General features: G+C 49.9%; 4 protein-coding genes across 9 annotated transcripts; 2 read left to right on the forward strand and 2 right to left on the reverse strand.

Moving 5' to 3' along the window:
- Nucleotides 1–13,471: 13,471 nt before the first annotated feature.
- LOC123372625 (C-type lectin domain family 1 member A-like) lies at nt 13,472–18,792 on the reverse strand. The gene is made up of 4 exons (XM_045020860.1): nt 18,700–18,792; nt 18,330–18,481; nt 16,697–16,839; nt 13,472–13,668 (listed from the first exon to the last, which is right to left on the reverse strand). The coding sequence occupies exons 1-4, from the start codon at nt 18,764–18,766 to the stop codon at nt 13,545–13,547; spliced, it is 486 nt and encodes a 161-aa protein (XP_044876795.1). The 5' UTR covers nt 18,767–18,792; the 3' UTR covers nt 13,472–13,544.
- An 822-nt stretch (nt 18,793–19,614) lies between these two features.
- LOC123343409 (skin secretory protein xP2-like) lies at nt 19,615–21,641 on the reverse strand. Its single transcript, XM_044978530.1, has 2 exons — nt 21,119–21,641; nt 19,615–19,742 (listed from the first exon to the last, which is right to left on the reverse strand). Exons 1-2 carry the CDS (start codon nt 21,417–21,419, stop codon nt 19,615–19,617), a joined length of 429 nt encoding a protein of 142 aa, XP_044834465.1. The 5' UTR covers nt 21,420–21,641.
- Nucleotides 21,642–28,484: 6,843 nt separating this feature from the next.
- On the forward strand, nt 28,485–46,062 carry LOC123366588 (oxidized low-density lipoprotein receptor 1-like). 6 transcript variants are annotated; one of them, XM_045010232.1, is made up of 7 exons: nt 28,485–28,579; nt 31,411–31,570; nt 33,579–33,674; nt 39,271–39,369; nt 40,344–40,495; nt 41,970–42,112; nt 45,704–46,059. In XM_045010232.1, exons 1-7 carry the CDS (start codon nt 28,577–28,579, stop codon nt 45,822–45,824), a joined length of 774 nt encoding a protein of 257 aa, XP_044866167.1. In that variant the 5' UTR covers nt 28,485–28,576; the 3' UTR covers nt 45,825–46,059. The 6 variants fall into 6 exon arrangements, with proteins under 6 accessions (XP_044866167.1, XP_044866160.1, XP_044866175.1 ...); XM_045010225.1 differs by lacking the exon at nt 28,485–28,579 and adding an exon at nt 29,246–29,317 and having other exon boundaries at nt 45,704–46,060; XM_045010240.1 differs by lacking the exon at nt 28,485–28,579 and adding an exon at nt 29,575–29,710 and having other exon boundaries at nt 45,704–46,057.
- A 10,230-nt stretch (nt 46,063–56,292) lies between these two features.
- LOC123349328 (interferon-induced protein with tetratricopeptide repeats 2-like) lies at nt 56,293–58,454 on the forward strand. Its single transcript, XM_044987307.1, has one exon. It carries the CDS (start codon nt 56,485–56,487, stop codon nt 57,625–57,627), a length of 1,143 nt encoding a protein of 380 aa, XP_044843242.1. The 5' UTR covers nt 56,293–56,484; the 3' UTR covers nt 57,628–58,454.
- The last annotated feature ends 11,296 nt before the right edge of the window (nt 58,455–69,750 follow it).

Raw genomic sequence — 69,750 nt, forward strand, 5'->3', positions numbered from 1 at the left:
CACACCCCCTCAGGCTCCAGGTGGCAGGACCCTTCTTCAGGGTTCTGATCCCCCTCGGTCTGGCCTGCAGGGCCTCTTGGCTGGTGGCGTCACCCTGTGCTGGACCCTCTGCCCAGGGTCCCCCTCACTCACCCCAGCTGGTCACCGCACCCGGCTCCGGACGGCTCCAGTCCCAGCCCCAGCTCCACTCTGCCCCAGCATGGCTGCGGCTCGGCCTCTAGCTCAGCTCTGCTCTCTGGGCTGCTCCTCTGGCCCGTCAGGCTGCTGCGGCTCTGCTCAGCTCAGCTCTGGCTGCTGCTCTCCCCCCTTAGCTGGGCCCTGCGCTGGCTCAGGCTGCTGCGGCTCACACGGAGGACGGGACCCTGGGTTCCTGACTCCCTCATTGGCCTGCCTGCCCTGTCAATCAGGCTGACCTGCAGCATTAGGCTCTCCCCATTGCCCCTGGGGACTGCCAGTCTCAGGATCCTGATTTCTCATTGGGCCTTGCCCCTTTCTTTTGGTACTGGGAGATGGCTAACCAAAAATCCCCACTAAGTTTCAGTAAATGGCCAACAGTCCCCTGACATCTATGACAGACACACGAGTTCAGTCCAGTATCACAAGACGATGCTTTGGTTTGTAAACCCCAAGGAGCCACCAACACTTGCTGATGAATAAACACAAGTGTTTCTTTTTAATCAAAATAAAACACAACCCCCCACCTCCACCCCTGGTGTAAATCTGCTCTGATCCACGGGCTTCACTGCAGTGCCACTAAGTTAGGCCAGATGAGGATCTGCACCTTGTGATGAAGTGGGAATGTTCTTAATGTTTTATCTGAATACTGTGCATGTGCCTCAGTTTCCGCTAGGTATTGCTTATGTAGCTAGGTGGTGGGATAAGGGTGTGTAACCCTGCAGAGACAGGGGCAGGTGTAAATACCATCGGCGCAGAGAATGGCCAATACCGTGTTACCTAGCAACCGATCCACCATCCCCAGCAAGGTGTTGGGAATAAAGAGATCAGGTGACATTTTGCCTGGGAAAGGCACAAGGGACAGAGGAGGGGCTACAGTAGGTCAGAGGCTAGTCTGGTGGAAACTGGTCAGTCTCCTCTTTTGGGACTCAGTGCAAAGGGTGCCAGGGCCCTGGATACCCTTTCCCAATGTTGCCGGCCCAAAGGGCCCGAGGAGGGGCAACAGTGGGGTTCGTTGCCCGGTGTGCATCGCACTAATTAACACACCAGGGTGGAGAAGCAAACCAAGTTTATTTGAGCTCAAATAAGGTGCCAGGGAGAAAAAGCATTCTCAAATCCTGCACACCCGCACGCAAGCGGGGTCCCAGCATTTATACCCCCCTTGTTTTTCCCCCTTCCTCCCTCCCCCTTGCAACAGTTACGCTTAACACTATAATGTAGCTTGTTAGAACTGTTCTCATTCGCATGTTTATCTATGGCCTTCACAGCACAGACGCATGCAGACTTCCCTCCTCCTTCTCCCCCATCTTACTGCTGCTTTTTGCTGTTTCGAGCTGTACTGCCTAAGAAAGCTGACAGTTACAAATTTTGCTTGCTGTTTGTTAGCATCTTAGGCTGGTTAAAGTTCACAGCATGGAAGAACTTTTGTTCACTCAGGCCTAAAGTCACAACTTTGGTTCACTTCGGCCTAGGGACACCAACACCAAGATGGACTTTCCTGAAAGTTCCTGATTTCTGTGCTAGCAAGCTCGGTGCTACACTCTGTTCCTGTCAACTAATAAACCCTTCTGTTTTACAACACTGGCTGGGAGTCACAGCTTTCTGCGAAATTGGGGTACACGACTATTGGGGGAAAGTAAGGCTTCCCTGGGTGTCCCACCCAGGTGGACTCACTGCGGGGAGCTCACAGGGTGAACAGGGGTGCTGAATGCTCCGAGCTCAGACCCAGGAAGCGAAAGAAGCTTCTTGCCATGGTGTAAGGGTGCCCAGAGAGGGGAGTCCTGCCAAGTTTCACTCAGAGCAGTTCCAGAGTGCCCAGACTGTCACTCTCGGGAGACACCTAGACTTACTTTTGCAAATAAAAACCTAGCAGTTGCCAGGCTGGAAGAGACAAGTGGCCCATCTAATGCAGTATCCTGTCTCAATGAGTGTCACTCACCAGCTGCTTCAGAAGAAAGCCGAAGAACAATGAATTAGTCATTTATGTAGGAAACTTGAGGAGTTTCTTCCTAAACCCTAAATTAAAAATTGGGAGTGAGATTTTTTCAGAGCTCCCTAAGGGATTTGAACAGGAATGCCGGCAGCCTTTTGGGCGCCCTAAGCGGCAGAAGGTACCGCCCCCAAAATACTGACGACGACCGCAGCCGCCAAACATCTGGCGGCTGCAGTCGCCACCCCCCAAATGTTAGCACCCTAGGTGACCGCCTAGGTTGCCTGATGGGTTGCACCGGCCCTGGACTTGAATGCCCAAGTTCCAACTAAAATGAACAGGACCTAGTGTCCCAATTGCATGTCTTGCTCTGAAAATCCAGGCCTTAACTTCTAAGCCATGAAGAAATCAAGGCCTGCAACTCAGTAATGGAAAAAATTAAAAATAAACAAACAAAAAAACTCTTCCCATTGGTTTGTTCCTAACTTTACATGGGGTGAGAAGCACATTACATCCTGCAGCTCTCTTTCCTCTGAAAACGTTATGGGCCAGCTACATTCCTGAGATCATTCTACTGATTTTACTGATGCTGCAGTCAGATATTCAGAAGCCGTAAATGGGAACTGTCCAATGCCGATCAGGAGCAGTGGTGAGCATGGGGTGAGTAATCACTATGACGGGTTTTATATCTGACTCTGCCACTTGCTCCCTGTATAACCTTCCCCTCAACGTGCTTGTTCACCTCCACATAAACCAGATCTAATAGTGATATTATACTCAATGATCAGCGGCTTCCTGAAATCAAAGGACTTCAAAGCACTGCAGGCTCATTAAAGATTTGTGTGTGCACAGGGTTGTATTATTTTAATAGTAGAATTTTTTCCTGGAATTAGAGGATTGTGGATTAGGATTCAAGGGTTCTCACACAATTTTGAGACCCATTTATCTGTCCCTGCTTCCTGCAGCCCTTCAGCAAGAGCCTGCCTTGGAAAGGGTAGTTTGGGAACTCACTGGCCACCTGTGGAGTCCCAGGGTCCCTGTGGCCCAGCTGGGTGAGAGTGGAGGCTATGCCCAGGGGAGTACCCCCGTGACTGAATGCCTCAGCCTCCTCCACTGACAAGAGCCTCCTGCAGCATCACACACACCAGCCCTGTGTGTCTCTGGAGACATTACCCAGAGCCTGCAAGGAGGCTGTGGTGTGCAGGGCGCTAACCCATGCTGGCAACACCAGCACAAACACTATGGTGGTGATCTCGCTGCCCTGGGTAACAGCTATTCAGCAGCAACAGGTGGGTGCTGCAGGGACAGGCCACTGCTTTGCCCCCACTCCAATCTCTGCCCATGCTTTGGAGGCTCTCATGCCCACAAAAAAATCCACGGGTGGCCGCATGCAGGCATGGTGTCCACATTTGAGAAACTTTTCCTTAGACTCTCCAGTCTATCTTGCCACCGCGAGAAGCTGGACTTAGTGATAAATGGTCACTTACTTTCACCAGAAAGCACACCACATTTGGGCTGCTTCCAGTCCTGAGAGACCAGTCATTCTCCCCACATCAATTGGTACCTTAGATCTTACATCAAAGCCAAGACCTATAGCGAATCCATTCCTGTTCCAGAGCCTGCCTCCTGTGCTGGTAAGAAACCATCTCATTTCCGGCCTACATTTATTCATAGCTGTGTCGTAATTTGACACAGAGAATAACAGATAGAAAAGTCTTTGTAAGAACCATCCTCATCTCTGAATCCTCACAGTATAAAGCACAGAGACTTTAGCTGCTCAGTCATCCGGCCTTCCATTAGCCTCCATGGGAGTTTACAACAGATACTTAGTAAAAAGACACAGGGTGAAAAGTAACAGGAGACAAACCATTTAAAAATGATTATTAGGGATCAAGAGAATGTCACAAGATGATGGAAAAGAATCAGAAGAAGAGCGGCTTTCTTCTAACACTGAACAAGGAACTTTATTAGAAAACAGGACCAAATTCTGCTCTCAACTAAGGCAAGTTTAAAATCCCTCCCCCCCACACACACACACATTGTAGTCAGTGAAATTGCTCCAGAAACATTTACACTGCCTCAAGCTGCTTCTCTCTCTCTCTCTCTCCTTCACTGCACAACTTCTGTTTAGGACCTTCCCAAGTCCCCTGGCTTGCTGCTAGTTTTAAAGAAGCAGTACTAGATCCTGACACATACAGCATCACAGAAATGTAAGGTTCGAAGGGACCTCAATAGGTCACTAGTCTAGTCTACCTGCACTGAGGCAAGACTAAGTATTTTCTAGGCCATCCCTGACTTCTGCTTGTCTAACCTGTTCTTAAAAAATCTCCAATGATGGAGGTTCCACAACCTCCCTAGGCAATTTATTCCAGTGCTTAACCACCCTGACTGGTAGGAAGTTTTTCCTAATGTCCAACTTAAACGTCCCTTGCTGCAATTTAAGCCCATTGCTTCTTGTCCTATTCTCAGTGGTTACAGACCAACATATCACCCTACTCTTTTTAACAACTTTTCACATATTTGAAGACTGTTACATGTCCCCCTCAGTCTTCTCTTCTCCAGACTAAACAAATACATTTTTTTCTGGTTTTTCCTTGTAGGGGTCATGTTTTCTACACCTTTAATTACTTTTATGGCTCTCCTCTGGACTTTCTTCAATTTGTCCATACCTTTCCTGCAATGTGGTGCCCAGAACCGGACACAATACTCCAGCTGATGCCTTATCGGTGCTCAGTAGAGTGAAAGAATTACTTCTCCTGCCTTGTTTACAACACTTCTGCTAATACATCCCAGAATGATGTTCTGGGTTTTTTCACAACACTGTTACATCATCTCAATTCTATATGCCTGCAAAACTTAATGCAAATGAAACTTAATCTCTTGGTACTTAGCATATATATGAGACTTTTAATTTTCAAACTGATGAACAAACATTACTGAACCTACGCTCCTCTGTGAGGAAGAAGTGTGTTAATAACAGATGAGGAAACTAAGTCAGAGATTCAATTACTATTACAAGACTACAAAGAGAGTCAGAGAAAGGATTAGTACCCAGGAGTTCCTGGATTCTATTCTTGGGCTCAGCCCACTGGAAGCATCTGTATTGTGTTTTGCTTAAGAGGATCAAGGATTTTCACACGTTAGTTGTCCATGTCTCTCCCTAGGCCATTCAAATGATGATCACAAGATTATACACTCTGGAAAGCCACAAAAAGAATTGTTTCTGTGTTTGATGGAGTCAGGACAAAACCCTCGATTTCTCATCATGTTCAACTCTGTATCAACAGTAACCATAAGGAAACTTTTCTAAACTAACATGAGCTCACGGTGTCACAACTTTGACTCCCAATATTTGGGTTTCAATCAGGTACTTGACAAAGTGCTACAAATAGCAACAAACCTTTCAGGAAATGGGAGGGGAAAAAGCCACCCGCAGTCATTGAAGATATTGTTGCAGGGAATAGAAAGTGGATGATAAACAAGGACTATATAAAGGGTAAGACTTCCAAGTGGGAGAAGTATCATGTTGCAACAGACCTTTAATGAAATTGGACCAAAGCCAATTGCAGTATGTTAGGGCCAGAACCAAATCCAACTGAAGTCAGTCACAAGCCTCTCATTAACTTGACTGGGCTTTGGATGTGGTATTTCATAGGCAATCTAGAAGAAGGTGTAAACTCAGCTGGGATCAGATTTGCTGACAATCCCCAATCAGAGCTGTGGCAAAGATGCCGGGGGCAGGACCAAATTCTGGGAAGACTTGAGGAGACTGGGCCAATGGGCTGCAGGCAAGAAGAGGTGATTCTCTATCCACCATTTAAAAGCTGTACCATTATTTTATATGCTTTCTTGCCAGTCTTGAAAAACCAGCCCTGCCTACTTAATCAAAGGAGATTCCATATATCCAGCTATTCCTAACTCTTCCACTGTAATGAAAAGGGAATTGGCAGAGTCAGATCCATCTCACAGCCTTTACTCATACAATAACACCCCCCTCTAAATATTCTGAGAGTGTCTGGACCTAACAAGTCTATGCAATAGCAGGGTGCGTGGCTGAGGAAGGCCAGTACCAAGCGGCCCCTGCAGTCGATGATGGTGTCTAGATCTCCATCACTCATTCTGGATTCAGCTTGTTCCCCTTTATGGAGCAGGAAGGCATTTTCAGTGGAGCATCCTCCACTGTGCTTCAAGCCCCTTCTGGACGCCCGTCACAGCTTGAGTTGACTGAGCATCAGCGCATGGGGCAAGGTCCTTCTTTTTGGACAAGCTGTTCTGCCGCAGCTGGCCGGCGCTGAGCCATGGACCATTTTCTGGGCTCAGAACTGTGGCTGGAAGACTCCTCACCTACCTACTTCTGTTGCCATGAACTGCCAGCCTCATGTGGATTCTCCTCTTCAATTACCGCTCCAGGAGCCAGAAGGGGGCGGACTGGGGTTCCCGTGATGATGACAATAGTGCCACAATCACAGCACCCTGTAGAGGGGTCGGACTCACCCCTCGCGGCGCCTCCTGCTGGTGACTTCGGGAATTAGCTCGTTCAGTGCTGGAGCGCCCTCTGCAGGCTGGTGATCCACCTGTCCTTCTGGCCCCCGTGTCCCTCCCTGGACCCGGTGCCCTTTTACATGGGGGTGCTGCCCCCTAGCAGTAACCCCTTTCTCTCTGGGTTCCCCCCCTCAGGGAACCCTCACCCTCTATCCCCACCTTGCCTCAGTATTGGCTACTGCCAGTCATTGTCTAGCCCCACGCTCTGGGGCAGACTGCAGTATCAGCCTACTCATCACAGGCAAAGGGGTTTGGACCTGCTGCCTTGGCCTACCTCTTGGCTGCCTTCTGCAACCCCCAGTACCAGTTGGCCCTTCGCTAGGCCGCAGCCTGGGGCTTTCTAGGCTGGAGCTCCCCAGCTCCTCAGCCTTTCCCCAGCCCTGCTTCACCCTAGGTACCTTATCTCAGTTCCCTGCAGCCAGGCCCTTCTTCCTCTTCAGGCAGAGGAAGACTGTCTTGGCTTCTGGCTTCCCTGGCCTTCTTATAAGGCCCTTTGCTCAGTTTGGGGCATGGCCCCAGCTGCAGCCACTTCCCCAATCAGCCCAGCCTAGAGCAGCAGCTCTCAAGCCCTGCCAGGCCGCTTTTAAACCCCTCAGGGCAGGAGCAGAGGTTCACCCTGCTACACACCCCCTTACAGGCTCCTCTTCCAATTGGAAGGCTGTTCCAGCACCTCCTTCCTCTGGTGGTTAGAAACCCGCTTCTCAATTCCAGCCCAAGTTTACTCATAGCCAGTTTCTCCCCATTTGTTCTCAGCCCACTCCTGGTGGTCCGCAGGGCCGGCTCTAACTTTTTTGCTACCCCAAGCAAAAAAAAGAGCGCTGCCCCGTGGTACAGCCCCCCGCCCCACGAGCGCCATACCACCAAACCCGCCCCGCTGCGAGCGCCGCACCATCCAAGCCCCCACCTCTCCAAGCGCTGTGCCACCCAAGTCCACGCCTCCCCGAGTGCCGCGCTGCCCAAGTCCCCGCCCCCCTGAGCGCCACGTCACTGAAGTCCCCGCCCCCCCAGTGCTGCGCCGCCCAAGTCCCCGCCCCCCGAGCCCCACCCGTCCGAAACAAAAACAAACCAACCAAAAAAACCTTCCAGCGCCACCCGGCTGAACCAAAAAAAAAACAAACCCTGCGCACCGCCCAGCCCCAAGGTGCCCCCCCAAGCATGTGCTTGGTTGGATGGTGCCTGGAGCCGGCCCTGGTGGTCTGATGCATCTGCAGAAGGCTCTGGGTCCCGCCCCATGCAGTGCCCATCATATTAATCCAACAGGACTACAGAGCTACAGGAAAGGAGCCCATGGCAAGACCTGCAGCAGAGAGGAAAAGATCAGCGTCGCTTTCCATGCAAGAGTCTGAAAGTGGCACTGCTCTTTCCACTCCCTGGGGGTCCAGAAGATGTCGAGACTGCACCACGGTGGAAAAGGGGATGAATATTAACCCCCGGGAGTGACTGGCAGACACCACTGGGCCCATTCCTCTAGTGCTTTACCCGGTCACCCAGCATCACTTCTGTCCAGTCCACTCACACCCAAACCCCAGCCTTGGCCAGGTCCTGGGAAAGCAGAGAGACAGTTGTCAGGAGAGGACACAAAGAGTGTGTAGAGCTGTACCGCATGCACGTGAACACTGGACACCTTCCTCAGCGTGTCATTGACTCGGATGTTGGTACGCAGTGTTTGGAATGTACCATTTCAGACAGAGACATGCCTGATGTCCCTGAAGTGAGGAGGTTCGTTTATTATCTCAGTAGCGCCCCCAGTGAGCTGGCTGCCTTCCTGGCCAAGGGGACCACAAAGCCCTGAGGAGATTATAGCTGAAACAGACAACACTCATCAAGTTCCAGGTCTGGGGTGGCATTTTCCATGAGCCTCACTCTCCCCTGTACCGACATGGAACAGGGTGTGGCATTTACTAAACCAACTCAAAGCCAATGCTCCCCCCACCCCCTTGGGATGTCCCCTTCCCTCTATGTCACAGCATTGCTTTCTCCTCCTCACAGCTGCAGTGACGCTTCTTTTGCCCAGCCCTAATGGCATCCACCCTGTGATGCTGCAGTCTATATGATTTTATAAAAATATGCTAATGAGTGAATATAGTGTAAGCAGAGTCAGGATGAGCTCTACCCTGACATCTGGTGGTAAATTATGGGAGTGTGGAAAGAAGTTTCAAGTTTTGCATTGGCATTTCAGTTATTTGCATTGGCACTCCCACCCCACTTAGATACCACACAGCAGCCTGGGATGGTTATTTTCACAGCTGTGGGATCCCCAATTTCTTTGTTATTGGGGCAGGAGGAATAAAATGTTGTCACCCTGATTAAGTAAATGAGGAACTACAAAATTGTCTTATGATAAAGGGTTTCACTATCAACTAAAAAGCACTTGCTAGACAAGGGACAGGGGTTCCAAAACCCATTGAAAAGAGAGAGGCTGGGGACAGATATCTGTACTTGATAGTGTAGGTGCCTTGTGTGAGCCAGAAACACCAGTTCCACCTATGCCTCTCTCCAGTGTGGAGAGTTAATTTTTTGATTCCCTTAAGAATCTGCATGCAGGTTGCTGAGCTGAACTCACTTTGGGCTGGTGATGTACTGGCACTGGGGCTCCCCTGCTGTGAGCTGGAATCACTGAGAGCTGAAATCACTGTAGAGCTGAACTTGCTGAGCTGAGCACACTGAGTACTGCGCTAACGAGTCAGGGAGCCTGAAGAAATACTGTGGAGCTAAGCAGCTGGCAGAGCAGAGTGGAGCAGTTTGTGAAGCCATGGGGTGAGTGGAGCCAAGCAGCTTGTGAGGATCACTGGAGCAGATCACAGGACAGCTGGTGGACCAGAGCAACTGGCAGAGCGGAGCAGCCCACAGAGCAAGCGGAGCTGAGCAGTTTGCGGGGACGGCTGGTGGAAGCAGAACCCCACGAAGAGGCAGGGCAGTTGGCCCCGAACCACGTAAGGTGCCCCTTTCTACCCAGGCTGGGGAGGGGGACTTCTGCATATAGACTCTCGAACTCTGGGGCTGCACTGACCCGGGACAGAGACGTTTGGATTGTGGGACTTTTGGGACTGTGGGTGATTTGGGGGTTGCTGGACTCAAGGGCCCCGAGAGAAGGACATGGCCCAATTTGCTGGGGTGGGTCTTTGCTCATGGTTTGATCTATGAACTCTAGCTGAGGTATTTCCCAATTTAATGCTTGTTGTTTATCTCATGTAATTAAACCTTTCCTGCTACACCAAGACTCTGTGCTTGCGAGAGGGGAAGTATTGCCTCCTCGAGGCGCCCAGGGGTGTGTGTAAGATTTTCCCAGGTCACTGGGTGGGGGCTCGAGCTGGTTTTGCATTATGTTGTGGGGAAGGGACCTCTATGTATTGAACCCAGCCCTTGCTGCTATCGTTTTGGCCTGGCAGACGGGTTACATAGTATCACTGGAATATGCTTCATGCAAAAGGTCTCTTGTAAGGTATCATTACAAAGCTTATAATCTGCTGAGTGTGGTCATTCTATTTGTATAAATGTATCACTCTTGTATCTGAAACTAGGTATATGAAATATAACTCTGAGGGCCTATTATATTCATGCAAAGTGTGGGCCATTAATGGTGGTTTGGAATCTTGATGGCTCCCATCAACCAGGACAATTGACTGTGGGTGGCTTTGTTTGCAGGCAGCCTTCCTGTGGGTCAGGCTGGGAGGAATGAAGGCTTGGAGTCTAGAGTGACATGTAATCATGTCACCTGAACTGGAATCCATCTTTAACCTGGTGCTTTTCCAGCGAGGAGGCGTGGGAACCCAGAGGGATAAAGGATCCCCACCTTATGCAAAAGATATATAAGTGGGTGAAACAGAACAAAGGAGTGGCCATCATGAAGAATCCCCTAGCTACACCTGAGCTGGAACAAGAGCTGTACCAGAGGAAAGAATTGTGTCCAGGCCTGGAAGGTGTCCAGTCTGAGGAAAAAACTTACTGAAGCATCTCTAAGAGTGAGATTATCTGTATTCAGGTTAATTAAACATAGATTTGCGTGTTTGATTTTATTTTGCTTGGTGACTTACTTTGTTCTGTCTGTTACTACTTGGAACCACTTAAATCCTACTTTCTGTATTTAATAAAATCACTTTTTACTTATTAATTAACCCAGAGTATGTGTTAATACCTGGGGGGGAGGGCACAAACAGTTGTGCATATCTCGCTATCAGTGTTATAGAGGGTGAACAATTAACTGTGTCTTGGAATTGAAATAAACAAATGTAAATGGAACCAAGTTGTGGCCATGTTCCTGTCCTCGTTACCCTCATCCTCCCTACCCACTCCACTTTTTGCACCTTGTCGTAAATTAGATCATAGGCACTTCAGGGCAGGCCTGATCCAGACTGGAGCCTCTGAGGGCTACTACTATTGCTTCCCCTCTGGGGGCTAACACCAATAGCAAATAAATCTAACAGGAGAGAGATTTAAGAGGGGAGCACGCAGCGTCTCTTGTCAGCGCCATGGGGGCAGTTATCAGAGTGACTGTATTTCCTGGGCAGCTTCAGAGATTTAAGCCACCCTCCACCTCCTGGACCGAGGCAGAGCTAGGAAACCTTAACTGTGACTGAACAGAGCGTGTGTCGGGTGGAATGAGAGAGTTAATCACACGGGGCTAAGCTGGGTGTGCTGCTGCACCACGCTAGTATAAACAAGCTCCGCCTAACTCACCTGTGGGGCCCACTTGGTAAGTGTGCTCAGAGCTTGTCTACCCAATGGGGACCTGTATTTGCCAGAAGAAAACAGGCTTCCCTCATAACTTTTAACCCATGGGTTAAGGTACCCAGCTGGGATGGGGGATGCCCAGTTCAAGTCCCCGCTTTGCTTGAGGGGCAGAAGGGATTTGCACAACAGTTTGCTACCTCTCAGGTGAGCACTCTAGCCACGGGGCTCTGGGACAGTTTGATGTAGGACTCCCTCCTGTTGACGCTGTGCAGAAATAATCTGAAGAGTCATTGAAGCAGGAGGACTGGAGACTGGGGCTCCCAGGTAAGTACTCAAGCCAGCAAGTTAGAGTCATTTTCTTGTATGCTTGATCTCTCTCCTGTCTGCCAAAAGAGGGTTTGCAGCTGACAATCCCAAACTGTCAGGCGCCTTTCTGCTGCCTGGATTTAGATGCTGGACTCCCTGAGAGGGCAGGTGTTAGTTTATACACCTCACCTCAGCATCGCCCATTGGCCAGCTCAGGCGAGCAGGTGCTGGCTCTCATCAATCCCAGGGCTTGTCTCCACAGACAGCACTACAGCTTCTCCCGTTGACGTAGTTAATCTACCTCCCCGAGAGGCGGTATCTGTGTTGGTGGGAGAAGTTGTCCATTGCCATAGTGCTGTCCACGTGGCAGGGGTAGGTCGGTATAGATGCATTATCACTCAGAGGTGTGGATTTTTCACACCCTTGAGCGAAGTAGTTATGCCAATATTTGGTCTGTAGTGTAGACCTTGCCCCATTCTGAGGCACCTATCTCTCCCCATGCAATGTACAAGCAGCCTGGGCCTTAACCCAGGTTTCATAAATCCCAGTGAGTTTCTAGACTCTGAGCATCAACACACCCACATTTCTTTGTGAATCTAGCCCCAAGTGAACACAAGAACAGCCATATTGGGTCAGACCAAAGGTCCATCTAACCCAGTATCCTGTCTTCCGACAGTGGCCAATGCCAGGTGCCCCAGAGGGAATGAACAGAACAGGGAATCATTAAGTGATCCATCCTCTGTCGCCCATTCCCAGCTTCTGGCAAACAGAGGCTAGGGACACCATTCCTTCCATCCTGGCTAATAGCATTGATGGACCTATCCTCCATGAATTTATCTAGTGTTATAGTCTTGGCCTTCACAACATCCTCTGGCAAGAGAGGTTCCATAGGTTGACTATGCGTTGTGTGAAAAAAAATGCTTTCTTCTGTTTGTTTTAAACCTGCTGCCTATTAAGTTAATTTGGTGACCCCTAGTTCTTGTGTTATGAGAAGGAGTAAATAACACTTCCTTATTTACTTTTTCCACACCAGTCATAATTTTATAGACCTCTATCATATCCCCCATTACTTGTCTCTTTTCCAAGCTGAAAAGTCCTAGCCTCTTTAATCTCTCCTCATATGGAACCCACTCCAAAACCCTAATCATTTTAGTTGCCCTTCTCTGAACCTTTTCCAATTCCAATATATCTTTTTGAGATGGGGTGACCACGTCTGCACACACTATTCAACATGTGGGCATATCATGGAGTTATATAGAGGCAATATGATATTTTCTGTCTATTATTTATTCCCATTTAACAGGGGGAGGGATAGCTCAGTGGTTTGAGCATTGGCCTACTACACTCAGGACTGTAAGTTCAATCTTTGAGGGGGCTACTTAGGGATCTGAGGCACAACCAGTATTTGGTCCTGCCAGTCAAAGCAGGGGGCTGGGCTCAATGACCTTTCAGGGTCCCTTACAGTTCTATGAAATAAATATAGCTCCATATATGTAATGATTTCCAGCATGCTTTTCTGACTGCTGCTGCACATTGAGTGGATGTTTTCTGAGAACTATTCACAATGACCCCAAGATCTCTTTTTTGAGTGGTAACAGCTAATTTAGACCCCATCATTTTATATGTATAGTTGGGATTATATTTTCCAATGTGCATCACTTTGCATTTATCAACATTGATAAATGACAGTGGTATGAAGATGGGAGTAAGTGATGGAAAAGAGTTGAAGGAAAGGAACAGAGGGAAATATGCAAGAACACACACACTGCACCTACTTTAAGGTTAAGAAACTTTTATTTATTGTATTTACAAATAATTTAATTGCATTTCTCTGGAATAAAAGGGCCATCAGAGCAGAGAATCCAGTTTAGTTCTCCAGGACATGAGAAATCATTACCAATTTCATCAGAAGCGACCTTGCTCACTTGGTCTTCTTGCAGAGACAATAGTGTTTTGTGGCACAACCCTTAGCATGGGACATTCCTTGTATAAAAAACACACAAGCGTCATTTGCATCGTAAGCAGCTTGGGCTCCCACAGAAGACCTGGGAAAGAAACACCAAATTTCAGCAGGGTCTAGTCACAAAGGATTTTACAATCCCAGCTTCCCACTTACCTCACTGCTACCCTACTCCTCTCTGTGCCCATGCAGCGCCCCACCCTGCCACCCCCAAGGGACACACCCCTTATAACACCTTTGGACACTTCACCTGTGTGCAGGTGGGCGTGCCCCTGTGCGGTTTGGAAGTGAGCAGCTCTAACATGTTTGTCAGCTTCACGCTAAAGAAAGAAAACCAACCGCAGCTTTAGGTATTGAGCCAGCTCCTCTGCTGCTGTAAGTCAAATCAGTTGTTCCAGTGCTTTCACTGGGAAAAATGTGCACATTCTTTCCCGTTTGAATTGGTCTAGTTTTAACTTGCAGTTTCTTCTGCCTTTGTCTGCTAGCTTGACAAACGGCCAGAGCCCTGAGCCCACTGTGAGGTCCTAACCGGGGCAGATGCTTCATTGGTTTCTTGCCCCTTTTCTTTAAATTCCTGGTGTGATGTCTCCAGCTCCTGTTCTAGGTCTTGTTTTAACTTCTGTTAGCCAGCTTCAAGGTTTGCGAGCATTTCCATTCTTTGCTCCAGCTTTGGTCGAGAGGAATGGCAACTCACAGTTTTTCTCCTTGGACACTGGATCCCACTTTTAACACCAGTGCCAACCCTTTAGACCCAAGTGGCTAGGCAAAAAATTGGGGTCTAATAGGTTGTTCCAGTTGGGCTGGAGAAATTGGTGATGGAGTCACATATTTCTTCTATGCAATTTTGTTTATGTAGAAAGACTGTACAAAGCCCCGTTTCTCTGAACACAGGAGGATCCAAACAACAGGAGACAGTTTTTGCTGACAGCTCCAAGGCTCTTTCAGCCAGCACCTTCCCCAACAGCCCTTTCTCCAGGCTTCTCTCAGGGCCACACCCCACCCAGGCTGGGTCTGGAGCTTTCCTCTGTTTCTGTGAGCATCTGTGAGCTTCCCTTCGCCCACCTTTTCCCAAAACAATTCCCAGCAAAGCCGTCCACCCACATAGTTCTCATTCCTGGGTGGACTGCTATAAAGGAGCATAACTGTTTCCTACAGCTATCTTCAAGGAAAGTTGGTGGTTACCTATAACACGTTGTACCTGCATCTGAGAGCTGCAGGAGATCTGTCCCCTTGACACTTTGGCAGCACTTGTACAGCTTGTATTCCCAATAACGCTGTTTGGTTTGAATGGAGTGGAATTGCTTAGGGTGACCCAGGAAGCTATTGGGATGATACTAAGCAATTTAGGCTGGATATTAGAGAACACTTCCTAACAGGGTGGCACAATGGAGAATACACTGCATGGAACAGTGTTATGCTGACCCACAGGAGGACAGATGAGCTGGGCTGTGCATCTCTAATTGCCATTAGATTGAATCTCAAGGAACAGATAAACAAAATCACCAGGAAACACAGTTGAGCCAATAATGTTTGTGAGTCAGATTGGGCCTTTCAGCCAGCCTGGAGCAAGGAGGAGTGTGTAAACTGCACCACCCCAGGAGGCATTGTGACTCAGAGGGGATACTGAGGCACAGATCCTCCCATGTCTTCTGTGACCAAGGAGGTATGCACGTGAGTGCCATTTTCTGCTGCCCCATGCCCAGCCCACCATGCTGGCTCAGCAGCTTTGGACAATGAGTGGCAGGTAGTGCAAGGTTTGGCCCATTTGCCACCCACATGTGCCAGGGAGGGAGGAAGCAGGGGAGTTGCCCACTAGTCCGTGTGTCTGGAGCCAAGGCCCAGGCAGCCCATGTCAGACAGCTGTGTGGGCCCGTAGCCCCAGTCACAGTCTAGCCCGATGTTTCTTTGCCCTTTTAAATGCTGTCACTGTTCCTGGGATTAAAGCCAGGAGGGGAGAGAGCTTGGTCATAGAGGGGCACTGATCCACAACCTGTAATTGCATACATTGCATTGAGGGGCAGTTGTTGTTCGTCCCACTTTGTAGCCCTGAGGATTAATCTGTTGGTCTGTATAAAATATCTTTTTGATAAAAATGTGTAGGCTGCATAGATTAATAGAAATTTGCAATAGCTGTAATGCAAGATACCTAGAAGCTTCTAGGCCAGACATCCTGGCCTATTTCCTCTGTGACGCTGAAAGCAACCTTTAAGACCCTTACTCAGAAAAGTAATAATAGGATACAAACCTACGCAAATTGTCTAGGGATTTTTGAATGTCTGCTAACCTTTCACCTAAATAGGGTGAAGAGTGGGGTATTTCTGCCCACAAATCTAACACGTACACCACAAGATACGTAGATAGCTGTCATCCATACGCACATAAAAGGTCAACCTATGAAAACAGGTACCCTCACCTTTCCATGGGGGAAAGACAAATTTGGGCATAGGAGGAAGGATTTCTCCCTATAAAAAGGGTGACAATCCTCCATTAGATGGGCGATACATCTTTCTATTCTTGTCGTCTCAACCTACTTAGAAGCCTCTTTCTCCTACGAAAGCTGTCAATACTAAGCCGTAGTATTAAGTCTTTTCACAGCTGTAAGTATGAACTAAGTCTTATTTCTGTTTTACTTTAAAACATCTAGTTTAAAAAAGGGTTTAACTCATAACTAAACTTCCTCTATCAAAGGTGTGAAAATTCACTCTAGTGCTATTGCTATTTAGAACTGTGATATTTTGTAACTTTGTAATCTCAAACTGTTTTTAACATTTTACATTTACTTCTTGTTTCATTGATTTTAAATAAAAGGTCTTTATTGACTATTTCTGTCTCAGTGTAATTTCCTGTCAGACATACCCCAATCTCCTTGTATAAATTCTGTGAAGCCTGATTCAAGACGAACTTTATCTTCTGATCACCCATATTGGCGAGCCATACCCATATTATTAATATCTATCAATTATTATTAACATTATTAATTAATTAGAAAATTAATTATTAAATAAAACTAAATTAAGTGGATAAATTCCACTGTCCCTACTAACCCTCCCCAAATCAGGCTACAACTTGGAGCTCTTGGTTAATTCTCGCTCGAGTGAGGAGGGGACACTTACAGATCCAACGTGAATGGTGACCCATCCAGCCAGACCCACTTCTTGAGGCTGGCTTTGTAGGTCAGGCCAATCCAGTAACTGTAGTGCCGGCGGTACCTGAACTCGACACGATACAATTTACGCGTCTCCCGTTTGAGGAATGCCTGTACAAGGATAAACACACACACCATCAAACCCTGCTTCCTCTGGGGGATCCTGACTGTGAACATCCACTCAGGTCAGGGGGGTTAACAATTCCCTGGGCATAAGGAATCCCAAGGCTCGCGTTTCAGCATATAACAACAGAAATAAGGGAGGAATACATAGCTTCCTTGTTTTGGAGTGCATTGGGTGCCGGCAGATTTGCCAGAGCTAGGCAGTGGGGACTCGACAGGATAGATGGGAACAACCCAGAAGTTGGGTGTGATGAGAGCTGGGTGCACTCAATAGGGGTCTGAAGCTACAGGGGACAATGCTAGTATGAGGGAGGGAGTTTAGCTCCAGCTCCAGCTGTAGCAGTGCCAGTTTTTAGCTTTAGAGGTCTGCGGTTCGATCCCCACTGTGTCAGCCACCTCAAGACAGGGGCTGCCGCACATTCACCACCTAAATCCAAAGTGGGACTAAAGGCTACAAACAGAGCTGCAAACACCCACCCACCCTTGAAGCCATCTCCACATCAGAGCCAAGAGGAGGTAAAGCCTTTAACCAGGGTGCAAATAATGCATGTCAAAGCAAACAGCCTTTAAACAAAGAGGGTTTATTGAGCAACCCATCCCCTCTCATGCAGTCAGAGGCTTAGGGACATCCAGAGCATGGGGGTTGCCTCCCTGATCAGCTTGATGATCTATCCTCCATAGCCTAAAGGGTAGCTTTGCTCAGCCAAACCTATCCCCTGGCTGCTAGCTTGCGCTTCCTCTTATGTGCTCCAGGCAGGCTTCCTGGGAGGCTAACGGCCTCCAGCTGTTTCATGAGCCTGCTGATTAACCCTTTCCTTCCTGCTCCAAACCCTGACCTGGAGCGCAGGGACTTTCTAAGCCAGCCACTCTCCCATGATTTCCAGGACCCAGATGAATAGTATGTCTCATCATGAATGGACTTGACAATGACGGTGCCCTAGAACAATGGCTCTTGACCTTTCCAGATGACTGTTCCCCTTTCAGGAGTCTGATTTGTCTTGCAGACCCCAAGTTTCACCTCACTTAAAAATTACTTCCTTACAAAATCAGACATGAAAATACTAAAGTGTCTCAACAGACTATTCCTGACAAACGGCTGACTTTCTCATTTTTACCATAGAAATATAAATCAATTGGAATATAAATATTGCACTTACATTGCAGTGTATAGTATATTGAGCAGTATAAACAAGTCATTGTCCGCATTAAATTGTAGTTTGCACTGACTTCGCTAGTGCTTTTTACATAGCCTGTTGTAAACCTAGGCAAATATCTAGATGAGTTGATGTACACCCTGGTGCGCCTTTGTGTACCCCCAGGAGTATGTGTGCCACTGCACTAGAAAACCTCAGCTAAGCAGGCAGACAATCACACCCCTCTAGCGTGAGCCAACCAATCCCTCAGCCTACTGATATCAATGTATTAAACCATTAGGTCAAATATTAGTAGGGGGGAGAGACTAAAAAACATAGTTTTACCAGTTCTCCTTGAGAGTCCATCTTAACGAGTTTGGAGCCCTGCTTCTTACAATGTTCTACACACTCTGGCCACTTTGCACTCATATTGGAGAAAAGGTAGCAGGCGTCACCACGCTGCACCCAGGTGTCCAGACACAAGTCGCATCTGCTGCCTTGGAAGACAAAACACAGCTGGTGGATTTCTCCCTTTCTGGAGGGCTTGGATGTGCTACAGTGTCTTGCGTGGTGTCTGTAGGTTATTTACCAGCAGAACACATCCCAGGCTGGCTGATTACATGCTGGGATAGATCCCACCCCAGGTCACTAGGCCCCCATCTGTATTTGGTCGTTTTGTTAAAGGGGGCACCCCCACCCTCAGATCATCCCTCACCTTTGCCTCCTGCCTGCTTCTTCACTGAATCCTTAAGCTTCTGGGTCTGTCTGTGTAGCGTCGCCATCTTTCTCCTTGTTGTTTCCGAAATATGCAAATCTGAAATACACAGGGACAGATAAATGCTAAATGGTGCCTGTGAAACTAACAATGCAGCATGGGTGTGGGTCATTTGAGTGAAATCTTTGTCCTTTACACTTTGACAGTGATGCCGCAAGATATGCCTTTGAACATTTCACATTCTTCTGGGTGCTTGCAAAGCCCAGAAAGGAAGGAAAGTGTGTTTCTCAAACCCGTATTAGCCATCTGCCTGTGTTAGGGCAATGAAGAGCTAGAGAGATGGAAAGGGGAATGGATGCCAATGGAATTGGAGAAGTCATTACAGGGGACTGATCATGTCTCACCCTTTATATATGGAGCTCCTGCACCCATGAGAAATGGGGAGCAGCCCAATTGGCAGCAGCATTTCCTGAGACCCTGCAGAGGGCTGTCTGACAGTCTGAGAACCTATGCAGGAAAGGGCACTGGTAGGGCTGTGGGAGCACTGGGTGATCTGGAATGGAGAGATGCACATCATCCTCCCACAACAATCCTCAGGAGGTCCCCAGATTACTGCTCCACAGCTAGTAGGGCACCCCCTTTTCCTGGGGCGGTGGCACAGGGCAGCCACTAGGGAGTAGGGTGCCAGAGCCAGCATGGGGGACACATGAAATAATAATTGGAGATACACCTATCTCCTAGGACTGGAAGGTCATTGAGTCCAGCCCCCTGCCTTCGCTAGCAGGACCAAGTACTGATTTTTTGCCCCAGACCCCTAAGTGGCCCCCTCAAGTATTGAGCTCACAACTTTAAGTTTAGCAGGCCAATGCTCAAACCACTGAGCTATCCCTCCCCCCTTAAATAATGTCCTCCTGGTTAAATCAGGCTATTCAGCAGATACTCACACTTGCCAATCAAGCCCAGCAGTACGATGAGCAAGACCACGCTACAGACCCCCAGAATCAACGTCACCAGCCGCCAGTGCTGAGGCCCAAAAGGAACTTCTAGTGGAAAGGAAAGGGGAAGACAAGAGTCAAGCCCCTCTCCTGAGACTCTGAGCCTGATTCACAGGGCAGAATCAAGCTCCCAAAACCAGAACTTATCAACCAGGGCTGAAAACTCCCTTCAAAAACACACCCCGCTTGTGGGATGCTCCATAAGCTCTGGTATCTCCACATGTAGACATCAGGGCCAGTTTAGCCAATGCTACCAAAACTCCAGCCAGGGTTCTCCCAGGCTAGGGGACCCTACCACTGCATCAGGGTGTTTCCTGCTCACTCGCCAATGTGATGGATGAGCTGCTCCACATTGAATTCCCTCCTCCGTCTGGGAGAAGTAAGGGGGGCAGGCTGGGGAAGGGAGATTGCATTCCAATGGCTCTGGAAGCTGGTTAAGGGTTTTATCAGGGCCTTCAATATTGCTTGGGCCAACCCTGGAGATGGCATCCTTTCTTTATCCAAAGGTGTGGCCTTCCAGTTTGGGTCAGCCTCCCCGTACAGAAAGGGCTGTTAATTCTCCATGGTCCACTCAATCCATGGCCTCTCCACCGAGGGGGCCAGTTAGTACCAATTCTAATGCTGTTCTCGGGGATGAGGGCAGACTGCCCCACTGGAACCAGGAGTGAGTCTCCCTCAGTTTATTGCACTCAGGCCAGCAAGCCACCATCAGAGGGCTGAGAGGAATCTCTACGTTAAACTGTGACACTGGGGACAATGGGCAGGATCTGGTGGCCAGGGTGTGCATATGGGTAATAAAGCCAGGAGATCCTAGGGCAGCAGGTTCCATTCCTCCCCTGGTTACAGGCCCTTTTTCTGCTCAATGAGGGACAATTTCTAGAGAAACATGGAGACTCCGTTGCTATGCCACAAATCACGTGGACAGTAAAAGAACACCCCGCCTCTGCATCCCTGCTTCTTTCTGTGCTTCGGAGCCCCCCCCAGGCTTCACTAGGGGACTTTGACAGGCCTCATCACCACGCATACAAATTACATTTGGTGCCTAATACTCGAGGATGCCCTGGACAAACCTCCAAGCCCTCAGCAGCCTGAGGGCTTGTCGACACTTGAAATGTCGCTGCCCCGCTGTAGCGCTTCAGTGTAGACGCTACCTACTCCAGCGGACGGGCTCTCCCATTGCTGTAGTTAATCCACCTTCCTGACAGGTGGTAGCTAGGTCAAGAGAAGAATTCTTCCATCAACCTAGTGCTGTCTACACTGGGGGTTAGATCGGCTTAACTACGCCACTCAGAGGTGGGGGTTTTTTTACATCCCTGTGTGACATAGTTAAGCTGACTGAATTTTCTAGTGTAGACCAGGCCTATTAGGTTGCCCATGGGAGTTGCTGCTGTGATGTAAAATCCCCTTGCTCTTCACATACTTACTGCCAAAGGGGAAGACTGGCTTCTTGGGGGCCTCTTGGCTGGCTCCTCCCTCCTGGGGCATCTCCTGCCTGGCTTCTCCCTTCTTGGGGGACTCTGGGCTGACCTCTACCTTCTTGGGGGCCTCCTCCCTGGCTTCTTCCTTCTTGGGGGCCTCCTGCCTGGGTTCTCCACTCTTTGAGGGTTCTTGGCTGGCCTCCCCTTTCTTGGGAGCCTCCAGCCCAGCTTCCCCCTCCGGGGCTGCCCCTGGCCTGGCTCCCCCATCAGCCACTGGGGCAGGTTTGATTTTTGCCTGTTTCGACATTTTCTCCCTGTTTGGCTTCTTAAGTGGCAGGAGCTGAACCCTGAACGACCTGGCACAGGGGCTCCTCAGAGAGAGATGGGGACAGTGGGGGGTGGGCTGGGAACCAGCGGATCTCAGGCTGTGACCATCTCAGGGGCCACACAACATCTCCTCACCCCAGCCCCCAAACACCCACCAGGACCCTTCACCCTGAAACACACAGTGGGGGTCAGATGCCCCTTGTGACCTCGTCCTCCCCTCACCAGGCCATGCTCCCCTTGCTCCCCCCGACGGGCTGCCTTGCTCTGAGGATCGGGGCCTGGCGAGGCCGGGCAGGGGCAGTGGGGGGCAGCTGCCCTCGGTTCCCATGGAGACCGAGCTGCCCGGAGCTCTCCCAGGCCGTGCCCAGCCAGGAGCCCACAAGCAGCTGCCAGCCCAGCCTCCCCTTAGCGTCCACACCCGGCTGGGACAGTCCTGGCCCCACAGGGCTCACCACAACCCCTGTGGTGCCATTAGCGAGGCTGCTAACAGAGGCTGCCCTCCTTGGCTTGTCACAGCCCATTGCAGAGGGGAGGCAGCGCAGCCCCCCTGCAACAATGTTTGCTCCTAGGGGAGGTTGTTGCAGTGGCCCCTATTGGATGCTCCTGGAGCCGCTCTGGGCCTGAGACTTGTGGCTTGATTCTCCACTCACTCATCCCGGGGAAACCAGGAGTTAGGTCATGACAACCACTGGATAGTTTCCTGAGGGCTGAATGGTTTTGATCTAACTGAAATCTTTGGGCTTAATATAGGGGTATGTGGGGGAGATTTAATGGCCTGTGAAAGGCACCAGGTCAGTCTAGATAACGTACGGCCCCTTCTGGCCTTAATCTGTGTGAAATGATGAAAAGACACCATGAAATCATGTTGACTGGCATTAACTCTATTCCCATCCTTTAATTCTTTATCAGTTGAATCTCATATCAGCTTTTCCATTATTTTGCCCAGGACTGATGTCTGGCTGAACAGCCTGGGTCAATCCTCTTGCCCTTTCTGAAGATTGCCGCATTAGAACTCTTCCAGTCTTCTGTACTGCAAGATTTATTATAAATTAAATCAGTGGGCCAGAGATCTCCTCAGCTAACTCTTTCAGGTCTCTTAGATACAAATTATCCAGATCTCCTGATTTAAAAATATTTATCCTTAGTAGATGTTGTCTAACCTCCTCCTTAGTAACTAAAGGACTTGGAAGTACTTCATCATCCTCATATGATATGAAATCATTCTGCTTCTTTCCAAATGTAGAACACAAATCTTTATTCAACTCTTCTGTCATTTCTGCATCATTATTATCTTTGTCTAGTAATGGGACTATCCCATTGCTAAGGTTTCTTTTGTTCCTGATGTACTTTAAAATATCCTCCCTATTGTGCTTAAATCTGCCAGCCATGGATTTTTCCCTCACGTCTTTAGCTTCCCTTATTGCTTTTCTGCACTTCATAACTTTTAATCTATATTGATTGCTCTCTCTTTCCCCCTCTTTCCTTTGTTTTCCTAAGTGCTGCCTTTATTTTGTCACTGAACCAGCATGGGCTTTTAGCCAGAGTTCTCCTCTTTCTGATTGTGGAATCTTTGCTTTTGGGCCATCTAATAAACTGCTCTGAAAGAATTCCCATTTTTCTACCTATTTTGTTCTCGCCTGATGAATTTAACTCATAATTTTCCTTAGCTTTGGGAAATTAGCCTTTATATAATTACTGGTTGGGACTGTCCTCTGTTTGAATGTTGAATGTAATCATGGTGAATGTAATCATGTCATGAACACTGGTCCATAGGTAACCACTATCTTCCATTCCAGGAATTAATTAACCTTGATCCATCACAATAGATGTCCAGAATAGAGTTGCCTTGTGTTTGGTGCAATACCTTTTGTATTAGAAAATTATCATCTTTAATTTTTAGAAACTAATGATGTTTTACTGTTGCTTCATACCAAAAAGGCGCCCATCAAGTATGTTTCCTGAGCTTTCTGTTTTGTTCCTCTGAAGATAGGTTCCTTCTCAGTTGGACAGGATCCACTCACCACCCCTGCGCCTCCCTGTGGCTGATACTGGAATTAGCTCTGGTAGCCAGTATGCCCTGCTCTGGTGGTGCTCCGCCCATCACCTCTTCTGCTCCTGGACCCACGTCTTTTCAAGGACCCTGGTGTCATTGGAGGGCAAGAGTGTTCAGTTTTGTGCAATTAGAAAGTTGGCAACCCTAATCTACGAGCAGACTGAGTGGGACATGCTGGCACAGGGGTACAACAGGGATCAGCTGCAGTGCTGCCTGAAAGCAAAGGAACTTTAGCAGAGATAGCACAAGGTGAGGGAGGGAAACAAGAAATCTGGTGCTGCCTCGCAGACTGGCTGCTTTTACAGAGAACTGCATGTCATCCATGGCAGTGATCTCACCAGTACCCCACAGACAATGGTGGATACTTTGGAGGAGCCAAAGATGGAGCACTCTGCCATGAATAGCAAAGGGAAAGAGTAGGAGGAAGAGGAGGAAGATATGGCAGGGGACTCCAACCATACCAGAAGCCAGGACCTGTTTGAAAGGAGGAGTCTAGCCAGTTCCAAAAGGTGAACGTGGATGAACCCACTGATGAAGGATAAGGGAGCTCAGTAAGTGCGTACATGCATGTTTCCTTACAATATTTTATTTGCTATTCCTTCCTACCCGCCTGCCCCCACCTCCAACCATTTAAAGATGGCAGCAGGCCCATCGCCAAGTGCACAAGACAAAGGCATGGACTTTTCATTGCTTTGTGGGTATATTGTGAGAAATTGAAAGGTCAGCAAGTAAATTCAAAAGCAACTCTTGAACAGTATTATGGCAGACCTATTACACAACCCACATCGATTTGGTGTCCTGTGCTTGGGCAGAGGTAGAACATAGGTGGAGTTGGCATCTACTTTTCATTGCCCTGTTGGGTTAGGCAGGGGGCCCATATAGAGAACTTTGTTTATGTGACCAGGCATGTCCCTTTTATCCTCCTGAGAGATCTTGATGACAGTCGCAAATGTTTCTAGAGATGGCAGCCTTGTTTCTTCCTCTGTGGTAATATGCTTTCCCACACCACTCCACAAAGAGTTCGGCTGGCACCATCGCAGCAAACAGGATAGTGGCACACAGGTTTGGGCAGCTTCAGGACACCAGTCATAGCTGGGTTCGCTGTGCCTTTGTGACCCTCAGCCAAAATCATCACTGCCTGTGAAAAATAGTGCCAGTATTCACTGTGTAGCAGGGTGGACCCCTGCTCCGGGGTTTTAAGGGGTTAGAAAACAGCTTGGCAGGGCTTGAGAGCGGCTGCTCTCAAGCTGAGCTGATTAGGGAAGTGGCTGCAGCTGGGGGCCACGCCCCAAACTGAGGAGCAGGGCCTTATAAAAGGCAGGGAAGCCAGGAGCCCAGACAGTCTCTCTCTGGCGATAGAGAGAGATGGGCCTGGCTGCTTAGGAGACAAGGTACCTAGGGTGAAGCTGGGCTGGGGACAGGCTAAGGAGCTGGGGAGCTCTGGCCTGGAAAGCCCCAGGCTGCGGCCTAGCAGAGGGCAGAAGGTACTGGGGCCTTGCAGAGGGCACCTTAAGGGTAGGACAAAGCAGCAGGTCCAAACCCTCCTTTGCCGATGATGAGTACTGGATACTGCAGTCCGCCCCAGCGAACGGGGGCTAAATAGAGACTGGGCAGTAGCCACTACTGAGGCGAAGTGGGGATAGTAGGGTGGGGGGTTCCCAAGGAAGGGGAGCCCAGAGTAGAAAGGGGTTACTGCCAGGGGGCAGCACCCCAGAGAAAGGGGCACCGGGTCTAGGAAGGGACACGGGGGCCAGAAGAACAGGTGGATCACCGGCCTGCAGAGGGCGCTCCGGGGCTGGACTAAGCTAAATTCCGAGAGCAACCAGCAGGAGGCGCCGCAGGGGTGAGTCGACCCGTTTACAACTGCCATTGCCCTATACTGGTACCCATGGAATAGGGCCAGAATTGTACAGCCTCATCCACCCACCTCCAGTCTTGCATGGCTGGCCGTACTCACCATGGTTGGATCCGGAGAGCCGTGCTGCACCAAAGTGCTCCAAAACTGTCAAGAAGCATTTCTTATTAAAAGTATTTATGAGAATAAAGGAAAGGAGTTTGAAAACTTGTCTTTCCCTTTCTGTTGTGACTACTAATCTCTTTGTGAATCTGTCTGTTTTTATCAGCAGCTTCTGCTGTCATGGCCTCATGGGGTGCCTCCTCCACACCTGCAGGATGCTTGCCCTGGATGAGGAGGACTGTGGTGGGGTGATGACTTACTGCTGCAGCGCCTCCTGCTGGTTGACCAGGAATTAGCTCTTCCCAGCCCAGAGTGACCTCTGTGGGCTGGTGTCTCACCTGCCGCTGGCCCCATGTCCTTTCCAGACCCCGGTGCCCTTTGACCAGGGGTTCTGCCCACCGCAGTACCCCCTCACTCTGGGTCTTTCTTCCCAGGGGAACCCCCAACCCTCTATCCCCACCTTGCCTCAGTGGCCTCTGCCAGTCACTATCTAGCCCCTGCTCACTGGGACGGACTGCAGTCTATAAACCACTCACCATCAGCAAGGGGGAGTAGGACCAGCTGCCTCTGCCTATTCCTGGACTGCCCTTCTGCAGCCTAGTACCCTTTTGTGGGCCCTTAACTAGGCCTGCAGCCTGGGATTTTACTAGGCTGGAGCTCCCCAGCTCCCTCTGCCCTTCCCCAGGACTGCTCCACCCTAGGTACCCTGCTCAGCTCCCAGGCAGCCAGGTCCTTCTGTCTCAGACAGCTAGAGAGAGAATGTGTTTTTTTCCTAGTCTCTGGCTCTCAGCCCTCTTATAGGGCCAGCCGTGGCCTGACTGGGACATGGCCCCACCTGTGGCTGCTTTCCCCCAATCAGCTTAGCTTTTCCCCCCGTCCTAACCCTCTCCCAGGGCTGTCTTAAGCCCTTCAGAGCATGAGCAGGGTGACCACCCCACTACAAGGATGAAGAAGAGGACCAGGGAGGACATGTTCTGTGAGATCCTACAAGCCAGTACTGCATCAGATGGGAACAAAGGGCTTGGTGGGCTGTCATAGGTCTCACCTCCACTTAGAGCTGTTGGGTTCTAAAATGGGGACCTGCACTGGTTTCCCTCTAAACTAAAAATCCTAGTTTAGATCTACTACGCTGCCACCAGTCAGTTTTCTAAGTGTCTGACACACTGCCTGTTCCCCCAACTTTCCCTGGGGAACACAGATTCAATGTCCCTGAATCTCTACACACAGGGAAGCAGCCCACTTCCCCCCTCCCTCTCTCCTAGCCACTCTGGAGAGATATACACCGAGTCAAATCCTTGACTCAACACAAAGAGGGACTTACCTCCCCCTCCCCTTCCCTAGTCCTGGAAAGAGATACCTGATTCAAACTGCTTGAATCAAACCCAGGAGGAACTCTCTCTTCCCCCCTCCCCTTCCCCTGAATTTCCACAAGAGAAGGAATTAACCAAGTCCAAAGAAGAGAAAAGAATTTATTAAAGAATAAAAGAAAGTCACTGTCTCTGTAACCAAGATGAAACAATACAGGGTCTAAACTCATCAATCTCTGGAGAGAATTCCCCCTCCCCCTTTCTTTCTCAGTGAAAGCAAAGTAACAGCAAACAGGAATAAAGAATTTCCTTTAGCAAACACACAATTGCAAATATAGAAAGCAACTCAAAAGACTAATCCGCCTTTCTAATTAATACTTACTATTAAATAGTAGAAACTACTCCAGGAGAACTTGGAGACATGACTGGCCTCTCTTAGATCCAAAAAGAGAACTCTCTAACACTTACACAAAGAACACAGACAAAGGCTTCCCTCCACACGGATTTGAAAATAATTTTGTCCCTCATTGGTCCTCTGGTCAGGTGTCCACAGGTACTGCTTGTTAACCCTTTACAGGTAGACAAAAACCTTAACCCTTAACTAACTGTTTATGACATGGGCCAATGTAACCAAGAGCATGGAGAAAAAAGGGAGGACAGGCAAAAGGCCTGGGAGTCCCAGCAGGTCAAAGAGTGGGACATGCACCAGAACATTATGGGTCTTCTCAGGCAGCAAACCCAAATGATATACCTATCTCATAGAACTGGATGCAGACCCTGGCTCATCGACAGGTCCAAAAATCCCAGACAGCCTTTGCACTCTTTGGAGAACTCCATGGTTGTTGCTCCCTACACCACCTTGTCAGTTTTCCAGCAGTGACTCAAGAGCATGAGCACCAATTTCAGGCCAGACTGTTAAGAATCAGGGCACAAACCAGAAATTGGCTGTGAGTTCTATACTTGGATTTCATGAAGCAAATATCAAGTGTAAACTCCTCAGACAGTGTAACGGGCTTAACATAGGGTCAGAGACAATCCGCTTGGTTACACTGTCACTGTATTGCCATCCAGGTGAGCCTGCCTTTGTGATAGACAGTCCCTTACCCCAAGAGTCACAGCTATATTTGGGTTACTGCCAGTCCCTAAGGCCCAGTTTTTACCCCAAGTCAATTGCACCTTAGATTTCCCACCAAAGACAAGGCTTGGAGCCAATCCTATAATCAACTGTCTAAAGATTGCCCTCCCAAAGTCTAAGCAGCATAGAGATACAGTTTCTTCTTGTTAGCGATTTTTATTCCCTTCCCCCCAGAGTTCAGCCTGATGGGATGATTTCACTGCATGTCTCCCTTTCACGGAGGGGGAAGGAATGCAATTAACAAAGTCTTTGTTCTTTCATTAAAAGAACAGGAGTACTTGTGGCACCTTAGAGACTAACACATTTATTTGAGCATAAGCTTTCATGGGTAGAGCCCACTTCATCAGCTGCAGAGACTGGAACATATAGTAAGAAGATATATATATGTCGGGATTTCTCTTATCCGGGACGGCTCAGGTTTCATTGTCCGACTGCAAAGAGACAGGCAACGACCAGCAAAGATCCAACTATCAATCTCTTTATTGAAGGCATGCAATACAATAGAGAACTGCCTATCTCACTCCATATAGAACCAGCCCCTCCCCTCTGCAGATGCAAACTGCCTTTATTAGCTACTCCAACGTGTCATAGCCACTTCGTCGCATCATCACTATACTTTTCCCAGCTATACTTTTCCCAGCATACAAGAGAGGAACAAAGAACAACTTATGTTTTGATAAGCTTCATGGTTAGTACAAAAGAATACATGTGGCTTCAAAAAGCGGTTGCAAGCATTTTTCCCAGCCTCTGCAAGCATTCGCTTATCTAGCAAGGTCAAGCAGGCAAGTGCCTGACTGTTTCAGCTAGTATATTTTTTCAGTAGGCCTTGCTAAGCAGAACAGGCCATCAAGGCAAACTCATCAACTCCATACAGAGAATGTGAAAAGGTGGAAGTTGCCCTACCAACTCTAAGAGGCTAATTAATTTAGATGAGCTGTTATCAGCAGGAGAAAAAAACTTTTGTGGTGATAATCAAGATGGCCCATTCCAGACAGTTGACAAGAAGGTGTGAGGATACTTAACATCGGGCATCTCCGCTCACTCACCCCGGGGAAATCAGGAGCTAGGCCATGGCAGCCGGGGGAGCGAGGGGAGCGGCAGCTCCAGACACACAGCTGGCTGGCGAGAGTCACCCCAGGGTTCGACCCCCGCCCCACGCCTGGCTGGCTGGGGAAGGACCCCACGGCTCCATCCACACACCCTGATCCTCGGGGGGATCCCCCGGCCCTTGGGCGCTGAATGCACAGGGCCCAGCCACACAGCTAAGCTCAAGGCACCTGGCTCCACCAGCCGTACACCCCCGGTACCGCCTGGGCATGTGCTACCATAACCCACGGCAGCGAGCCCACCTCTGCCCACCCCGATAGCCATGGGGTGCCACCGGGCTGTGCCCCCGCTGCTGGGGGCTGCCAGGGGGTGGCACCAGGTGTGTCCCTGCTATGGGCCATGGAGGCGGGAACCCCGCATTGCCACCTCTCCTGATCCTATTGCACCTCCTGGGCCCCTGGGTGGGGGATTAATCTGTCTGAAGAACACAGGATGAAAACCTGGTCATTTCCCCTGATTCAAAATGGCTGCCACCTCCCATTGCTTTCCACGGGGCTGAAGCCAGCACGGCGGCCGCCATTTCCCTATGGACTGACTGCCGGGGGCAGAGGAGCTGCCCTAAGAAAAGATGGCCGCCATCCGCCATTGTTTTCAATAAGGTTGAAGCCGTGCCCACGGGCAAAATGGCCGCCGCTGTGTGGGTCATGGGGCTGGACTGGGAGTGGGCAGAGAACTAGACTGTGAGGAGCTTCAGAAAGAGTCCCTGGGAAAGGTGGATGTTAAGAGACGGGGCAAGAGGGAGGCTGAGGGGGGAAGGAGGTGCGGGGAAGGAGCGAGGTTGAAGGAGGCAGGGGATGTGGGGGTAGGAGGGAGTCTGACGGGAGGCAGGAGGTGTGGGGCAGGTGGAAGGAGGTGTGGGGTAGGGAGGAGGCGGGGGGCAGGAGGTGTGGGGCAGAAGCGAGGTTGAAGGAGGCAGGGGATGTGGGGATAGGAAGGAGGCTGAGGGGGGCAGGAGCTCTGGGGTAGGAAGGAGGCTGAGGGGGGCAGGAGCTCTGGGGTAGGAGGGAGGCTGAGGGGAGGCAGGAGGTGTGGGGCAGGGGGAAGGCTGAGGGGGGCAGGAGGGAGGCTGAGGGGGGCAGGTGTGGGGCAGGAGGGAGGCTGAGGGGGGCAGGAGGTGTGGGGTAGGAGGGAGGCTGAGGGGAGGCAGGGATGTGGGGGTAGAAGGAGGCTGAGGGAGGCAGAAGGTGTGGGGTAGGCTGAGGGAGGCAGGAGGTGTGGGGTAGGAGGGAGGCTGAGGGAGGCAGGAGGTGTGGGGTAGGAGGGTGGCTGAGAGGGGAAGGAGGTTTGGGGGTAGGAAGGAGGCTGAGGGGGGATATGAGGATTGCAGGGTAGGAGGGAGGCTGAGGCGGTGCTAAGGACAGAGATGGGGTGGAAGATGGAGGGATCAGATGACAGTTACCCCAGCGTGTGGTGGTTGTGGGGTAGGGGAGTCCCCTCCGAGCAGCCAGGGTCAGGCCGTGTTGCAGTGTTGCCAGTTTTCACAGATGGATCGCAAGTCACAGGATTTGGGCACCTGCAGCAGGAACCACCGCAATGGTGCAAGAGGCTGGATCTCACAAATGTCAGGGCTGGGTACACGGGCAGAGCTGTGCAGGAGCCTTGGGGCTGAGGACGCAGACCAGCCCTGCCTTCATGTATGGTCCTGGAGCAGAGAGAGGGTCCCAGGGCAGCAAGAGGCAGGGGAAGTTGAGAACATGGTAGTGCTGGGACCCAGTCAGAGGAGAAACCCTGGGACAGTGGATAGTACATTAGATTAATAGATTGCAAGGCCAGAAGGGACCGTTGTGATCGTCTAGTCTGACCCCTGTATAGCACAGGCCACAGAACTGCCCTACAATAATTCCTAGAGCAGATATTTGAGAAAAACATCCAATCTTGATTTAAAAATCATCAGTGATGGAGAATCCACCACAACTCTTAATAAATTATTCCAGTGGTTAATTACTTTCACTGTTAAAAGTTTACCCCTTATTTCCAGTCTGAATTTGTCTATCTTCAACTTCCAACCATCGGATCATGTTATGCCTTTGCTCGATTGAAGAGCCCATAATTAAATGCTAGTTCTCTGTGGAAGTACTTTATAGACTGTAATCAAGTCACCCCTTAACCTTCTTCTGGTTAAGCTAAATAGACTGAGATCCTTGAGTGTTGGTGCCGGGTGAAGACAGTAATAGGAAATGGATGGCAGTTCCCCTATCTGAGGGAAGCTAAGCGGGGCCTCCATCCGAAAAGCCAAAGAGAGGCGTGCATTTCTGAGTGCATTAAAGGTTGACTATTCAACCTGAAATTCTCACATACATTGGCAAAGAAATAGACTAAAAAACATGATTTGATTTTTTTTAAGAAAACATGATTTCTTGGGCCAATTTCATGATTCTTGAGGGTCTGACACATGGTTTTTTATCTCTTGAGGTGAGACTCTCTCCTGCCGGTGGGTTCTCTTACCTGCAGACCCCCATGCCTGTGCAGCAGAGGAAAGTGAAGGGCACTCCATCTGACATAAATGTCATCTACGAGTCCAAGGATGAAGGGAAAGCCAACGCGCAGGCCGGGCCAGCTGCTGTCATTGCAGGTGCAGGGGTCTCCTCCCACAGCAAGGGGAAGGGTGACCCAACCGCTCAGCCTCCCTTCCCCCCCGCCTCTTGCCCCTGAGACGGGTGCCCTGACCACCACCCTGGTCTGTGCCCAGCCTTGCCAGACCCTTCCTGCCAAACGCCTCCCTCTTCTCATGTGACAACAGTGAAGAAGCACAGAAAGAGGCGCTTTCTTCCCACGCTGAACAAGAGGCTCTATCGCAATAAGGGAAAGAGGGTGATCCCTAAAGCTCCTCTGCAGAGCAGCTCCCCACAGCCTTTCCAGCCCCACTCCTGCCTGGCCCACCCTGATCTCTAGGACCCGTGCTCCTGTCCACACCGCATCCCTCCTGCCTCCTTAATCCACTGACCAGGGCCAGAATTGGCAAGGAGGCTGCCTGGAGATGTGACCAAGCAGGATTTCTGCTGGTAGGGAGCTGGGTTGTGGGGGTGGAAAGGTTTCTGGCAGGAAGTCACCCCCATTTTGCTGGGTTCCATGGCTGCAGGCTGCCTTACCTGGACACGGCACACAAGCATTCCCTGTGCCATCCAAGAGGCAGGTAGCGGGATGCTGGAAGGCCATGAAAAGAGGGCACTTTGGCTGCCAACCTGTTTAACTCAGTTGTGTAGGACAAGGTGGTTATTATTAACGTAGCACCTAGAGGCCCAGCTAAGCTCAGGGCCCCATTGTGCTGCTGCTGTATGAACACAGTGAGAGAGTCTCTGATCTGATGCGCTTAAATAGACGTGGGACAAAGGCAGTATCGTTATCCCTATTTTACAGACCGGGAGCTAAGGCACAGAGAAGAAAGGCCAGGTTCACAGAGGGTCTTAGGGCCTAACTACGTTTTTAGCCACCTAAGTCCAGCATTTAGGTGCTCCTGACGTTAAAACCACTGCTCAGCTGCTGCCTAACCCGCTAGGTCAGGGGTAGGCAACTTATGGCACTGGTGCCAAAGGCAGCACGCGAGCTGATCAGCGGCACTGACATTGCCCAGGACCTGGCCACCGATCCAGGGGGCTCTGCATTTTAATTTAAATTTTAAATGAAGCTTTTTAAACGTTTTAAAAACCTTATTTACTTTCCATACAACAGTAGTTTAGTTATATATTATAGACTTATAGAAGGAGACCTTCTAAACACATTAAAACATATGACTGGCACACAAAATCTTAATTAGAGTGAATAAATGAAGACTCGGCACACCACTTCTGAAAGGTTGCCGACCCCTGCACTAGGTGCTTAAGTTTCCTAGGCACCTACGTTTCTGCTGGTATTTGCCTTTGCTCATGCCTAGCTCCTGGCACCACCTCACAGCTAATGAGCCGCTCAGAGCCCTAGCTCAAGCCAAAGCCCTGGGAGCCCTGAAGCAGGATTCTCAGACTACATGTCCCTCTATCTGTCTCGCCAGCGGGGCCTGATCCCCTCAGTGCATGCCTATGGCTTCAAGCCTTCACAAAAGGTAGCCAGGTGTGTGTGTCCCAGAATACCCAGTAGCCCAATGGATAGGGCACTCGGTTGGGATGTGAGAGACTCTTGATCCCAGGTCTCTCACATCCCAGGTGAGAGCTTTAAACAGCAGGCTGATGGGTTGCGGCTCTCACTATCTCTTTCCATTTGTGTAAATAATTAACTATTTATTGGAGCAGGGACTGGAACCTGACTCTCCCCCATCCCACGTGAGTGCCCAAACCAACAGAGTCAGTCTCTCACTTTCTCTCTCTGGCCCTAGTGATTTGTACAACATGGAATAGCTCCAACATGCAAGACTGAGAGCGCTCACCCCACAATAGCCAACAGCCTGGGATTTGGGCACTCACCTGGCTTCAAGTCCCTGCTCCAAATCAGGCAGAGCAGAGATTTAAATTTGGGTCACCCACATCCCAGGTGAGAGCCCCTAGCACTAGGCTATTGGCTTAGGCACCTAACTCCACAGGAGGGTTCGCGGCTGAGGATCCCAAGCAGAAGGAAGTGCATGTTCATGTTCTCCATTTCCTTCCTGTTAGTCTCTCCCAGTGCATCTCCATGGCGGCTCTCTGCCATCATCCTTGGGCCCATCTGCCTGATCTTGCTGATTCTGGTGATCATGATGGCTCAACAGGGTGAGTGTTTCATAGATTATAAAGTGAGAGGGGACCATTCTGATCATCTGATCTGATGTCCTGTGGAACACAGCAGTAATTGAATTAATTATTTTTGAACTACAGCAGAACTTTTAGAAAAAATCCAATCTTGATTTCAAAATTATCAGTGATTAAAAATCCACCATTACCCTTGGTAAGTTGTGCCAATGGTGGTTTACCCTCCCTGCCAGAAAATTGAGGTCCTAGTCAGAATTTGTCTAACTTCCATTTCTAGACATTGGGTTTTGTTATACCTTTGCTACACTGAAGAACCCTCTAGTATTAAATTTCTGTGCCCCATGTAAATATAGACTGATCTTGTCCTTTAACCTTGTCTTTCTTAAGTTAAATAGACAGAGCTCCTTAAATCTATCACAGTATAATGCAAGTTTTCCAATCCTTTAATAATTCTCCTGGCTCATTTCCTGAGCCCTCTCCAGTTTTCAAAATCCTTTCTGAATTGTGGACACCAGAACGGGGCACAGTATTCTAGTAGCGCTCAAACCAGTGCCAAATACAGAGATAATAGAACCTCCCCATTCCTACTCAGGATTCCCTTGTTTATACATCTGAGAATCACATTAGCCCCTTTTGACCACAGCATCACACTGGATGCTCATGTTCAGTTGACTATCTCCCATGACCCTGAAATCTTTATCAGGTCACTGCTTCCCAAGATAAAGTCCACCATCCTGGAAATACGGGTTTCTGTGTTCTTAGGTGTATACATTTATATTTGGCATATTAAAACACATATTGTTTGCTTGTGTCCAGCTTACCAAATGATCCAGATTGCTCTGTATCAGTGACCTGTCCATTCTGTCTTATTCATTTACCGCTTCCCCCGTCTTTTTGCCTTCTGAAAACTTTATCAATGGTGATTTTCCATTCTCTTTCAGGTCACTGATGAAAATGTTAAATAGCGTAGGGCCAAGAACCAATCCCTGCGGGAACTCACTAGAAACACACCTGCTTGATGATGATTCTCTGTTTACAATTACAATCTGAGACCTATCTTTTAGCCAGTTTTTAATCCATTTAATGTGTCCTATGTTAAATTTATATTCTAATTTTTAATGAAAATGTCATGTGGTATTTTAATGCCTTACAAAAGACTGAATATATTATATCAACACTGTTGCCTTTATCAGTCAAACTTGTAATCTCATCACAAAAAGATACCAGTTAATTTGACAGGATCTGTTTTCTATAAACCTATGTTGATTGGCATTAATTGTTTTACCCTCCTTTAATACTTTATTAATGGGGTCCCGTATCAGCTGCTCCATTATGCTGCCTGGAATTGATGTCAGACTGACAGGCCTATAACTACTCAAACCATCCTGTTTAATCTTATTAAATATTGGCACAATATTAGCTTTCTTACAGTATTTGGGAACTTCTCCAGTGTTCCAAGAATTATTGAAAATCAGCATAAATGGTTCCAGCCTGCTCCTCAGCCAGTTGATTTGAAAATGTCTGTCTTTAGTAGCTATTATTTGACATCCTCATGAGTTACCACTGGAATGGAAGGAGTGTCATCATCATGATCTGATGTGAGTTTTTCCCAAATATACAACAGAAATATTTATTGAACACTTCTGCCTTTTCTGCATTATTCTATCATTTCAGTCTAGTAATAGACCAATTCCATTGTTAGGATACTTTTTGTTACAAATATATTTTTAAAAGTTGTCCTTAATTGTGCTGACCATTGATGTCTCCTGGTGCCCCTTTGCTTCCCTTATCAATTTTCTGCAGTTCCTAATTTTTTATTTATATTCATTATTGTTGACTTCCCTTTCTTCTGCTTGTTATGTATTGAAGGTTTTTGTAGCTGCCTTCATAACCCCTCTAAAAAAGGCTGGTGTTTTAACCAGCATGGCCTTCTTCCTTGATTGTGGCATTGTGATTTTTGGGCATGTAGTAAAGTATTCTTAAACAGTTCCCTATTATCATTCATGTTTTTTGATTAAGTTCTTCCTCCCAGCTGGTTTGGCTCATAATTATTTTCAGTTTTGTGAAACTGGCCCTTTTAAAGCACTATCTATATTACTGGGTTTGGACTTACTCTGTTTGCACATTATAAATTTGATCAAGTCATGATCACTTCTGTGCAATCAACCACTAATTTTTAGTTCTGTGATCAGTTCATCTTTATCTGTCAAGACAAATACAGAATGCTCCTGTATTGGTTGCAACACTTCTTGAATTAGAAAATTGTCATCTATATTACTTAGAAATTCCAATAATGTTTTAGCAGCATGAAACCTCCAGCATGTGTCACGCAAATTGAAGTCCCCGGTGATCACACAGCTTTTTTCCCCCTACGTATTATAGTTAGGGATGTGAGGATCCAGTCATCCTCTTCTTCCTAATGTGGTTTGCTGGTCTGTAGCAGACACCAACTAACACCCATCTTATGCTTTATCTGATAGGACATTGATCCATAACTATTCAGTCCTCCATCAGCCATTCTTTTATTATGAGCAGGATTGACATCAGGTTGACAGGGCTATATAGTTACCTGGATCGTCCCATTTACCCATTTTAAATATTGGCACAACTTTTATTTTCTTGCAGTTCTCTGGAATTTACCCAGTATTCCAAGACTTATTGAGAATCAACATTAATGGTCCAGAGCCTGCTCTTCTAAACCCATTTGATCCAAGTAATCCAGACCTGCTAATTTTAAAATGTCTGACATTAGTAGCTAATATTTAACATCCTCCTGAGTTGGTGTTGGAATGCAAAGTATTTACTCACCATCATCATCAGACTATATTACCTGAATTTTCCCAAATAGAGAACAGAAATATTTGACCACTGTCTTCTTTGCATTTCACCTGTTAAGCTGTGATGTAAAGTGATCATTCAGCCCCATCTTTCTTACTGAAAGCTGCTGCTTTCCATGGGGCTGAGGATTTAACGGTTACCTGGAAGACATTGGTCAAGCCCTGTCACCTATACACTTCATGGTCCTCCCCCGCAGAACATTTACAGGTGGCAATGAACGGTGGACTGAGGTTGGTAACAGAGGTGGAGCTGGCAGTTTGTGGGGTCCTCACAGGAGTAACATCCACCACTTCATCTGTGACCCCTCATGCCAATGAGCCCCTCAGGCTCTGTCAAGCTCCTTGGCCTCTGATGTCCCCCTGTCCATGAATCTAGAAGCCAGGAGTCAGTCCTAGCTCTGGGTTCTAGTTGGTGAGGTGAGTAGGGCTGCTAAGGAATTAACCCTCTCACCCAGCACTCTAATTGTCCTATAGAGTGAAACTCAAGAGAGACAGGACCAGAACATCCTCATTGGCACTGGCGATCAGGTTAGGCCTGAGTCCTGCCATTTTAATGCCCAGTGCAAGATGTGCCTCTTGGAGTGAGACCTCTACCTAAGGTTCTGCCCTGGAGAACATCCACCTAGACTGATCCAACCTGCAGAGGTGGCTATAAATGGGGTGCGGAGTGACATCCATCTTTGAACATGTATAATCATGACTCCCTCAATCAGTACAGAAGCTAGAGTGATAGGCACAATGAAGTGCAGGTGGAGAGACACTCAGGACCTCACATGGGGAATCAGAGCTGGGACATTAGCTGGTGTATTGTGAGGTCCATGGTAGATCAGGGCACCCTCTGGATAGACACAGGCCAAAGGTGCCACCACGGGGGATTCTGGTTGTACAGAACTCCTCGACCATCAGGAGTCAAAGGTTATTCCCATGGCCATGTGAGTGGTAACTAGGTGCCTTGGTACTATGGTGATGGCTACTAGAGAGAGAGAGAGAGAGATTCTTCCCTTAGTGTCTGCCCAGAGGCATTCTGGTCCGGTGGTGACACTGGCTGTATAAATACCTGCTTAGGTACAGATAAACATAAAAATGATTTGCCCCATGACCTCTGGGATGTTGCTGATCTCCTTCTACAAACGTACAGCCTTGAGTACATTTTCTACAATATCCTCAACGTAAATGTTGACGGTTCTGTTACTGGGAGGGGGAGTGGATCCGGTGGCCAAATAGGTTTGACGGGTTGGATCACAGAAACCCCCTTGGGAGCTGCCACCTGATGTGTCAAGACCACTTCTGCCCCTGCCTTCCTGCCCTGTCAGGTTAGGACTTCAGTGCCCTGCCTGGTTTGAGCCAGACCCACTAGCCTGCTGCAAACCCAGACTCAGGTCTGAATCACATCCCCTAACAGCTGCAGGCTCACCTGAAAGCTCATAGACGTGTTCCTGTCTTTAACACTCAGCTGCCCAACTCCCAATGGGGTCTAAACCCAAATAAATCTGTTTTATCCTGTATAAAGCTTATACAGAGTAAACTCAAATTGTTCGCCTTCTTATAATACTGCTAGAGAGATATGCACAGCTGTTTGCCCATCCAGATATTAACACATACTCTGAGTTAATAAGTAAAAAGTGATTTTATTAAATAGAGAAAGTAGTATTTAAGTGGTTCCAAGTAGTAACAGACAGAACGAAGTGAATTACTAAGTAAAATAAAATAAAACATGCAAATCTTTGTCTAATGCAGTAAGAAACTGAATACAGATAAGATCGTCACCAGTTCCAGAATGCTCCTTTTACAGACTAATCTCCTTTTAGTCAGGGTCCAGCAATCACTCACACCCCTTGCAGTCACGGTCCTTTGTTCCAGTTTCTTTCAGGTATCTTTGGGGGTGGAGAGGCTCTCTCTTTAGCCAGCTGAAGACAAAATGGAGGGGTCTCCCCTGGGCTTAAATAGACTTTCTCTTGTGGGTGGAGACACCCTCCTCTCTCCTATGCAAAGTCCAGCTACAAAATGGAGTATTGGAGTCACCTGGGCAAGTCACATGTCCATGCATGACTGAGTTCCTTACCAGCCAAGCCACAGTCCTGTGAAAGCCCAGATGTGGATTGGTGTCTTCAAGTTCATTGTTGGCTTAAGTGTTTCTTGATGGGGCACTTACTGAGAATAGTTTTTTCTCAGGAACCCGACCAATATTCATAACTTCAAATACAAAAATGATACATGCATACAAATAACATTAATAGATTAAGTAAATCATAACCTTTACAGAGATATGTTACATGGCATATGTAGCATAAAACACATTCTAGTTATGTTATATATATACAGCCATAAGCTTATTTCTGTAAAGCCTTATGGGTGGCACCGTCACAATAGGTCTCTGTCATCTGTCATGTAACGAGTTAACATTTGTCAGCCCCATCTGAAATGTACGACATGCAAGTTCCAAGCATTGTGGTTATTTGTTGATAAAACGCAGGGAGCGCCCATCTCTGATATTTTCTGCAGAGAAGCCAGTTTCAAAACAATGGTGCTGATTTCCCTCTCGCTCACCCTGGGGTGAATAAGGAAGGACTCCTCTGATATCATTGGAATTTGACTAGTGTAAGATTGGTGCAAGCAAGAGACCCATGTCTCACATTCACTGTCAGTCAGTAGGTGGCGCTGTACCCACACATGCTCACAGTCCATCTCATGCTGTAAAACACCCCAGGATGATCCAGGCTGGAGCAATCCACTGGTTCTGGGCACCCAATTATTTTATGATTTTTCTTGTGTCTTTAAAGTTTACCAGCTGTCCCAGAAATCAGAGCAACAGCTGGAGGTCATTGACTTGGAAAACATAATCCTCTCGGACACTCTGCAGCAGCTGACAACTGGCAAGGGTAAGGAATCACAGCTAGAGCCTCTGAGGATAAGACTCCACCCACCCACCAATTCCTCCCTTCCCCCTTACACCCTCAGCTAATCTCTTCTTTATCTATATTCTACCTATCTCTGATCCCTCCCCGCCTCCCTAGCTCCCAAGGTGGAGGGATAGCTCAATGGTTTGAGCATTGGCCTCCTAAACCTACAGTGGTGCGTTCAATCCTTAAGGGGGCCATCTGGGGCAAAATCAGTACTTGGCCCTGCTTATAAAGGGAGGGGACTGGACTTGATGGCCACTCAGGGTCCTTTCCAGCTCTATGAGATCAGTATATCTCCATATATTTGGGGGAGGGGGATAGTTTAGTGGTTTGAGCATTGGCCTGCTAAACCCAGCATTGTGAGCTCAATCCTTGAGGGGGCTGTTTAGGGAACTGAGGTTAAAAAAAACTGCCTAGGGATTTGTTCTGCTTTGAGCAGGGGGTTGGACTAGATGATCTTCCGAGGTCCCTTCCAACCCTGATATTCAATGATTCTCTCCCTATGTCCTTCTCTATCTTTCCTTAGATCCTTATCTATTCTCTCTTTTCCAGATCTTTATCTGATCTGTCTTCCTTTTATTGTGTTCATCACCATGGGAACTCAGTTCTTACTCATTCCTGTCTCCATCATCCTATAACTCCTGTTCTCAGAAGATAGGCTATAACTGTCCCTCACTCCCTGACCCACCCTCCCCACTGAGATGAAAACTCATGGTACCAATTTACTGTGCATCCTACTTGTTGCTTGAAGAAAGGAGCTGATGGTCAAAGGCAGTAGGGCCAGCTGGACTGCTCAATGTGAGAAGACATGTGCAGGGATGGGTCAGCGGTTTAGAATTCTAAGTGAGGGGAATTTCCCATCATCCTTCACACCCAGCAATGCAGAGCTATGGTAACAAAATGATCTTGGAGAATGAGAATTGAAAGTCTGTCTGTTTTCCCTTTTCTTCAAGAGGACAACTGCAGCATGTGTGAGGTGGACTGGGACCAGCAGGCAGCCAGCTGTTACTCCTTTTCTACATCCGCGAAATCCTGGCATAACAGCTTAGATGCATGTACTGCAATATCAGCCAGTCTGGTGAAGATAGACACGAAGAAGGAGCTGGTACAGAGCCACCTCTGCTTTTCTTCTTTATTGATATTGGTTGCTGATAAGACAATTACATACACACTGACGCTACTGTTTACACTAGAGTTTACACTACTCAGCTTTTAGCGACACGGCTGTGCTGTTACAACCGTGCCACTAAAAGGCGAGCAGTGTAGCCACTGTTTGTCACCAGGAGAGAGTTCTCCTGCCGACAAAAATCTTCCACCCCCCAATGAGTAGCGTTAGTGTTGTCGCCAGGAGAGTGCTCCTGCCGACTACGCGCTGTGCACACCGGCACTTGTCTACAAAACTTTTTTAACACCTCTGAACGACAAATGTTTGTCTTTCACTTGCCAGTGTAGACAAAGCCTTAAAATCTGTGACATTCGGGGGAGGAGCAAAGTGGGGGACTGACTGGCTATGGGGATGTGGAATGGGACATGAGGCCTGTCGTCTCTAATGCACAGTTCCAGCCCAGACCCAAGTCAGTAGTGACACCTTCCATTGAGTTCCTAGTGGGGCAGGTGTTAACTGGCCTCCTTGTTGTCATCCTCATTACGGTCCAAGGATGGAACGGGCTATGGGAGCTAACCCCCTTCCCCTCTAGAAGTCACCATGCAGAGCACGAGGAGGAGGGAGCTTGTCCTCGGAGTCCAGTCTCTGCTTCTGTCATCGCAGATCCTTTCAGGAGCACAGAGTGCATTTAAAGAACAATTAGGTCTTATTAGTTAGCTTTAGTGACTGGGAGACCCAATGCAAATGACTGAACTTTGTGATTTAGCAAGCAAGTGAAAAAGTCAAGATAACTATCTATGGAACTCACTTCTGCAGGATACTGAGGCAAATAATGTAGGGAGATTTAGGCAAAGATCAGTTTTCTGCCTGAATGAGAAGAGCATTTAGCAACGTGAGCTAGGATAAAAGGGCCACGGCCATTGATCCTTGTGCTTCAGGTCATAAACAGATCGGCTAACTGGGGAGTCATGGAAAATTGACTGCTATGCTGCTGTATTGCACAGTGGGCAAGATGCATTATGGGTCTTTTCCCACCTCGTGGTGAAGCACCCAGCACTGGCCCCTCTCATGGCGGTGAGCTACTGCACGAGATGGGCCATCGCTGGGCTCTGGCTTGGCAGTTCCCGGGCCCTTGGTTCCTGTTTTTATTCCTCCTTGCCAAGAATAATCTATGCAGAAGTCTTGTTTGGGAACAGCACGAGGGGTAGATAGTTTGGGGATTAAGTCAGGAACTAGGAGCCAGGAAATCAGGGGTCTGTTCCATTGATTCAGTACTTGTCCCTGGGAGGGTCACTTAGGCCAATTTATCAAACACGGAGGCCTACAGAGTCAGACACCTCTACCTATAGTTTAGACAATTAAATCGTTGGCCCGATTTCCAAAGGGACTCAGCCCCTGTTCTTACCCAGATGCCTTCAAAGGGGAAAAAACGGTTATTCGGGGATTGATTGTTGTCCTTTGCTGTTTGGAGCAGGAGTTCTTGAAACATGAGATCTCCAAGCGTGTGTACGTGCGCCAGGGACAGCAATTCCACTTCAGTTTCTGGACAGGGCTGAACTACGACAACGACATCGGGAACTGGACGTGGGCTGACGGATCCCCTTTCTCCTTCCAGCTGTACGTCTCTCCTTGCTGCCTGTGCCCATCCAAGGGCACTGATCCAGTTCAACGTTGGCTCTGAATGGGGTAGCTCCTCCATAAATGGGGATAATGGTTAGAACCAATCAAACATTTTTCATTGGAACATTTTTTTCGGTGACAAATGGCTTTTCATATAAAATTTTCATTTTTTTCAAAATTTTTCAATGTAAACTGAAAAGTTTTTGGTAAATATTTCCACTTTTCAGTAAAAAGGTTTTGGTTTTGATTGAATATTGAGGGGGAAATTAAAAGAAAAAAAGTCCAGGTGGAAAATAAGTAGTTTCTGAGCAGCTCTAACTAAAATGATCCGCTTTTGCAAAGTGCTCTGAGACCTTTGGCTGTAAAGTGAGAAGTATCATGTATTACAGCATACCAGATTTAGAGTAAATCTCAGGAAAAACTTCCTCACTGTGAGACCAGTAGGACAGTGGAGCAGACGCCTAGGGAAGTCATGGAATCTCCTTCACTGGAGGTTTTCAGAAAGAGGCTGGATAGCCATCTGTCTTGGGTGGTTTAGACAGAACAAATCCTGCATCTTGGCAGAGGATTAGACTGGATGACCCTTGTGGTCCCGTCTATGATTATTGGTGTCCCCAAACTGTCCCTATTCAGGAGGTGGCTTTGTGCGGAATCCACCTCATACTGGATAACTGTTCACAAGCCACCACCCATGCAGCTCAGTCTCCTACGCTATGGCTATGGTGGCTAGGAGGCTCTCATTGGCTCATGGCTATGGTGGCAGAGGCTGCAAGGAATGAATGAGCCACACAGACTGAGCTCCCCTAGGGATGGGGCACATCAGCAATGAGGGGAGTGGGAGAAAAACACATACCTGCAGGGAGGTGGGAGAAAACTTGCACTTCTGCTGGTCTTCAAACAACCCCCCAGGCCTCTCCAAGCCCATCATAAGACAGAAACGCCCCACAGACCAGGACACACAGACTCCAAGTGGCATCAGACTCTGCCAGAGCAACAGATGCAAAACCTGCAGCCATAGCTCCACTGCTACAATGATCAACACCCCTCACAACACACCTTTCAAGATCCCTGAGTCCTATGTGGTGTACCTCATCTAGTGTATTACATGCCCAGTAATAACTACACCTCTGCCTTGATATAACACTGTCCTCAGGAGCAGTGATGAGCTGCCAAAATATTAACAACAGGTTCCCTCCTCCTCACCCCACAAGGGGGTCGGGGTCGTGGCCACCCCCCCCCCCCGGCCTCCTGCCCCATCCAACTCCCCACGTTCTTTGACACCCTCCCGGGATCCCTGCCCCATCCAACCCCCCACGTTCTTTGATGCCCCCCCTGGAACCCCTGCCCCATCCACCCCCCTTCCCTGACCCCGAACTACCCTCTGCTGCCCCATCCAACCCCTCCTCTCATTCCTGATTGCCCCCCGGAACCCTGCCACATCCAACCACCCCTTCTCTCTGTCTCCTGACAGCCCCTGGAATCCCTGCCCCTGACTGCCCCCCGCCACCCCATCCAACCCCTGCTCCTTCCTGACTTCCCCCCACAGGATCCTTGCCCCCATTCAATCCCCCTGTTCCCTGCCCTCTAACTGCCCCACCCCTATCCACCCCCCCAAACTCCCCTGCCCTCTTCCAACACCCCCTCCCTGCTCCCTGCCCCCTTACCTGCCTGGAGCCCCTGCCTGGAGCCGCTCCGCCGAGACCAGCACCGGTGCTGCGGGGCCCAAGCCAGGCCGGAGCCGCAACCGTGAGGGCCAGGCTGGAGCCATGGGGCCAGAGTTGGGCCGGGCCCAGCACTGGTGCTCGGGACCAGCTGGAGCCGCAACCACGAGGGCCGGGACCAGCACCGGCGCTGTGGGGGCTGGGCTGGAGCCGCGGGGCCGAAGCTGTGGGTGCTCGGTGGGGGCCGGGACAGGACGGGGCTAGGGGTGCTCAGCCAGGACCAGGAGCTGGGCCGGAGGGAGCCACGGGGCCGGAGCCAGGGGCACTCGGCTGGGGCCGTGACCGGGCTGGGGGCGCTCGGCCGGTGGTTGCCAGGCTGGAGGGAGCTGCTCTCCAGGACCAGGAGCTGTGCTGGAGGGAGCCGCTGAGCCAGCCGCACCTCCCCTCCCACTCCACGCCCCAGCTTACCTGCCTGCCTGCTGCTTGTTCAGGCTTCCCGCAAACATCTGGTTTGCAGGAAGCAGGGGAGGGGGAGGAGAAGGGGGGCGGAGCATTCAGGAGAGGAGGGGGAAGTGAGCTTGCACTGGAGCTTTTGTTAAATAAAGCCCTTATAGAACCGGTTGTCCTGGAACAACCGGTTCTAAAAGGCCTGCTAATTTTAACAACTGGTTCCTGCGAACTGGTGTGAACCGGCTCAAGCTCACCACTGCTCGGGAGCCAAAAAATCTTATCACGTTATAGGTGAAACCGCGTTATATCGAACTTGCTTTGATCTACCGGAGCGCACAGCCCTCTCCCGAGCACTGCTTTACCGTGTTATATCTGAATTTGTGTTATATCGGGGTAGAGGTGTATGTGGGTGAAACCAGAAAATCCCTACACGCGCAAATGAATGCACACAGGGAAACGAGAAGGGACAAAACCACCCTAATTCGTGTGGGCGAACACATTGCACAAAGCAATCACTCTATAGTTGACTCTCAGTCTCAGGAAATCTGCACAACACCTCCAAAGGACGAGCCTGGGAATTTAAATTCATAACTTTGCTAGACACTCAAAATCATGGACTGAACAGAGACAATCTATGACTCACTAACAACCCTTCCCCTCCCCCCAGCTGCCTTTTTCCTCCCTTTCTTTATTGCCTCGCACTGGAGGGTTGTTAAAAGGCCACTTCACCTTGAACTTTGAAATATGTCTATAGTGTAGTTGTAGCTGTGTTGGTCTCAGGATATTAGAGAGGCAAGGGAGGGGGAGGTAATAGCTTTTATTGGACCAACTTCTGTTGGTGAGAGAGAGGAGCTTTGAGCCACCCGAGGTCTGTGCTTCGAAAGCCTGTCTCTCTCTCTCTCTCTCTCTCGCTCGCTCGCTCCAACAGAAGCAGGTCCAATAACAAATAGCAGCTCGGCCACCTTGTCTCCCTTGCAATATGTTTTAACTGCTTAGGCTAAACAGTCTGTTCCAGCTCGTGTTTAACTGTGACACTGCACACCTTGCCCACACCTGAAGGAGAGCCGTGTGTGGCTCGAAAGCTGCTCTCTCTCACCAGCAGAAGTTGGTCCAGTAAAAGATTTGACCTCACTCACCTTGACCCTGCCGGACACAGAGATGCACGTGGTGATGGGAGCCACATAGGAACCTACCATTAGCAAAATGGCAACATGGCCCTGCGTGTCAGGCAAAGCAGGTGTTAAATACCAGCATTCGGATTTGGTTTTCCTCCCACTTTGCAGAGGTGTCGGTGGTGACCCAGATGCTGGGCAAGGGAGACTCACCCAGGGTTGTCAAGCTGACCCCCTCTCCTTTATGCACTATGGTAAATGCACTTTGAAGACAATTCTTACCAGTGCAGCCGAGAAGGGGTAAATGCCCCAGCCTGTGGCTGGCCCCCCATGGCTGGCAGTGAGATGGGGCTTGTGCTTGGCAGGTTCCAGGTCCCAGGAGCTGAAGGCTGCGCGTACATGCAGAAGGGGGACATCCGCACGCAGAGCTGCGCCAAATGGGAGGTTTATATCTGCGAGAAGCCAGCCAAGTTTGGGGGGAACTGAGGAGCAGGGCAGGAGCAGCAGAAGGAGTGGCCTCAGGGCCTCTGCAGATCTTCCCCACCCTGGCACCATGTGGGTGTCACGCTCAGCCTGTTCATCACAACCGCACTGAGCCCAGTGGGGACACGTGGCCAGGAGCCTGCTGCCAAGTTCTCCCCATTATCGTTAGTTAAAGGTGTGTTGACAACAGTTGATCAGTTATTGACTGTGTTTGAGGCAGTAAATAAAATGCTGGTTTTAAAAGGCCAAAGACATCCTTGTGCTTTAGTCTGTGTTTCCTCATAAATTGCTCTGGGTGGGGCTTCTTCTATGGCCCATTATGAGAATTAATTTCCTTTAATGGGTGATCAAGCTGGAATAGCCCATAATGGACTGGCCAGACTGGATGATAAACTAAATAGTAATAAGTCACCAGGACCAGATGGGATCACCCAAGAGTTCTGAGGGAACTCAAATGTGAAATTGCAGGACTACTAACTGGTATGTAACCTATCATTTAAATTAGCTGCTGTCCCAGATGAATGGAGGATAGTTAAGGTGACGCCAGTTTTTAAAAAAGGCTCCAGAGGGATCCCACATGATATACTTTGAACAAGACTTGTGGCAATCATCTGACAGTGGCAGTATCAGTGATATCCGTGGTCCTATTTCAATCATACAGCATCTGCGTTTCATTTCTCAGAGTGGGGCAGGGCCCCAGCTAGTGGCACACTGAGCAGGATGTTGCACTAGCATTTCCTCTGTGCAGTAAATAGCTAGTTATCGGTACCGCAGCCCCATGGGCAGGGTGATTTCCCACCGTGCAATCTGAAAACGTGTCCCAGCCTGATGACTCCAGCTGCATCTTTTCCCGATGGTTATTGACATCCACCAGCTTCCCAAAGGCTCCATTTGTGGCTTCTGCGTCTACCCCTAATATTGGAGTTTTGTCACATCATATAATCTGGGGCTGCAGGCTCAGTCAGTAGAAACAGGAGGAGTGGGAAAGCCAGCCCTTGAGGCTCTGGTTAGAATAGCTACCAATGGTCCCTGAATATTGGCTGGAACAGCAATTACCCAGGGTGGGATGTTAAAGACCAGATTGTCCCAGGCAAACCAGGGCTATTGGCACTTTCTGACATAAGAGCCAGGGCCGGACAGCTCAGGTTTGTGTGAATCCATACACATAACTCCCTACTTCCAGTGGGCAACTAATTTCTCAGCCCATCAAATGAGATTGATGTCAATATACCTTATCCTTAGGTGAATGTTAATAAAGAAAAGAGATTTTAAAAGTATTTTTACCAGTTCTCGGGATTCCATCTTAGTGCGTCTGGCTCCCTCCTTCTTGCCATATTGGACACATTCTGCCCCAGTTTTCTGGTGAGAGGAGATCAGGTAGCAGAACTCACCACATGGCACCTAGTTGTCCAGACACAGGCTGCATTTGCTGCCTTAGAAGACAAAGCAGCTGGTGGATTTCCCCCTCTCTGGGGGAATCGGGTGTGCTAGTGTATTAGGTAGTGTGTGAATGTGATTTACCAGCAGAACCCATCCTAAGCTGCCTGGTTACACACGGAATAGTCACCTCTCCTGTGGTACTCACTCACCATGTGAATTTGGTTCTGTTCTTACGGGGTGCAGGCCCCATCACTGCAATCATCACCCACCCTAACCTGCTGTCAGCTGCCTCATGGACTCGTTTCTTGGCCTGCCTTTGGAGAATTCCCATCACACTCCTTGTTGTGCTGGTAGCATGGAAATCTGAAATTCACATTAACAGTTAATGCAAAATGCACCAGGTTAGTTTGAATGAATTTATTTTGTCCTTTGCACTTTTACAGCCACGTGGTGAGATGCGTCTTTGAATGACTTACCTTCTTCTAATAACTGTAAAGAAAGAAAAAATAGGCTTTTCTGAACTTCCTTTGCTGTCTCCTTATTTCAGGGTAATGAAAGCAGAAAGACAGCACGGGGGGTGGATGAATGGATCCAGTGGGATCAGAGGAACAAAAACTAAAAGTTCATCATGCATCACACGTTGTACATGGCTGCCCCCTGCCCATCTGGAATAGGGGGGTAACTGCTTTCATGGCTTCCCAGGGGGCTTCCGGCCAGGAGACATCTGGATCTCACTCACCTGAGCAGCTGCTGGGGCTTCAGTGAGTGTCCAACCCTGTGATCCTGCTGGGCAAGGGGCAGCCCCATCCCCCATGAGGCTATGATGAGGGGCAGCAGCAGGGGAGGAGGCCACATGTGATGGCAGCCGCCCCCGGCACCCACCGAGGGGAGGCGAGGGGGCTTCCTGGACCTGAGAGGGGCCCTAGGAGCGCGCGCAGTGACAGTGGTGCAGGGTGAGTGTGCTGCCGGGGAAGGATATGGGGGTTCCCTTCCCCAGAGCTTGCTGCTGCCAGAGGGGAGAGGGTTGAGTACACTAGCTTTCTCCACATCCTCCATCACTAGGTTCCCTCCCTCATTCAGCAAGGGGCCCACACTTTCCTTGACTTTCTTCCTGTTGCTAACATACCTAAAGAAACCCTTCTTGTTACTCCTAACATCTCCGGCTAGCTGCAACTCCAAGTGTGATTTGGCCTTCCTAATTTCACACCTGCATGCCTGAGCAATACTTTTATAGTCCTCCCTGGTTATTTGTCCAATCTTCCACTTCTTGTAAGCTGTTTTTTTGTGTTTAAGACGAGCAAGGATTTCACTGTTAAGCCAAGCTCGTCGCCTGCCATATTTACTTTTCTTCCTACACATCGGGATGGTTTGTTCCTGCAACCTCAATAAGGTTTCTTTAAAATACAGCAAGCTTTCCTCGACTCCTTTACCCGTCATGTTATTCTCCCAGGGGACCTTGCCCATCAGTTCCCTGAGGGAGTCAAAGTCTGCTTTTCTGAAGTCCAGGGTCTCTGTTCTACTGCTTTCCTTTTTTCCTTGTGTCAGGATCCTGAACTCGACCATCTCATGGTCACCTCCTCGATCTGCCTCCCAGGTTCCCATCCACTATTGCTTCCTCTACTATTTCTTCCCTGTTTGTGAGCAGCAGGTCAAGAAGAGCTTTTCCCCTAGTTGGTTCCTCCAGCACTTGCACCAGGAAATTGTCCCCTACACTTTCCAGAAACTTCCTGGATTGTCTGTGCACTGCTGTATTGCTCTCCCAGCAGATATCAGGGTGATTAAAGTCACCCATGAGAACCAGGGCCTGTGATCTAGCAACTTCTGTTAGTTGCTGGAAGAAAGCCTCGTCCACCTCATCTCCCTGGTCCGGTGGTCTGTAGCAGACTCCCACCACGACATTACCCTTGTTGTTCATACTTCTAAATTTAATCTAGAGACTCTCAGGTTTTTCTGCAGTTTCATACTGGAGCTCTGAGCAGTCACACTGCTCTCTTACATACAACGCAACTCCCTCACCTTTTCTGCCCTGCCTGTCCTTCCTGAACAGTTTATATCCATCCATGACAGTACTCCAATCATGTGAGTTATCCCACCAAGTCTCTGTTATTCCAATTACATCATAATTCCCTGACTGTGCCAGGACTTCTAGTTCTCCCTGCTTGTTCCCCAGGCTTCTTGCATTTGTGTATAGGCATGTAAGATAACTCGCTGATTGTCCCGCTTTCTCGGTCTGAGACAGGAGTCCTCCCCTCTTGCAGTCTCCTGCTTGTGCTTCCTCCCGGTATCCCACTTCCCCACTTACCTCGGGGCTTTGGTCTCCTTCCCCCGGTGAACCTAGTTTAAAGCCCTCCTCACTAGGTTAGCCAGCCTGCTTGCAAAGATGCTCTTCCCTCTCTTCGTGAGGTAGAGCCCGTCTCTGCCTAGCAATCCGTCTTCTTGGAAGACCATCCCATTGTCAAAGAATCCAAACCCTTCTCTCCGACACCATCTGCGTAGCCATTCGTTGATTTCCACGATTCGACGGTCTCTACCCTGGCCTTTTCCTGCCACAGGGAGGATAGACGAGAACACCACTTGCGCCTCAAACTCCTTTATCCTTCTTCCCAGAGCCATGTAGTCTGCAGTGATATGCTCAAGGTCATTCTGGGCGGTATCATTGGTGCCCACATGGAGAAGCAGGAAGGGGTAGCGATCCGAGGGCTTGATGAGTCTCGGCAGTCTCTCCGTCACATCGTGAATCCTAGCCCCTGGCAAGCAGCACACCTCTCGGTTTTCTGGGTCAGGGCGGCAGATAGATGACTCAGTCCCCCTGAGGAGAGAGTCCCCGACCACCACCACCCTCCTCCTCCTCCTGGGAGTGGTGGTCGTGGAACCCCCATCCCTAGGACAGCACATCTCATGCCTTCCAATCAGTGGAGTCTCCTTTTGCTCTGTTCCCTCAGATGTATCATCCACTCCACTCTCTGCACTAGTACCTGCGGAGAGAACACGAAAACGGTTGCTCACCTGTATCTGTGTTTCTGGTACATGGACGTTTCTGGTACTCATTTCAATTGCTTCATATATGGCAATTATTTTAGCTACACTTTTGAGCCTAGTATCATAGAATCATAGAATCTCAGGGTTGGAAGGGACCTCAGGAGGTCATCTAGTCCAACCCCCTGCTCAAAGCAGGACCAAACCCAACTAAATCATCCCAGCCAGGGCTTTGTCAAGCCTGACCTTAAAAACCTCTAAGGAAGGAGATTCCACCACCTCCCTAGGTAACCCATTCCAGTTCTTCACCACCCTACTAGTGAAAAAGTTTTTCCTAATGTCCAACCTAAACCTCCCCCTCTGCAACTTGAGACCATTACTCCTCGTTCTGTCATCTTCTATCACTGAGAACAGTCTAGATCCATCCTCTTTGGAACCCCCTTTCAGGTAGTTGAAAGCAGCTATCAAATCCCCCCTCATTCTTCTCTTCTGCAGGCTAAACAATCCCAGTTCCCTCAGCCTCTCCTCATAAGTCATGTGCTCCAGCCCCCTAATCATTTTTGTTGCCCTCCGCTGGACTCTCTCCAATTTATCCACATCCTTCTTGTAGTGTGGGGCCCAAAACTGGACACAGTACTCCAAATGAGGCCTCACCAGTGCTGAATAGAGGGGAATGATCACATCCCTCGATCTGCTGGAAATGCCCCTACTTATACAACCCAAAATGCCATTAGCCTTCTTGGCAACAAGGGCACACTGTTGACTCATATCCAGCTTTTTGTCCACCGTAACCCCTAGGTCCTTTTCTGCAGAAGGGCAAGGGGTTAAGGCCTACAAATTATGCCAAGCAGCATTGTGGGGGGGGACATTGATCCCTATCACCTTGCTGTAGCTGTCTGGAGAGCACCCCCTTCTCGCCAGCTGTCAGTTCCATTTCCCTTACATCCCGCAGCAGCATCCGACATGGATTTTTCAGTGGTGCCAATGACACTGAGCATTTCCACAGCCACCTCTGTCGGCCCAACGCTTTCAAACACGCATTCAGCAGGTACATAACTGCACACTGGGAGACCTGTCATCCCCTCCCCCCGTCAGCTGGGGCTTGGGAGAGCTCTGGGACGGAGGGAGAACAGGGACAGTCCAGGTATAGAACAACTAGTTTGGGTCACTTTTAGAGCATCCTAACATAGATGAGGTTTGATTGGTCCTGTTTCCCCCCGGTGTACGTACAGGCGGGTGCATGGTGTAAAGGAGCCTGGCTGGTGAAAAATAGCAATTTTCAGAACATTGATAGCAGCTCCAGTGACCAGCGCTGCAGCTTGCAAGAACCAGGTGATGGGAGAGGCAGGGGGGCCGGTTCATAAAAACGGCCAGACTGGGTCAGACCAAAGGTCCATCCAGCCCAGTGTCCTGTCTTCCCACAGTAGCCAATGGCAGGTACCCCAGAGGGAATGGACAAAACAGGGAATCATCAAGTGATCCATCTCCTGCCCCTCATTCCCAGCTTCTGGCAAACAGAGGCTACAGGCTAGGGCAACATTTCTCCAGTACGGACATTGTGGCCGCATGTGTCCACCAGGGGTTTTTTGTGCAGCCACGACAGCTTCCGGGGCGGGGAGTCAAAGCATCGGCCCCTCCCTCTCCCTCCTTGTTGCTCCTGGATGCACCTCCCTGCACGGCCTCTGGAGAGAAGTGGGGCACAAGGCTGCAGGAGCAAAGTGTGTTCTTGACCCACCTTGGGGGTGGGGGGTTGGGCTGCAGGCTCCAGCAGCGGGACATCAGAAACCTGGTTGTGCTGCCCCAGGCTCCGACCGCAGGGCAGCGGGTACTGACACCCCCCACACACACACACACACCAGCTCCAGGGTTTCAGCCTCCGGCCCCTGGTTCCAGCTCGTGGCAACTGGTGCTGGCTCCTGGCTCCAGTCCCGGGCTCCAGCCACGCAGCCCTGGGTCAGCAGGCGCCGATCCCTGGCCCCACAGCAGCGAGCGCTGGCTGCAGCCACTCAATGGCAGGCGCTGACTCCTGGCTGCAGCCACACAGCCCTAGCCTCTAGCTCTGAGCTCCGGCCAGGCGGCAGCGGCAGGCGATAGCCCCGGGCACTGACCCACAGCTCCGGCTGCACTGCAGTGGGCTCCGATCCCTGGCTCCGGCCACGCAGTCCCTGTCCCCAGCTCCGGGTTCGGACACTGAGCCTTGGCTGCATGGCAGCAGACACCTGGCCCTGGCTCTGTCCACGCAACAGTGGGGCTCATCTCTGATCCCCATCGCCCAGGCCCCCACTGCCTCCCACAGCCCTGAATCCATCCCCCCCATCACCCCAGGCCCCCACTGCCTCCCACAGCCCCAAATCCATCCTCCCATCACCCCAGGCCCCCACTGCCTCCCACAGCCCCAAATCCATCCCCTCATCGCCCCAGGCTCCCACTGCCTCCCACAGCCCCAAATCCATCCCCCCATCACCCCAGGCCCCCACTGCCTCCCACAGCCCCAAATCCATCCCCCCATCACCCCAGGCCCCCACTGCCTCCCACAGCCTCCCACAGCCCCAAATCCATCACCCCATCACCCCAGGCCCCACTGCCTCCCACAGCCCCAAATCCATCCCCTCATCCCCCCAGACCCCCACTGCCTCCCACAGCCCCGAATCCATCCCCCCATTACCCCAGGCCCCCACTGCCTCCCACAGCCCCGAATCCATCCCCCCCATTACCCCAGGCCCCCACTGCCTCCCACAGCCCCAAATCCATCCCCCTCATCGCCCCAGGCTCCCACTGCCTCCCACAGCCCCAAATCCATCCCCCCATCACCCCAGGCCCCCACTGCCTCCCACAGCCTCCCACAGCCCCAAATCCATCCCCCCTTCACCCCAGGCCCCACTGCCTCCCACAGCCCCAAATCCATCCCCTCATTACCCCAGGCCCCCACTGCCTCCCACAGCCCCGAATCCATCCCCTCATCCCCCCAGGCCCCCACTGCCTCCCACAGCCCCAAATCCATCCCCCTCATCGCCCCAGGCTCCCACTGCCTCCCACAGCCCCGAATCCATCCCCCCATCACCCCAGGCCCCCACTGCCTCCCACAGCCCCGAATCCATCCCCTCATCCCCCCAGGCCTCCACTGCCTCCCACAGCCCCGAATCCATCCCCCCATCACCCCAGGCCCCACTGCCTCCCACAGCCCCAAATCCATCCCCTCATTACCCCAGGCCCCCACTGCCTCCCACAGCCCCGAATCCATCCCCTCATCCCCCCAGACCCCCACTGCCTCCCACAGCCCTGAATCCATCCCCCCCATAACCCCAGGCCCCCACTGCCTCCCACAGCCCCAAATCCATCCCCCCTCTTGCCCCAGGCCCCCACTGCCTCCCACAGCCCCAAATCCATCCCCCCAGGCCCCACTGCCTCCCACAGCTCTGTTCCATTCTCTCCTCCCCCCCCACCCCTCCCAGGACCCTGCAGCCTCCTCCGGCTCCGCATCCATCCCCCCCATCGTCCCGGCCCCTGCTGCCTCCCTCTTTCAGCGCCCCCATCGAGGGCATAATGTGTCCTAGGGCTTGCTGAGAAAAGTGATATTAACAAACATGCAAGTGTCACGGAGTCCCCAGGCGATGCTCTGGAACTGCTCCCCACAAAGCCAGTCAGGACTTTGCGGAGCCTCCTCTCCCTCAGAGCAGACTGTCTGCAGGGCAAGAAGCTCACACGGCTTCACCTCCTGGGTCTCTCCTTGGAGCATTCAGCATCCTCTGCCCCTCCGTGCGCTTCCCACAGCGAGTCTGCCCAGGCAGGGTCCTGGGGCAGCCACAGGGTCCTGCACCCCCACTTCGCAGTCAGACGTGACTCTCAGCCAGCCAGTAACACAGAGGTTTATTTGATGACAGGAACTGGGTCTAAACCAGAGCTTGTAGGTACTGCAAACCGGACCCCTCGGCCGGGTCCATTCTGGGGGGCAGTGAGCCAGACACCCACGTCTGCCCTCACTCCTCGTCCCCAGCCAGCTCCAGACTGAAACCCCTCCAGCCCCTCCTCTCTGCTCAGCTCCTTTCCCGGGCCAGGAGCTCACCTGACCTCTTTGTCTCCAACACCTTCACTTGGCACCTTTGCAGAGGAGGGGCCCAGGCCGTCAGTTGCTAGGTGACAGAGTGTCAGGCATTTAGGTGCACTGGCCCCTTCCTCTGCAGCAACCACACCCTTATCCCACCACCTAGATATTAAGAACTGCAGAGGGGACACTGAGGCACCAACACAGTATTCAGAGCAAACATTAAGAACGTTCACATTTCGTCACAGCAAGTATCACTTTTCACAGCAGACTTACTAGCTCTCTATGAAAAGTGATACCTGTATGTTTGTTAATATCACGTAACACTTTCCATAGCCTCCCAAGCAGCTACTAAGTGTGCTGTGATATTCACAAATATACAAACATCACTTTTCACAGCAAGCCCCAGGACCCATTAAGCCCTGCATGGCGGGGAGGGGGGCGCGAAGGGGGATGCAGCATTATTTTTGTTATTGACTCTGCCAAAAAACCCTACAAATATAAATTACAATGATTTGGATGTAAATCTCAGCCTATTTAATTGCTTTTCCTAAATTTAATTAAGTATTTTAGGAAAAAAGTGTCAGTGCGGCCACCAGTGAGAGTTGATATCTGCACTCTGAAGCCACCAAAAATGTGTTGTGAGAACCCCTGGGCTAGGGATACAATCCCTGCCCATCCTGGCTAATAGCCATTGATGGACCTGTCTTTTATGAATTTATCCAGTTCTTTTTTTAATCCTGTCATAATCCTGGCCTTCACACCATCCTCTGGCAAAGAGTTCCACAGGTTGACTGTGCGTTGTGTGAAGAAATAAGAACATAAGAATGGCCCTACTGGGTCACACCAAAGGTCCATCTAGCCCAGTATCCTGTCTTCTGACAGTGGCCAATGCCAGATGCCCCAGAGGGAATGAACAGAACAGGGAATCATCAAGTGATCCATCCCCTGTCGCTCGTTCCCAGCTTCTGGCAAACAGAGGCTAGGGACTCCATCCCTGTCCAACCTGGCTAATAGCCATTGATGGACCTATCCTTCATGAATTTATCTAGTTCTCTTTTGAACCCTGGTAGTGTCTCGTCCGTCACAACATCCTCTGACAAGGAGTTCCACAGGTTGACTGTGCGTTGTGTGAAGAAATACTTCCCTTTGTTTCCTTCGCCAGAAGCTGGGATTGGGTGACAGGGCATTGATCACTTGATGATAACCTGTCTGTTCATTCCCTTTGGGGCACCTGCCATTGGCCACTGTTGGAAGACAGGTTACTGGGCTTGATGGACCTTTGGTCTGACCCAGTATGGCCGTTCTTATGTTCTTATGTTTTAAACCTGCTGGATATTAATTTCATTTGGTGACCCCTAGTTCTTGTGTTATGAGAAGGAGTAAATAACACTTCCTTATTTACTTTCTCCACACCAGCCATGATTTTATAGACCTCTATCATATCCCCCCCTTAGTCGTTGCTTTTCCAAGCTGAAAAGTCCCCGTCTTATTCATCTCTCCTCACACGGAAGCCATTCCAGACCCCTAGTCATTTTGTTTTTCTGAATCTTTTCCAATTCCAATATATCTTTTTTGAGATGGGGTGACCACATCTGCACGCAGGATGCACGGCAGGGGCAGGGTCTCGATTGCCTCAATTAAATGTCTGGAGAAAGAATATTTATATTTTGCCATTCCTCAGAATCTCCCCATTACATTTCTCTCCTGCCTGCTGACTAGAGTGGGCCCTGTTCCCATGGATATTAAGGGTAGGCTACACTGCAGTCACAGGTGTGTCTAGCTCAGTGGGATAGAAACACGAGTACGTATCCGGGAAGCAGATGGGCTCGCGGATCCCACGCCGCCATGCATCACTGCTGTTTTCAGCTGTGGTAGCTAGGTTACAGCTAGTGTGGGTAGGGCAGCCCATGCTGTGATCACACCTCTCACTGCAGGGTAGACACACCCTGTGGCCATTCACAGCACCCTGGCCGTGTGAAGGGGCCTGTACATTTACACTCACTGTACGCTGTCAGAGTGTTGTGAAATAGACTTTGTGTAAATGATTGTAGCGTGCAGTGGAAATTCATTCAGCCCAGATGGAGTCTCATTTCCCCCTCTCTTTGCAGCCCCCTGCGTCTGAAGGAGAAGCTGCAGGCCCTCCAGTGCCACTTCACCTGGAACTTTGAAATCAGAGACAAGGTAGATGCAGCTCACATCCTCCAAACTCTAGCTCTCAGGACTGCCCACACTCACTACCAGAACCAGCCTACGCTCCTTGCTATGCAGGCTTATCTCTGCCACCTACAAGGACAATATGAAGACGCTCTGCAAAGCCTTAGAGAAGCCGAGGAGATTCTGCAAAGAGATCACCCAGATAACTTCCCCCGGCAGGTCCTGGTCATTTACGGAAACTATGCCTGGATCTATTATCACTTGGCCCACTATGATTTGGTTGAGCTTTACCTGGACAAGGTTAGAAAGATCTGCAGCTCCCTGAAGAGCCGCTCTCCATATGCAGCTCAGATCCCTGAGATACATGCACAGAAAGGCTGGTCTCTCCTGGCAGCAGGCTTCCGCAATGGCAGAGAAGCCACAGAGTGTTTCCAAATGGCATTAAGAGAAGACAAAGCAAATGGGGAATTTCTCGCTGGGTTGGCAATCGCAGCCTTCGCATCATGGAGTCACTCTCACAATTCTGTATTTTGGAATGCTGCCAGAGAGAAGTTGGGCGCCATTATCCATGAACAGCAGCAAAACTATGAAGCTAAGGTGTATTTAGCCAAGATCCTTAAGAGGACGGATAGCCAGCAAGCCAAAGCCCTCATTGAAGATGTTGTCCAGAATAGCCTGGACCCTGAGGTCCTGAGAAATGCAGCCAAGTTCTTTCTGCCAGAATTCCCACAACAAGCAATTGCTATCCTACAGCGAGCAATATCGCTGAATCCCACTTATCATCTCCTTCACTATGACCTTGGCATCTGCTACAAGAAACAACTGGAGGAGGCCAAATCAGGCAGAAGAGAAGAAATATTGGCAGCAGCTATTGAGGCCTTCAAAAAGGCTGTGCAGAAAGATCCAACCTCTGTGTTTGCAAAGCTGGCTTTAGCTGAAATGTATGGGGAAAATACACCTCACTACCAAGAAGAGATTTATCTCAATCTCATGAGTGAAATGCCCAGCCTCAGCAAGAGGTGTCAGCAGGCGGTCTCCCTTCACTGGGGGGATTTCCTCTTCTACAAGCAGAAGTCACTGTGGGAGGCAGCTAAGGCGTACAAAGCAGGTTTCGCCATTCCAGACAACTACCTGGAGAGGCAACAATTGAAAAAAAGGTTGAAAGAGATGGCAGGAGAATTCCAGCAGAGCTCCCAGACCACCGAGGCTGAGGCCATACATAAGTTCATTCAACAGAATGAAAGTCCATGAGACACTATAAAGTTCATTGGTGGCAACAAAAAAGCAGGGAGACTGGAGATGTGGAGAAAATGGGGGATCCTTTCCCTTCCCTGGACACACCAAGACCTCCTTCTGAAGCGAGTCACTTTTCCCACCTGTATAACAATGACATTCATATTGCAAATGATTCTAGGTCCCCTGACTAGTTCAGACCACAGCACATCCTGCCGCTGCTTCTTATAATTGTCCATGAATATAGCAAAGAGGCTTGTGGCACCTTATAGACTAACAGACGTTTTGGAGCATGAACTTTCGTGGGTATACCCACTTCGTTGGATTCATGCTCCAAAAACTCTTTGCTGCTTTTACAGATCCAGACTAACACGGCTACCCCTCTGATACTTGACTCCATTAATATAGGTTTTGTGAAATTTCAGTTCCCTGCAAAAGGCACAGGACAGGAAGCAAAAAAAAGAGTTGCCTGGGGAAGCCGGTGGGGCAGGAAGGAGGCTCTTTCTCAAGTGAGTGAGAAGGTTGCTGCCTACTGAGCTGTGACTTTAAGTACAGCAGCAGTCAGGATCTCTCTCTCCCTAACAGCAGGGCCGAGCTGTCAGCCTGTGGCAGCTGCTGACACTAGTGAGTGCGTTGTTGTCGGGGTTTGTTGTTCTGATGGGGAGCACACTCGCAGACACACCGAGCTAGGCTCCTACTTTCAGCCGTGACAGCGAAAAGGAGTTAGGGTGGGAAACTAGTGTAGCGCCCCTCTCCACCTGATTACCTCCTTTAATGGCAATCCGCTTACATGTTCTGATGGACAGGTCTGGGTTTTTTTGGATCCCGCCACCCACTCAGCAGGGTGAATCTTTTTTGGTTATGAAATTAGTTGGCGGTGCCTCCACCCACCTCGCTCCTTCCTGGCAGGGTCACCAGGGCAGCTTGGGCGGAAAATTCTAACTACAGAGGAATCCCCACTTATTTGACAGATAGTTGGAGACTTCCAAGAAATAGCACAACACATAAAGATATATTCAACACAACAATTATATTAAACAGGCAACAAATACAACATAATAGGGGAAACACTATTTTTAGGGTCACCGGTGCCCACACTTAAAATACCCGTGTCTGGATGTAACAAATGTAAAACTAGTGTCCTGTTGGTACGCGTACCTTGCTGGGGCCCTTGATGACCTATACAATTCTCTGCAGAGGTGTAGCAGTGCGGCTGACTGGGTTCAGTACAGCCCAAAGGACCCACAAGTGGGAGGAGGTGGTGAATCCCTCCACAGGTGTAATAAGCGGTAGATTATAAAATCCTCAAACCCTCACTCCCTGGCTTGAGGACACAGTTCAGGGAGTAGAGGGTCCCCAAAACAAATTCCCTGACTAACTAACTAACTAAAGACAAGGCACTCACGAACTCCACAAATGATCTTCAGGGTTGAGGATGATGCTGGACGATTCCAGGGGCTGCTGTCCGCTGGCAGGGATCCTCCTCAGGCAGGAATCAGCCCTGGACTAGCAGCGCTGACCATGTGGGGACTGGTCTCACCAGGGGAGCTGGAGGTGAACCCAGCCTGGCTGGGGAAATTTCTCAGCAAACATAACAATTGGGAATCATCCGTGGGGAAGGAAAACCCAGCTGGGGGATCTGGTGTCAGGTCCCTAGAGGCCAGTTCTCGGGGGAACCCTGCTTGCAGGCCTGGGACTCACCAGCCTCTCCTCAAAATGGCTTCTCCCCTCACCTCAACTCCCTGGGAGGGGCATCTCCACTCCCTATTGGTTGCTGGGCAGACTCTGAGTTTGCCTTGGCTCCTCCTCCCTGAGCTGCCAGCAGACAGAGCTCCAGGACTCTAGGTAATCTGCTTGGGGGTTACACTAGTGTCAGGGACACTCACCTGATCTCCGTCATCAGGTCCTTGTCGGAGGAGGCCTCTGATCCAGCTCAGCTGGGAATCAATCATCCGGCAGCCTCACCTGTGGAGAAGTTACGGTAGAAGGTTTCCAATTACCACCTCCCCGTGCTTGCCTGTGTGTGTGTATGTTAGGTGAAGGCTCTATTGTTATTCCCCCCCTTCCCTTCCTCACTTTACATCCTCCCCTAGTAATTAAAGGAAGGTTTACATTCAAACAGCAGGGTGGGTGGCGTTCTTCCTGAGCAAACTCTGACAGGTGGGTGAGGAGGGGGCCTGCAAGGGATTAGTAACCTCCTGTCAATCTCTGATTCAGAGCCTTCAGGAAGGGTTGCTGCTCAGAAGCAGAGCCCTTGGGGTGTTTGGGTTACAGTACTGTGGTAGCACCTAGGAGCCCCACACAACATGGACCAGGACCCCATTGCGTCTGGCCCCAAAGAGTCTACAGTCTGCGACAAGAAACAACAGGAGGAAACCAGCAGACAGACGGGGGAGCACAGGCAGACAGTACTGGTCAACAAAATGGACAGTGGTCTCAGCCCACCAGCTACCCAGCTACTGTCAAGTGTTTTGTAAGCAACACCGCAGAGGAGAGTTTAGCTTCTGATAGTTTCTACTCAGAGGGGACGGTGCGATCAACCTTGTGTCTAAGCAAGCCTACCTCCCAGCTCTGCTGCCTTCTAACATCCACGCAGCAAATAGGTGTGGAGTTTCTTCTAACAGCCTTTGTATTTGCATAGCTGAGTGTCTACAGTGTGTCTATATCATTATTCCCATCTTTGCTTTCCACATGGACTCTTCATGGCACACAGAGCCCCTGGTATAGGAGGGAACAGCAGAAGGGAGGCGGGGGCATCCAGCGACCCTGGCATGAAAGAAAAGGGAGTTGCCCCTTCCTCAACCACAGTCTAAGGACCTGATCCTGATCCTGCAGAAATCAGGCCAGCAGGTGGGGTTGCCACTGACGACAGCGGGAGCAGAAAGTCCCCTGTGTCAGACACACTCAGTCCATCGGCCGAGGATCCAGCTCAAGGAGGAGCCGAGCTCTTGCTGCAAACGGGATGGATGCAGAGAGGCTTCCTGGAGGTCGGAGAGAGGGATTTATGGGAGGAAAGGGAGGGCACTCAGCATGCAGGGAGGGCAGCAATAGAAACCCTCCTGCCTGCTCTCCTGTAGGAGCAGCATAGGCTGACCCTACATCCCGTTTTTACTGGGACAGTCCCTTTTTTAAGCCCTCCCTGGCCCTCCTGACTTCTTTGACAAAAGTGGCCATTTATCCCATTTTCTCTTGCTAACTGATCAAGTTGGCAAGAGCAAACGGGACAAATGCCCAGTTTTGTTAATAAGTGGGGTGCGGTACGGAGGAACGTGCTGGGGGAGGGACAGGTGGAGATGCCAGCCCCGTGCAGGGGGGAGGCTGGACTGGGGGCACGGGAGGAGGAATGGTTCCAGTGTGTGCGGGGCAGGCAGGGTTCCAGTGACCAGCGACAGCCTCAAGCGGGGGGTCAGCAGAGTTTGAGTGACCAGTGATAGTTTGTGGGAGGCGCTTTGGGAGGCCGGCTGGGGCCTGCCCCATGGAGGTGTGGGGGGCGGGGGACTGCACTTGTGCTGCTGGAGATACGAGAGCTGGAGGCTCATGGGACTGGATAGCAGTCACGTGATTTCTTGTTTCCCTAAAGCTGGGCTGCCCCCATCTTTATCTCAGGCTCTGCAGCCATAAGCAGCCCAGGCATTGGTACAAGCAGCCTGGCATGCTGCACTAGTACTTCTGTACTCAGGAATAACAGCAAAGACACAAGCTTCCCCCACCTGACCCAGGGTTTGGGGCTGTTTTTCTGTGGGAGGGGCGATTCTATAGGCCTTTCAGCTGCTCTTTGTGACAGAGGGCTATAGGCTTTCTTGGGGTCAACTTCACAGCCCCAAAGCCTCTCCGCGCTGGGTAGGGTCATAGTGATCACTTAAAGCCTTCACAGTCAGCACAGATCTTAGCCCCTGAGCCTCGGACACTCGGTGATGGGTACCAGTTGCTGAGCTCTCACTCTGGGAATAGCCCCAAAGTGCTTTCCCTGAGCTGGACTGCAGAAGGGGGACTGCTAGAGACGGGCCATAGGAAGGAGGCTGGGAGATGGGATTTGGGCTGCAGCTCAGTTCCTGACAGACTTATCACACTGAACTGCAAGACAGCAAATTCTCGGCCAGGCTGAGCTTTCGCCTCCCTAGCAAACTCCTGCCTGAATTACTCTAAGCAGGACAATGCTATTGCCAGGTTGGAAGAGAAGGTTAGATGGGGCTGCAGTGGAGATGGGAGCCGGGGCAGAGAATCCTACTAAAGGCAAATCCCTGACAGTTTCTTTGAGTGTGAAGATGGAAATACCCCATATTTCCCATCATGTACTGCCCCACATACCCACTAAGGGGTATAACCCTTCATCTCTCTTCTGTACCACCCACCTCTCCCCTGTGATGGGATTTGTGGCTTTCAGGAGCCCTTTGTGCATCTCCAGCAAGGGGCTCTCAGCTGGGAGCTGGTCAGGGCCCATTAACCCTCACACACCGAGGCCTCAGGCACTGACAAAAAGCAACCGCGGCTTTGCATCCCCTTTAAATAAATTGTTCTAGGTGTGGCCCTAGAGTGCTGGCTGTTCCCCCCTCATCCCTCAATGATGGGAGAGTCCCATTCCCCCCCCCACACACACACACAGATCGAGGCAGAGAACCAGGCAACTGGCTTGAGCTCCCACCTCAGTCATCTGGGAAAACTAAACCCATCCCTGGGCATCTTTAAGAGGTATTTCCCCATTCGCAAGCACTGAGTCTGTGTTAACAAAAGAAAACCTCAGGGGGTAGCCGTGTTAGTCTGTATCCACAAAAACAACAAGGAGTCCAGTGGCACTTTAAAGACTAACGGATTTAGTTGGGCATAAGCATTCGTGGGTAAAAACCCACTTCTTCAGATGCATTTTACCCACGAAAGCTTATGCCCAAATAAACCTAAAAGAAAACCTATATTAAAAAGGGAAAGGGAACCCAGCATTAATTTGGGAAAACACCACAACCACATTCAAAAGCATGTACCCATAAGTAAACACCCTCCCCACGCTGTGATGGGCAGTGTGCTTTGCCTCAATTTCCAACCTTGCGATGTGAAAGTCCAATGAATGAATGTCCCTTTAACACACCAACCCTCTTTCCCTCTGCTGCACCCCTCTCACAGTGGGTTGACCTTGGTCAGCGAAGCCCCAGAGTTCAGCGTTGCATTCACATGGGTTCACCTCCCACCCTGGAAAACGGGGGACGATACTGAGCAGTGCCTCCGCGCCTGCCCTGGCCTCCGCAATTGGCTCATGGCTGCTGCTGCTGCTATCTCTGCCATCACATGCCACTGTCCTCTGCTCCTGCTGAGCACCGCTGCTATCTCTGCTTCTGCTTGCTACTGTATCGGATACCACTGTCACTGCTTGCCACTCACTGCCACGTCCTGAGGTCCCCCCACTAGTCCCAGCTCTCAGTGATTTCACTGACACACCCAGTGGGGGAAGATATGACCTCGTCCTCCCCGCACCAGGCCATGCTGCCCCCGCTTCCCCGACGGGCTGCCTTGCTCTGAGGATCGGGGCCTGGCGAGGCCGGGCAGGGGCAGTGGGGGGCAGCTGCCCTCGGTTCCCATGGAGACTGAGCTGCCCAGAGCTCTCTCAGGCTGTGCCCAGCCAGGAGCCCAGCGACAGGGAGCCCGGCTCCTGCCAGCCCAGCCTCCCCTTAGCGCCCACACCCGGCTGGGACAGTCCTGCCCCTGCAGGGCTCAGCACCATCCCTGCAGCTCCATTACCGAGGCGGCCAGCTGGGGTGGCCCCCCCTTGACCTGGCCTGCCACAGCCCATTGCCGAGGGGAGGGAGTGCCAGCCCCAGCTGGGGAGCGTTTGCTCCTGGAGGCCCAGAATGGCCCCCACTGGATGCTCCTGGAGCAACAAAGCAGAGACTCGGCCTGAATCTCCGCTCACTCACCCTGTGGAAATCAGGAGCTAGGCCATGGCAGCCAGGGGAGCAAGGGGAGCGGCAGCTCCAGACGCACAGCTGGCTGGTGAGAGTCACCCCAGGGCTCGACCCCTGCCCCATGCCTGGCTGGCTGGGGAAGGACCCCACGGCTCCATCCACATACCCTAGTCCTCGGGGGGGATTCCCCGGCCCTTGGGTGCTGAACGCACAGGCCCCAGACACACAGCTAAGCTCAAGGCACCTGGCTCCACCAGCCGTACACCCCCGGTACCGCCTGGGCGTGTGCTACCATAACCCACGGCAGCGAGCCCACCTCTGCCCGCCCCCTGATAGCCGTGGGGTGCCACCGGGCTGTGCCCCCGCTGCTGGGGGCTGTCTGGGGGTGGCACCAGGTGTGTCCCTGCTCTGAGGCCCTGGGCTAAGGACCGTGGTTCTAGCGGTCGCCATGGAGGCCAGGAACTCCCTCCTGTTGCTGAGTTCTCCTGCCCTGCAGGCCCCATGTCTGTGAGCAGGGGAACATCTAGGGTTCCCCACCTGACATGAACGTTGCCTAGGAGGCCAAGGATGAAGGGAAAGCCAACGCACAGGCTGGGCCAGCTGCTGTCATTGCAGGTGCAGGGGTCTCCTCCCACAGCAAGGGGAAGGGTGACCCAACCACTCAGCCTCCCTTCCCTCCACCGTTGCCCCTGAGACGGGTGCCCTGACCACCACCCTGGTCTGTGCCCAGCCTTGCCAGACCCTTCCTGCCAAACGCCTTCCTCTTCTCATGTGACAACAGTGAAGAAGCACAGAAAGAGGCGCTTTCTTCCCACGCTGAACAAGAGGCTCTATCGCAATAAAGGAAAGAGGGTGATCCCTAAAGCTCCTCTGCAGAGTGGATCCCCACAGCCTTCCCAGACCCACTCCTGCCTGGCCCACCCTGATCTCTAGGACCCGTGCTCCTGTCCACACTGCATCCCACCTGCCTCCTTAATCCACTGACCAGGGCCAGAATTGGCAGGGAGGCTGCCTGGAGATGTGACCAAGCAGGATTTCTGCTGGGGGGGGAGCTGGGTCGTGGGGGTGCCCCTGTCTGGGGAGATCAGGAAAGGTTTCTGGCAGGAAGTCATTCCCATTTTGCTGGGTTCCATGGCTGCAGGCTGCCTTACCTGGCCAGCTAGGATGCAGGACACAAGGATTCCCTGCGCCATCCAAGAGGCAGGTAGCAGGTGCTACAAGTCCATGAAGAAAGGGCACCTTGGCTGCCAACCTGCTTAACGTAGCTGTTTAGGACAAGGTGGTTATAATAAACATGAGGCTCAGGCAGGGGCGGCTTCAGGCCCCAGCACGCCAAGCGCGTGCTTGGGGCGGCATGCCACGGGGGGCGCTCTGCCGGTCCCCAGGAGGGCGGCAGGCGGCTCCGGTGGACCTCCCGCAGGCGTGCCTGCGGAGGGTCCGCTGGTCCCGCGCGGCTTTGGTGGAGCCACGGGACCAGCGGACCCTCCGCAGGCACGGCTGCGGGAGGTCCACCGGAGCCACGGGACCGGCGACCGGCAGAGCGCCCCACGCGGCATGCCGCCCTGCTTGGGGCAGTGAAATGTCTAGAGCCGCCCCTGGGCTCAGGGCCCCATTGTGCTGAGTGGTGTATGAACACAGAGGGAGTCTCTCCTCTCTAGAACTTACAGTCTAATAGTGGGAGAAAGGGAGCCTCGTTATTCCCATTTTACAGACAGGGAGTTGAGACACAGAGGAATTAAGTGACTGGCCCAGGATCACACAGGGAGTCAGTGGTAATGCTGCGAAAAGAACCCTGTTCTCCCACTGCTCAGCCTGAGGCCTTAACTATCAGCCCATCCTTCCTCTGCAAAGAGGGTTCTGTATCCCAGTCTCTTTGCAAGCCCTCAGTAGCCTGTGCAGCCACCGTCCCTTGGGCGGAAGACGACCAGGCAGGGGAAGGACGGAGCCAGGCCTAGCACCCACCAGCGATGTCAGACTAGAAATCCAAAGCAGATGGGGCAAAGCCTGCTGGGAGCAGTGTCAGCTCCTGATTCCACACGGCCTCGTGTTAGTGTCCACCATGCAACCCCTGTCTCCCAGGCACTGTGCTATGTGTGAGGTTAGGGCAGGAGGGCTGAAGGGTAAAGTTTCTCTTCTGGGTCTCAGCAGACACATGTCCCTGGAGCACAGAGAACCTGGGGCCAAATCATGCCATGGGGGGAGAGGCCAGGACAGGTATGTCAGGGGGCGTTCCACAGCTCTTGCTGCCAATGGGAGATGCTTGCTGCCAGCTCTCCCATTGGTTGCCAGAGATAGTGAGCAACCAATCAGTAGGAGTGTGCCCAGAGGCACTCTGGTCCTGTGGTGACACGGGCTGTATAAATACCTGCTTAGATGCTGGTAAGTATAAATAAGGATTTGTCCAGTGACATCTGGGACGTGGGATGTTGCTGATCTCCCTCTACAACGTACAGCCTTGAGCACATTTACTAGAATATCCTCAATGTAAATGTTGACGGTTCCATTCCTGGTTGGGGGGCTGGATCCGGTGGCCAAATAGGTCTCTGTCATGTAACGAGTTAACGTTTGTCAGCCCCATCTGAAATGTACGACATGCAAGATATTTTTTTACCCAAGATATTATTTCAGTAAAAGTCTGCTTTAGCAATTTAACTAATGCTCCCCCATCAGAAGTGGCAATTTAACTTTTAACAATTTAAAATAGTTTATTTTTACCATTTTGACGTAAAAAAAAAAAACCTTTTAATTAAACATTTTAAATGATTACCAATTACATGCTTTGCATGCTGATTTAAAAGAAGCTTAACACATTTAAGGATTTTTAAACAAACTTTTGTTTTAAACCAGCTTTGAAAATGCTTGTTTGTCGAGGTGCCAGCTTCTGACTGTGTATTAACCCTTTAAGCCCCACATTGGCCTACTAAACATATATTAATTTAAATGGAACATATGGGCCCAAAATGTTAAAATACTTTAGTTACTGCTTAGCATTAAACAGTGTTAAACAAGGTTTGCGGTGTGGTATACAGAGGCTTCTGCCTGCTCAGTACCATGAAAACGCTCTATTCATTTTTTAAAAATACTTTTGATTAAAGATACAGCACAGAGGAAAAAACAATAGTTAAAAAATTTGAAATGTAAAGTAGTAAGTGAGGCTTTTATTTTAACAACACTTTTTGTTTTAGCTGGAGAAAGTTTTAAAAAGAAATCACCCTTGTTGGACACTTTTTAGAATGGTATTACGGGTGGTAAAACTGTATGTTGGGGAGGAAGTTAGTAGGGATGGGCTGGAGGAAAGAGAGGACGTTAGTTGGGATGGGCTGGAGCTGTTGTTACTGCTGTTAAAGTTTGATTCGATTGTATTTGATTGTAGGTGGGGTTTGGATTTAGCTGGTGCCAGCAGAGGTAGCAATGTCACTTGGAGTGTTTTTTTAGGCCCAGTCTGATCAGGGCATTTTTTAGGATTACGATGAGGAGGGCCTGAGGTTCTAAGAGATTATGGGAGTAGCAACTATGATGGTAAGAACATAAGAATGGCTATACTGGGTCAGACCAAAGGTCCATCTAACCCAGTATCCTGTCTACCGACAGTGGCCAATGCCAGGTGCCCCAGAGGGAATGAACAGAACAGGGAATCATCAAGTGATCCATCCTCTGTCACCTATTCCCATGTTCTGGGAAACAGAGGCTAGGGACACCATCCCTGTCCATCCTGGCTAATAGCCATTAATGGACTTAACCTCCATGAATTTATCTAGTTCTTTTTTGAACCCTGTTATAGTCTTGGCCTTCACAACATCCTCTGGCAAAGAGTTCCACAGGTTGACTGTGTGTTGTGTGAAAAAATACTTCCTTTTGTTTGTTTTAAACCTGCTGCCTATTAATTTCATTTAGTGACCCTTCGTTCTTCTGTTATCAGAAGGAGTAAATATCACTTCCTTATTTACTTTCTCCACACCAGTCATGATTTTATAGACCTCTATCATATCCCCCCTTAGTCATCTCTTTTTGAAGCTGGAAAGTCCCAGTCTAATTAATCTCTCCTCATACAGCAGCCATTCCAGACCCCTAATCATTTTTGTTGCCCTTTTCTGAACCTTTTCCAATTCCAAGATATCTTTTTTGAGATGGGGTGACCACATCTGCACGCAGTATTCAAGATGTGGGCATAACATGGATTTATATAGAGGCAATATGATATTTTCTGTCTTATTATCTATCCCTTTCTTAATGATTCCCAATATTCTGTTCACTTTTTTGACTGTCGCTGCAGATCTCTCTCTTGAGTGGCAACAGGTAATTTAGACCCCATCATTTTATATGTATAGTTGGGATCATGTTTTCCAAGGTGCACTACTTTGCATTTATCAACATTGAATTTCATCTGCCATTTTATTGCCTAGTCACCCAGTTTGGAGAGATTCTTTTGTAGTTCTTTGCAGTCTGCCTGGGACTTAACTATCTTGAGTAGTTTTGTATCTGTGACATTATTGACACAAACCAGGACCGTATAGATCCTTTTTGCAACCAAGGTCCTGTAGTGGCACTAAATCTTGTATAAAGGGGGTCAAATAAGGTGTCTAAGACAAGGTTATGGTTGGCTGGTTATGATTATTCTAACTGTATGCATGTATCATTTTTGTGTTTAAAGGTATAAGTATTGGCTTTATACTGTCTGTATTTCAGACTTGTGCCCTGCTTCTGGGTGTCACCCCAGACAATTTGGCATCAGCACTGCCTAGCCTGCTTGATGGCCCATTAAGGACCATCAGCTTTGCAACTGACCCATTGAGAGAAGTCAGATACATGTTGTAATTCAGCAAGGCATGTAGGGACATGCCTACGGACAGAACTCTAAGATTTGTCCATGCCACATGCTGGATAGCTTGTCTTTGGAACAAAGAAAGCAAGAGATTATAAATGGCTGCTGCATCTCCTCCATCTTGTCTTCAATCCTGCTTCTTGCCTCTGGAGGAACTGTGCTACAAACTGAAGCTCTGAACAAAAGACTGAATGACTCATCCCAGCTGGGGATGTTCCAAAGACTTGATTTGAACCTGCAGCTTATTCCATCACTGCTACAAGCCTGAACCAAGAACTTTGCCGTTACTGTATGGAAATTATTCCATTTAACCAATTCTAGCACTCATCTCTATCTTTTTCCTTTATGAATAAACCTTTAGATTTTAGATTCTAAAAGATTGGCAACAGCCTGATTTGTGGGTAAGATCTGATGTATATATTGACCTGGGTCTGGGGCTTGGTCCTTTGGGATCGGGAGAACTTTTTTTCTTTTACTGGTTTATTGGTTTTCATAACCATTCATCCCCATAACGAGTGGCACTGGTGGTGATACTGGGGAACTGGAGTGGCTGAGGGAATTGCTTGTCTGACTTATGATTAGCCAGTGGGGTAAAACCAAAGTCATCTCTGTTTGGCTGGTTTGGTTTGCCTTGGTGTGCAAAGGAACCCCAGCCTGGGGCTGTAGCTGCCCGGCTTTAAGCAATTTGTCCTGAACTGATACTCTCAGAAGTGACCCACCAAAGCCAGCATCATTACAGTATCATCTGGAAATTTTGCCACCTCACTGTTTACCCCTTTTTTACAGACCAATTATGAATTTGTTAAATAGGACTGGGCCCAGTAAACACCCTTGGGGGACACCATTATTTAACTCTCCCCATTCTGAAAACTGACCATTTATTCCTACCTTTTGTTTCCTATCTTTTAATCAGTTACCACTTTGTGAGAGAACCTTCTCTCTTATCCCACGGCTGCTTACTTTGCTTAAGAGCCTTTGGTGAGGGACCTTGTCAAAGGCTTTCTGAAAATCTAAATACACTGTATCCACTGGATCCCCCTTGTCCACATGCTTGTTGACCTCCTCAAAGAATTCTAGTAGATTGGTGAGGCATGATTTCCCTTTACAAAAACCATGTGACTATTCCCCAACAAAATATGTTCATCTATATGTCTGACAATTTTGTTCTTTACTATAGTTTCAACCAGTTTACCCCGTACGGAAGTCAGGCATATTGGCCTGTAATTGCCAGGATCACCTCTGGAGCTCTTTTTGAAAATTGGCATCACATTAGCTATCCTCCAGTCATTTGGTACAGAAACTGATTTAAATGATAGGTTACAGACAACAGTTAGTAGTCCTACAATTTCACATTTGAGTTCCTTCAGAACTCTTGGGTGATGCCATCTGGTCCTGGTGACTTATTACTGTTTAGTTTATCAATTTGTT

This window comes from Mauremys mutica, chromosome 1 (assembly GCF_020497125.1).
Source record: "Mauremys mutica isolate MM-2020 ecotype Southern chromosome 1, ASM2049712v1, whole genome shotgun sequence".
NCBI lineage: Eukaryota > Metazoa > Chordata > Testudines > Geoemydidae > Mauremys > Mauremys mutica.

What these genes read in the sequence shown, in the direction of transcription:
- LOC123366588 (XM_045010208.1), top strand. Translation starts at nt 30,387, where the DNA reads ATGACAGTTACCCCAGCGTGTGGTGGTTGTGGGGTAGGGGAGTCCCCT. An exon ending in GCCAGCTGCTGTCATTGCAG is followed by an intron (nt 31,571 to 33,578) that starts GTGCAGGGGTCT and finishes CCTTCCTGTTAG; the next exon opens with TCTCTCCCAGTGCATCTCCA. An exon ending in GATCATGATGGCTCAACAGG is followed by an intron (nt 33,675 to 39,270) that starts GTGAGTGTTTCA and finishes GTGTCTTTAAAG; the next exon opens with TTTACCAGCTGTCCCAGAAA.
- LOC123372625 (XM_045020860.1), bottom strand. Translation starts at nt 18,766, where the DNA reads ATGGCGACGCTACACAGACAGACCCAGAAGCTTAAGGATTCAGTGAAG. An exon ending in TGGACTCTCAAGGAGAACTG is followed by an intron (nt 16,840 to 18,329) that starts GTAAAACTATGT and finishes ATCCTTGTACAG; the next exon opens with GCATTCCTCAAACGGGAGAC. An exon ending in TCACCATTCACGTTGGATCT is followed by an intron (nt 13,669 to 16,696) that starts GTAAGTGTCCCC and finishes TTTCTTTCCCAG; the next exon opens with GTCTTCTGTGGGAGCCCAAG.
- LOC123349328 (XM_044987307.1), top strand. Translation starts at nt 56,485, where the DNA reads ATGCAGGCTTATCTCTGCCACCTACAAGGACAATATGAAGACGCTCTG.
- LOC123343409 (XM_044978530.1), bottom strand. Translation starts at nt 21,419, where the DNA reads ATGTCGAAACAGGCAAAAATCAAACCTGCCCCAGTGGCTGATGGGGGA. An exon ending in GCCAGTCTTCCCCTTTGGCA is followed by an intron (nt 19,743 to 21,118) that starts GTAAGTATGTGA and finishes CCTTTCCACTAG; the next exon opens with AAGTTCCTTTTGGGCCTCAG.